At 43.7% G+C, this 58,234-nt stretch overlaps 7 protein-coding genes across 15 annotated transcripts; 2 read left to right on the top strand and 5 right to left on the bottom strand.

Annotated features, from left to right (window-relative positions):
- Positions 1-349: 349 nt before the first annotated feature.
- si:zfos-911d5.4 (uncharacterized) lies at positions 350-9,845 on the top strand. Of its 2 annotated transcripts, XR_007828790.1 has the most exons (7): positions 350-486; positions 758-858; positions 948-1,099; positions 1,222-1,447; positions 1,526-1,746; positions 8,974-9,297; positions 9,617-9,845. XR_007828790.1 is itself a non-coding variant. In XM_051123574.1 (6 exons), exons 1-6 carry the CDS (start codon positions 362-364, stop codon positions 9,139-9,141), a joined length of 993 nt encoding a protein of 330 aa, XP_050979531.1. In that variant the 5' UTR covers positions 350-361; the 3' UTR covers positions 9,142-9,845. The 2 variants fall into 2 exon arrangements, 1 of the variants encoding a protein (XP_050979531.1); XM_051123574.1 differs by having other exon boundaries at positions 8,974-9,845.
- Positions 9,846-15,294: 5,449 nt separating this feature from the next.
- Positions 15,295-19,057, bottom strand: bub3 (BUB3 mitotic checkpoint protein). Of its 3 annotated transcripts, none has more exons than XM_051123620.1 (8): positions 18,914-19,057; positions 18,189-18,383; positions 18,038-18,107; positions 17,814-17,965; positions 17,572-17,730; positions 16,504-16,681; positions 15,981-16,197; positions 15,295-15,509 (listed from the first exon to the last, which is right to left on the bottom strand). In XM_051123620.1, the coding sequence occupies exons 1-8, from the start codon at positions 18,947-18,949 to the stop codon at positions 15,500-15,502; spliced, it is 1,017 nt and encodes a 338-aa protein (XP_050979577.1). In that variant the 5' UTR covers positions 18,950-19,057; the 3' UTR covers positions 15,295-15,499. The 3 variants fall into 3 exon arrangements, with proteins under 3 accessions (XP_050979577.1, XP_050979579.1, XP_050979578.1); XM_051123622.1 differs by lacking the exon at positions 18,914-19,057 and adding an exon at positions 18,675-18,878; XM_051123621.1 differs by lacking the exon at positions 15,295-15,509 and having other exon boundaries at positions 15,977-16,197.
- Positions 19,058-19,615: 558 nt separating this feature from the next.
- Positions 19,616-21,175, bottom strand: LOC127174346 (homeobox protein HMX2-like). The gene is made up of 2 exons (XM_051124747.1): positions 20,972-21,175; positions 19,616-20,738 (listed from the first exon to the last, which is right to left on the bottom strand). Exons 1-2 carry the CDS (start codon positions 21,075-21,077, stop codon positions 20,341-20,343), a joined length of 504 nt encoding a protein of 167 aa, XP_050980704.1. The 5' UTR covers positions 21,078-21,175; the 3' UTR covers positions 19,616-20,340.
- A 795-nt stretch (positions 21,176-21,970) lies between these two features.
- On the bottom strand, positions 21,971-23,869 carry hmx3b (H6 family homeobox 3b). The gene is made up of 2 exons (XM_051124941.1): positions 23,385-23,869; positions 21,971-23,171 (listed from the first exon to the last, which is right to left on the bottom strand). Exons 1-2 carry the CDS (start codon positions 23,557-23,559, stop codon positions 22,693-22,695), a joined length of 654 nt encoding a protein of 217 aa, XP_050980898.1. The 5' UTR covers positions 23,560-23,869; the 3' UTR covers positions 21,971-22,692.
- A 454-nt stretch (positions 23,870-24,323) lies between these two features.
- acadsb (acyl-CoA dehydrogenase short/branched chain) lies at positions 24,324-28,985 on the bottom strand. Its single transcript, XM_051124940.1, has 11 exons — positions 28,830-28,985; positions 27,329-27,476; positions 27,152-27,252; positions 26,844-27,050; positions 26,601-26,771; positions 26,126-26,251; positions 25,842-25,934; positions 25,494-25,583; positions 25,265-25,402; positions 24,930-25,029; positions 24,324-24,848 (listed from the first exon to the last, which is right to left on the bottom strand). The coding sequence occupies exons 1-11, from the start codon at positions 28,857-28,859 to the stop codon at positions 24,772-24,774; spliced, it is 1,281 nt and encodes a 426-aa protein (XP_050980897.1). The 5' UTR covers positions 28,860-28,985; the 3' UTR covers positions 24,324-24,771.
- Positions 28,986-29,214: 229 nt separating this feature from the next.
- On the bottom strand, positions 29,215-34,066 carry LOC127173951 (L-seryl-tRNA(Sec) kinase). Of its 4 annotated transcripts, none has more exons than XM_051124068.1 (6): positions 34,045-34,066; positions 30,971-31,220; positions 30,680-30,881; positions 30,482-30,557; positions 30,277-30,370; positions 29,215-30,096 (listed from the first exon to the last, which is right to left on the bottom strand). In XM_051124068.1, the coding sequence occupies exons 2-6, from the start codon at positions 31,185-31,187 to the stop codon at positions 29,873-29,875; spliced, it is 813 nt and encodes a 270-aa protein (XP_050980025.1). In that variant the 5' UTR covers positions 31,188-31,220; positions 34,045-34,066; the 3' UTR covers positions 29,215-29,872. The 4 variants fall into 4 exon arrangements, with proteins under 4 accessions (XP_050980025.1, XP_050980023.1, XP_050980024.1 ...); XM_051124066.1 differs by lacking the exon at positions 34,045-34,066 and adding an exon at positions 31,911-32,222; XM_051124067.1 differs by lacking the exon at positions 34,045-34,066 and adding an exon at positions 31,911-32,222 and having other exon boundaries at positions 29,215-30,093.
- LOC127173950 (poly(ADP-ribose) glycohydrolase) lies at positions 32,341-53,655 on the top strand. 3 transcript variants are annotated; one of them, XM_051124063.1, is made up of 17 exons: positions 32,341-32,488; positions 32,620-33,054; positions 35,924-36,074; positions 36,385-36,513; positions 36,612-36,683; positions 37,158-37,229; positions 40,564-40,656; positions 42,789-42,943; positions 43,520-43,599; positions 43,708-43,768; positions 43,848-43,923; positions 45,218-45,365; positions 51,991-52,069; positions 52,147-52,255; positions 52,943-53,048; positions 53,267-53,395; positions 53,488-53,655. In XM_051124063.1, exons 1-17 carry the CDS (start codon positions 32,424-32,426, stop codon positions 53,634-53,636), a joined length of 2,109 nt encoding a protein of 702 aa, XP_050980020.1. In that variant the 5' UTR covers positions 32,341-32,423; the 3' UTR covers positions 53,637-53,655. The 3 variants fall into 3 exon arrangements, with proteins under 3 accessions (XP_050980020.1, XP_050980022.1, XP_050980021.1); XM_051124064.1 differs by lacking the exons at positions 32,341-32,488; positions 32,620-33,054 and adding exons at positions 35,159-35,298; positions 35,422-35,528 and having other exon boundaries at positions 53,488-53,654; XM_051124065.1 differs by lacking the exons at positions 32,341-32,488; positions 32,620-33,054 and adding an exon at positions 33,646-35,298 and having other exon boundaries at positions 53,488-53,654.
- Positions 53,656-58,234: the final 4,579 nt, after the last annotated feature.

The following is a 58,234-nucleotide window of genomic DNA, read 5'->3' as shown; positions in this document are numbered from 1 at the left end:
GTGAGTCTGAGGGGGGAGACAGTGAGCAGGGATTGTGAAACTGTTCCTGGATTGAGTTTCACTGCTGCTCTCACATGCATGTTTAGATCTTCATCAGAATCTGTGACAGTCACCAGCACACGGTCAGTATCACACCGGCTCGCCACCTTACTAACCCTAACTAACACTAGTAGCCCATAATCCTAACACGACCATCGGCAGATCATCAGCACTGTTGCTTCAGGCTGATCTGTGCTGAAGGTCAGCTGTCATGTTCTCCAGACGTGTGTCTCGAGAAGCCGTCCGCTTCAGCTCGTTTTTGTGTTTTCTGATTCTCGTGTGTGTGTGTGTTTCTGGTCATATTCAGATATCAGACAGAAGAATGTTCCAGATGGTTCAGTTCTTAGTTCCCTCAGGGCCCAAGAGACCCGGTAACGTCAGCGTATCTCCCCCGACCGGACAGAACCGGACTCAGACCGCTGCAAATGACTTCCTACAACACGTCCGGTGAGAATCCGACCCGTGTGTGTATATATGAAATTTGATGCAGAAACTGAATTGTTTTCTTTGTCCAAATGGAGGCGTTTACAGTGTCCTGTCAGTCGCAGCTGTCAGGCTCCACCCTTTGCTGCAATACGTTGAGCAACAGTGGGATGATTTAGCAGTAAATGTTTTGACAGGTTAACATTAGAGGGTCAGCGTGTGCTGAAGGAGCTCCAGACAGCCCATGCAGCTCAAACGCTCTTTCCATGTTTTTGATGCTGATGTGTTGACACAGGAAAGTCAGCGGTCTGAAACAGCAGGACGTGTTTTATAACCTGCGTGTCCCAAACCAGTGTCAGACCGACAGAGACGAGATCAACCTGCTGCTGCTCACAGGTGCGTCTGAGGAGCTTCGTCAGCGTCTGACGCTCACAAACGCACCGGTGTGAGCACAGATCACAGATCAGTACTGTGTGTGTCTCCAGGTCACGGTGTGTTCTGTATCGATCTAAAGATGTGGAGCGGGTCCGTTTCGGCCCCCAGCGACAATCACTGGCAGCTGCAGGTCAGAGCGGAGCAGCAGAACTTCACCAGCGTCTCCATCGAGCAGCTGCCCGACGCTCTTCAGGCCATAACGGTCAGACCGATGCAGTTCCTCACACAGCAACTCAAAACAGAGACATTTCTCACGACAGCTGTCAAAATACCACTGAAATTAGTTCATATCTAAACGGCGGATGATGACGTTTGTGTCTGCAGGTGAAAACCAACAACCTCCACAGTCACATGAAGCGCTGCGGGCTGAACGTCCGGCCGAATCTCTTCATTCCCAGAATCCTCTTCCTGTCTCCGGACTGCGTGCTGAGCGAGGACCTGAAGTCGGAGCAGCTGGTGTCCTGCGCGGACGTGGAGCCGTTCCTGCGCTCGCTGCGGGAGGGATACGCGTCCTGGCTGTCGGACGCCTTCACGCCGTCCTGGATCTCAGGTGGGTCTGATGAAGACGGGCGGCGCTTCAGCGTCGACTTCCTCTCAGGTTTACGTGCGGTTTGATGCGCTCCTGCAGGTCACCTGTCGTACGGGCAGATGCGGGCGGTGCGGGAGCGTCTGGAGCTCTTGGGCACGTGGGACGTGCTGCAGATGAGCGGCGGTCAGGAGCTCACCGGAGATTTCCAGGGCTGTCAGCACCTCGCCCTCAACCGACAGGAAACGGACCTGCTGGAGTTCAGCAGAGCAGGAAGTGTGATTACAGATGCGCTGTGGAGCCTGCTGGGACACACGCCGCAGGTGACACGTGATAACACACACACGCGCGTTGTGTTTCCATGTTTTATGGGGACATTCCATAGGCCTAATGGTTTTTATACTGTACAAACCATATTTTCTATCGCCTATTTCCTACACCTAAACCTAGCCCTCACAGGAGACTGTGCACACTTTTACTTTCTGAAAAAAAACTCATCCTGCATCATTTATAAGCCTGTTTCCTCATGGGGATCTAAAAATGTCCCCATAACGTGATAAATACCAGGTACACACACACACGCTCTCCTCCAAACACCAGTGAGCGCACACACGCCTGATGGGAAACGTCCATAATCAGAGCAGAAAGTTATAAATTCCTGATATTAAATGTTGCATGCACTGCAAAACATGAACCTGTCCCTCAGTATGGGCTTGTTGAGTGATGACGTAATGCGTCCATTGAACACTGTTTCCAGCTCCAGACCCCAATTCATTTCACTTGAGAATACTGTACAGCAGACATTTATGAGCACTGTTTATTCATATTAAACATTTAAGCGAAACATTTTCAAATTTACAGTGTACACTACAGTCTCCGTGCTCACAGCGTCCCAAACACAAATCATTTTTCTATTTATTTATATATATATTTAATTGTATGTGAAAATGAAGATGTGAAGTCTTGTTTTCTGAGAAACTGAACAAAATGAAGTGCGTTTACGCTTAAAACAAGAACAGATATCTGTCAGTGGAGTCAGAAAAATAAACATTTCAAGTGGAAAACAAGTTTTCATTCGCCAACAATATTTTGATAGATATTTGCTCTTGTTTTCATCAGAAATGTACTTCATTTTAAACAATTCCTCATCTTGATTTAAGAATCTTTAGACATTTGCGCTGAAAAACAAGAACAAAGTAACTACTAAAAGGTCGTTCTGTATTCTAGTTAGTCAGCTGTTCTGTTTTGTGAAATAGAACAGCTTTGTGAGATTTGCTATATATGTATGCAGGGAACATCGGATGTGCTTCTATATCCAACTGTACATAAAGAGCTGTGTGTTTATATAGTTATACATGTTTGCGTCCATGTGAACAGTATTGAGTGTTATTTGTGTCAGTTGCATCAGTCTCTTATGAGGCGTTTAATGTTGGATCAGACGGACGGGGGTGGAGGTGAACTGAGATCTGCTGTGATTGTGTTTCTCACATGTGTTCATGTGTGTCAGCAGTAGGTGGCGCTGCAGTAGATGTGTGTGTGTGTGTGTGTGTGTGTGTGCCCTGTATTGATTCAGAGACTCATCTAATATGACGTGTTCCTCTTATCAGTTTAAAGATAAGAGCGGTGGACGGGACACACAGCTCTGAGATCCACAATAACCGCACAATAATCCACAATAACCACAGTCAACAGATACACACTCACCAGACTGAGATCTCTACATCTCGTGTGTGTGTGTGTGATTGAACAAACACCTCCGGTCGTGTGTGTTGAGTAGAGCACGATGCTGCCTTACTAAATGATCAGACACAATGAAGCACAATGAAACTGATGAAGCTGAGAAACATCTTCAGTTCAGAAGATCACTGAGACTCTTTTCACACCAGACACCACCCAGAACACCCTAGGAAACACTTGAATTTATTGTAAAGCAGCTAACTGAAAGAAAAAATATGCGTGATTGTGTTTGTCAAAGCCTCTGTTCTGGTGTTTCTGCACGTAACGCGTCTCCATTAAGACACATTAAAGCTGCCGCCGAACAAAAGCGTCTTCGTCGGTGTTGCTGTCGTCTCGGGTTCGGTGTGAACTCCGTGTAAAGCGCCGGAGGCTTGCGCTCGTCTGGTGTCGCCTTACAAATAAGTGAGGAAATTATTTTCAAATAGTGTTGAAAGGATGGAGCTGTTAAACACTCTGACAGCTGATACTGCGGCCGCCCGATCCCACAGGTCATGTGTTCACGTGACCTCACACATCACATGACCCTCAGACGGGCCACATCTCATATTCCTGTGAACATTGACACTCATTAATCTTAATATGTCATATTCACTGATGTGAGTCGATGTGGAAATATGTAATATGATGTTTATGGTTTAGAGCAGCAACGGGAGCTTCACGTCAGACACTTCAGCGATTATAACAGGAATGATTCAGTCGTGTTCACGTGTTCATATCAGCTGGCAGAAAAGCTTTTGGGATTCGCTAGTTATGTTGTTTTGGACCTTGAGGCGGAGAATTCTTAACCCTGTGTGACCTTTGACCTGCAGAGATCAGACGTCAGGTCTCATCTGTTGATCATTTCTCCTTGTGCGTATGATCAGTAAATCACTCCCGCGCTGCTGTCAGTGAATCAGTGATATTTCAGTCTGAATGGACAGTTTTACTCCAATGAATTCATGTTGGCAGTGTTAAATCCTCCTCATCTGACCGCTGAGTCCTGAGAGCCACTGAAAAGCCACTTCAGCCGCAGCATTCACATGCAATTATCTCCTTACACAATTAACTGCTCTGGGTTAATGAGTGTCTTGTGTGTGTGTGTGTGTGTGTGTGTGTGTGATGGAGCTGAGGCTGTAAATGGTGTTCGTGGAGTTAACGGAAGCGCTACGAGCGACCGCTGAGGCTAGAGACACTTAGACAGGAAAACAAACCATTAACGTTTAACCAGCCACACCTACGCTAACTACCTACACTTACTACCACACATTAACTACCAAACACAAATTACACACACTAACTACTATACAAGACCACACACTACCATGTTAACTACCACACGCTAATTACCACACACTACCTACCATACATTAACTACCACACACTAACTACCATACAAAAGTGACCACACACTACCAAATAATATTTACCACACACTAACTACCACACACTAATACACTAACTACCATACACCAATTGCCTCACGCTAACTACCATACAGTAATGAAGTAGATGCTCTGAAATACATTTTGGCCAAAACAGTGTAGATATGTGATCTTTCTATAATATTCGTGCGTTCTGGAGTGGGTCTGGTTTCTGTTGAGCGCAAACTTCTGTGCGGTGTGACTGTGGTGTCAGAGATTGTTCTCCGGTGTAGAGCTCCTCGGTTTATCTGCCGGTGTAATGACGAGCTCTTGAGCGCAAAGACTCGTGAGAGAAACGAAACACGCGGCTCCTCACAAACCCTTCAGAGACGCCGATCCGAATAAAGCTGCGAATCTCCGTCTGCTTCAACAGCCCTCGACACACACTTCAGAGAATCAAGATGAAGATTTACATCACAGATTCGCTGCCGCGGCTCCGGGGTGAACGTCACGATAATCACTATTCATTCTTGTATAATCAAGGTCAGATTATGTTATGCATATTTTGAATATATTGTCTGAAGGAGGACAATTATGTCTTTCTACTGTTTTTTGATGGTTTTTATTGAACGACGTAGTTGTCGGCACATACCGTATCACCGTCGGTTTGTGTTTTTTGTCCATTAACTCGTAAACTGAAGCGGTCACACTGAACTATGAACTATTCAGAACTACAAGCAGACATTCAGATCACTCATTCGGTCAGCTCAAATGCTTTTCCTTCGGTTTCAGTCGCCTCTGTTTGCGTTTACTGAAGGAACCGAATGTGGTTTCCAGTGCGACTTCAGCTGAACTTCACTCCATTGTGCAGATGCGCGATGGGAAGCGCGTGTCTCTTCGACGCCACGTCGTTCGCGTTCAGCTGAGCGCGTCCGTTTCTAAGCACTCGTGAGTCTGGTAATTGTTTAGTGTAAAGTGGGAAAATGGAAAGAAGCGTTTTAACGATTACAGGTGAAGTGTCATTTGTTTGGATGTTCAACAGTTTCTAGTGTCTCTGTTTAAAGTCAGTTCGGAGAGGCTTCCCAAAATGTTCGCCGTTAAACCTGGAGTTTAATCAAACATACGCCATTGATGAGTCGCTTGACTGAATGATGTTCAATCGGAGAAAGATGCTTTTTGCAGCCGGCTGGAGTGAACTAACCCGGACTAACCAGCTGGACACTGAGCTGCCCCACTGTTTGGAAACCTGTTTTTCTGGAAACGAGGCACTTTAATGAATGTCCACTTCCTAATCGCCAATTAAATCCGTCACTATCCTTCAGTCGCGGTGATTGGCCGATCTTTGTTCTCAGATGTGATTACTGGGGTTTTTATCGGAGCTCGTGCTTTCATATTGATCTCAAACAGTCTTATCTGCGCTTCCTCGCTCTGCAGCGCCGGACTGTAAATCAGAGCATCTGTTTTGCCTCTGTGAAATTATAGATAAACGGGTTAGTGGACACTTTGGCCCATTGTCTGTTGTTTTGATGATCACGCTTAATAACGCTCGGCATCAATATGGTCCTTAAACCCGATTTGGCTGCTAAATGGAGTTAGTCGTGTGCGTGCGGCTCGTCTAATGCCATTAGAATGTTTGTGAGGAGCAAATTCAATCAGACGCGAATTGAGCCGAAGAGCCCAGAGTCATTGAGCTTCAGACTCGATCCGCTCGATCTCGGTGTGAATGAAGGGAAGCTCATCGCTCCTGACCGCCGCCGATCCACGGAAGAACACATTCATGTGCTGGGAGAGAGAAATCCTGAGGAAAGCCTCGCTGATCTGAGTGTATGCACCAGTTTTTTGAGTGAATAAGGCCAAAACTATAACAAGTAATGCTTTTATCACTCAGAAGTTGGTGAGTGAGCTCAGATCTGTGAGACCTACAATCACTCAGCTCCAAAAAAGAAACCGTAAACCTGTGCTAACTGAAAGAACACAGCACCAAAATGGGGATTTTCAGCACAGCACAAGGGTTTAAGCTTGGAACTGTGCTGTGCAACACTTTTACATACAGTACAATTTTATGAAATGAAAATACATTGTAGCCAAACCAACTAAAAAATCAGATAAAGTGCAGTGCAGTTTAATTTTATGTAGACATTATGGAAACATAAAAATACTTAAATGCAGCTCGTGTTTTACATCCTTTTAAAAATATCTTTTTATTTTATTTACAACTGTCATATTGAAAACAGCATAAAACACAAATTTTGTAACAACAGTTGTACTGTCTGGAAAGTTACAGATCAGTTTCCAATACGAGCCGAAAAGAGCCGAAACAGACGTGACCGAACACGCCGTCGTCTGAGCGTCAGATAACTCACCTCATTAACACACATGAACCTGATCACAGACACACGCCGCCCTCCAAACCCAAAATCACCATCAGACCCGTGTCGCTTTCCTTCCTCTGTGGAAAACTGAAGAACGCTGGGAAGCAGCGTTGACTTTCACTGTATCACTGATGACAAACAGACATTTCTCAAAATATCTTATTTTGTGTTTCACAGGAGAAAGAAAGTCACACACACTGCAAGAAAAATAGTACAGGATTTAATCTGAAGCCATTTCACTTAGTTAGTTTCACCTGTTATTAAGAAACAAGAAATAACACGCTAGAAATAACACCATCGGTTTTTGCGAGTCTCATAATTTAATGTTTTGAATTGTTTGAGAGTGTGAATGAGATTTGATCTACAGTAGGAGGAACTTGTTGACTAACATAAGATCCGTTTTACCAGGTTAAAGCAGGTTTGGTGGGTTGAGAATCACAGATGATCTGAAGCTACAGACTGACGTCTGACCAGAGGGTCGATGGAGGAGCGGGACGGCCCGTAGAAACCCTGTGGACGCGCTGACGTGACGATTGACGCTTAGAAACGCTTAGGTGATCGTGTTCCTGTGACGGAGCTGTGCTGAACCGTGTGTGTGTGTCGCTCCTGACTCATGGACTCCAGCATGCGGATGATGTTTGTCTCGTCTGTGTTGTTGTTCAGGTGTAGCTGCACTGAACGCTGGAAATTCCCTCATAATCTGTGTGTCGTTCAGCTCCGACGAAACCGGAGACGCTCGTGTTGCTGAATTCTGGCACTGGATCACGTGAAGGTTCAAACTGAGTTTGATGGATAAAGACTTGACGTGACACTCAGAACACAAATGTCATCAGCGCTCAGGATGTTTCCAGTCTCTAGATGTGATTTCAGTTTCAGATTTTGATACTGGGAAACTGGTGATATTTAGACGATGGCACGACAGCAGCTCGTCTCAGACGTTCTTACAGAAGATCAAATATAACATTGTGCTTGTGTCTCGAGCGAAATCTTGTCCCACAGTGCATTTCTGCGTTCAGCGTAATCACTAACCGCCTTGCGGTTGTCATTCTAAACCGCGAAAAACCTCCTGGATGAAGCGCTTCTTTGTTCATTTCTAATTCACCTTGTTTGTAAACAGAATAAATGTAAAGCTGATTATGATTACAGACTGACGCCAAAACAGAAACTTCATGTTCTCAAAATGCAGCAAGAGTACAGTTTCGGCACACCGTAAGGCCAGTTTTCGCCTCATAATGTCGATCAGATCAACACTCTCTCTCTCACGCGCGTGGGTTTTTTGGCTTTTTGTTGCGGTGCGTCTGTGCTTTCTGAAGTCGTCACGTTAAAGAGCTGTAGCGGTCGTCTGCGGTGCGAAGGTGGATGTGAAGCTGATCTCTGGCCAGCGCCACCATTAACAAACCCCTCGCCAATTTACTTCCCCTCAGATGAAAGAATAGACGGCTAGAAAAAACATAATTGAAAAATTGTGGACAGCTAGAATGAAAGAAAATCAAGCCATGAAAAGAGAATGATTTTAATCCTGCGCAGGCTGGAAATAGTCCTTTGAAACGGACGCGTCTATTATCTGCGGTGTGTGAATCTCATTAAACGGCCATTGTGTCGACACACAAACCCGAGACGAGGCCTTCGTGACGACGGGAGCGATCGCGCCGTAATCCCACGATCTGCTTTACAAACCCGCCGCGTCTTTGATGCTCAAGTGTTTTTGCTCCATTATGTGACGATCCGCGTGAAGAAAAATGGAGTTTTCTGTTGAATTCATTCATGCGATTCACAGTTTAAATGAAGGACAGATTCGGCGTTTATGTCGCGCACGTGTCAGACGATACGTGACAGATTGGACCCCGTGAAGGTCGGGAGTGTCCACAGAGGTCACAGTCAGGGTCGCGACCCCACCGACCCTCAGCGTTCACCGGCAGACCGTCCTGACCGTCAGGATGGCGGGATGAGCTTCTGAAAGTCATGTTCTGTGTGTTTGCTCGTCAGTCATCGTTCATTTCAGTGGCAACATACATCATCTACCAGTACTGACTCACCCAATCACGCTCCACCGTGTGACGTGTTGTTTAAGTATGTGGTTTGTGTGTTTGTCCGTGTGCAGGTCACCGTCTCCATGTATAAGCGCGGAGCGCAGGGGTGGCTGGGTAAACCGCTGATCGCCACGGCGACCATCCCCTCCAGCACACGCGTGATCTTCCGCATCAGAGGAGAAACGACGGACGCCAAGATCCCCGCCGGAAACGTCCGCTCCATCGCGCTGAGCATCTGAAGCTCACGACGCTCCTCGGATCTGCTGAGAAACGCTCGGCTTCTGCAGCTCCAAACGTTAACGGCAGCACGCGCTCAAACGCCGACGCTTCGGTCGCTCTCACCTGCGATTCGTTCCATGAAGGAACGCGTCCGATAGCAGGACGACCGAGATAAAGTGAGTATTATTCAGAGCAGCATCACTACTGACACCACTAATGTCTTCATCACAAAGATTTGAAATAGTTGAAAAGTGCTCTATAATGACGGAGCGCAGCTTTAATATTTAATCATTGCTGAGAAATGTTTAACTTTTCTAATCAAGCATCAGTCTGTGTTCTGACCTTCACATCATGGTGGTTTTTATTAGATTTGAAGATGTCCCCAGAGTCCAAACTGTGTTTGTATCTTGAGATATATATATTCAGAGTTTTCATGTTTTCATACTCTTGATGTTCTAGTAAATGGTAATTTTTAAAATATGAATTTCTTTAAAGTGACGTATAAACCCCTGAACACAGAAAAGATCCTGGTTGGTATTGTCGTGTTGATTCCGAAGATTTTTTGGTCCTGGTTAGTGAGATTGTTCAGATGACGAGGGTATTCTGATCTGTTAAAGCCTCAATCATATTTTTACAAAATATCTCTATTTTGTCGGTTACTTTGGAATAATTGATATTTTATGCTGTTTTGATGCCTATAATGCAATAAAATGCTTATTTCTGTCTCAAACAAATTTGTCATCCAGGGCTTTTTTGGGAATGGGACAGAAAGACAAAAGACTCCTCAGTGTGAATGAATAAGTCTAATGAATGATGGGATAGTGGGGGGGGGTCAGAGGGACAGACTGACGGACGGCTGAATTCATGGACAGAAGTGTCTCTGTCAGGGAGGGACGTTTCACCTGAACCTGAACACATCCAGGTTGACGTTGTTTTTCAGTTACGACTGACCCCGTCGTGACCTCTGCTGACCCCGGGCGCCTGACCCTCAGCTGCTCTCGGTCACTCCCGGCCGGTGACTGGGGGCAAAGGTGACGGTAACAGATGTAAATGATGTTTAATACGGTCTCGTCGTCCGTTTTCAGCCAAAATTAGAGCCGTTGATCAGCAGAGCTTCATCTGTTGAGTCTTTTCTACGCACGGCTGTTTCGTTAGACGCCAACACAAGCATCCGGGTGAATCTTGGGCTGCGTTCACAACACACTCGCTAACTTCCCTAATTCTGAAGCGCGTTCCACTTCATGAAGTGGACGTGGGAAGTTTATTTTGGACAGACCCTCAACCCCTTGATTTTGACCGAGGGAGCGAGTCTACTTCATATGCACACTTTATGACGTCAGCGCAGATCGTGGATTTGGTTGTGAATCGTCGTTTTGGGATCGTGATGAATGACTTTCAGTCACTTCAGTCAAAACATCGGTCAGTCCAGCAGCAGGTTGTTGTGTTTTTTTTTTTTTTTTTGCCATTTTGCATTTATTATGACAGGACAGATCAGAAGTGACAGGAAGCGAAGTGGGAGAGAGAGAGAGATGAGGGCGGGATCGGGATCAGGAAAGGTCCTTGAGTCGGGATTCGAACACGGGACGCCCGGAGCGCGGCGGCGCTGTACAAGGCGATCGGTGCTGACACCAGCAGCAGGTTTGCTTCACGTGACATCATCAAAATGGGCCTGTGGGAATATTAAACGGTGTGGTGATCAAGAAATGGACATCAGTGGATTCGGATCAATGAGACAAAAACGGGACGGAAGCGTTCGAGCAATTATCAGCTTTAAACGGCTTTTTCACAGACTCACAAATTTATAAATGACCATAACAACCCATCAGAATTCACTTGGCTCTGATTGTGGTCTCATTATTGATCCGGACGCTGTTAAAAGCTCGTGTTCCTCGCAGTCACGTGACCAAATCATACGGTGAGCTGTCAATCGTTCCATCGCAGATCCCACAGATCACCTGATGACTGATAGTAGATGTGGTTTGAGTGAAGGCTTTGTGTTTCAAAATATCTTTATTGCATAACAACATTTATGAATGAATCCGTCTGCTGGAAAAAACAGCGATCAAACCAGCAGCTCACTTGTGTTTTAATGGGGGTGCATTCTGGGTAATGATTCAGATCATGAACGCGCTGTTGAGCGATGAATCAGAATCTAAACTCAAGAGTGTTTCGGTGTGTGGAGGAAGTGAGGTGTGTTGATGTATGTGGGTCGTGCGTGTCGATGATCTGCTCGTGTGTCGTGAGAAATGCTCCAGGCTTCAGATGTTACTCTAGAAGCATGAGATCATACCGAACTCTTTCTGATCGCACAAAGCCGGTGAAACACTTGTTCCTGACGTCCTGAAAGCTTCTGTGAGATCTTGACCTGAAAAACGCCATCGTAATAAAACAGACAGATGATCGGTCCCTCGTTTTGAAAGGTGCGGCACATGACAGGATTCACACAGCGATGTGAAGGACAGGACTAGTTATTACTTATTAGTAGCGTTAGTAAGGCACTGCTGGCCCGCGGCCGAGGAGGCGTTCGTGAAATGATCAGGAATTGAAGTCTGATTGTCCGAGCGGCCTCGGCGCGTCTGTAACTGATCTCTGCGGCCTGATTTCAGCGTCGCCTGCAGGAACGGAGGAACTCGACACTCAAACGACGCGCCATTAGTTCTGCTAAACCGACCATCGGCGCTAATTGCAGGAACCTGTAAACCGGAGGCCTGCGGTCACGAAGAGACACAGATAACAGCCGTCGATCGCTGATCCTCCTTCACTGTGAAACACTCTGATTATTACAGTGCGCAGCGCCTCCAAACACACCATGAAAACATTCATTAAGGGCTCATACCTAACCATATGTTGTAAACAGTGAGGCTCAATTAAATGTTTTTGAAATTGTAAAAGATTGGAAGATTGGAAAAAACGTCTTATCTTACAGTAGCCTACATTTAAGATAAACGCAAAGCCTACTGGAGATTCAAACTAGACTGATAATGCTTTAATAATGCTTGATTTATTTCATATATTGAAATTATTTTCATTTTTTAAATTACGTAAGCTTTTTAAAGTAGAATATTTATTTAAATGTGTTATATGTTCAGTTGTGTTTTTTCTTCAAATGTGATGTGAATGTACTTTCTTGGATTGAAATATTTGAGGGCAATATATACTTTAAAAAGCTTTTGTAATTTAGAAAATGAAAATAATTTCAATATATACATTCATCATCTGGACCGTTTTAAATGGATTTTTGAAAATAAATAAAATTACCTCTAATATCTGTGTGTGTGTGTGTGTGTGTGTGTGTGTGTATGTACACACACACATAAATATATATATATATATATACACACACACACACACACACACACACACACACACACACAGATATCAGAGGTCGCATTAGCCGAAAATTTTTATCAGTAATCTAAAGGCCGTCGGTCGTTTTGACAGATTACACTGAGGCTGATCTATTGTAAATTGTAGCTGTAATTCCCACTCCTGTCCAGTTGGTGGCGAGTGCGCTCCAGTGTGGCAGCAGAAGCACTGAATCCAGAACAAAAACGAAACTGTCAGGAATGTTTTGGTGTGCTTGATTACACACAGGTGAGTACACAGAAACTACAACGATCTGTCACGCCACACTGAAGCGCCAAAACCGTATTTATTGCTTGAATTTCCTAATGAAATGGACAGAATTTTAAATCTTAGACTTTGTTTTATATCAAAAATCAAAAATGCCAAACCTCTTGCTATTTATTGGAAAGTGGCTTCAGTCTTCAGCTGGCTGGCAGGAGCCGCCACTGACGGGTCACGTGACTGGTGGCAGCTGCAGGTCTGATTGTGGCAGGTCACGTGCAGTATGCCGCAACATGTTTCAGCAACAACAGATTTCGGCAGCTTTTGTGTTTTGTGGTTAACTTCTTATTGTGAACCTGTTCAGTTCTTTACTTTTAGCGCGATTAAAGTGTTCAAATGATTAGTTGGTTAATCAGTCAGAGTTAGCTTCACCCTGGTGAAAAAACAGCATATGCTGGTAGGTATGTTTTGATGCTGGTTTAAGCTGGTCCTTTGCTGGTTTTTGCTGGTCATGTTGCTGGTCAAGGACCAGCATAAACCAGCATCAAAACATACCTATCAGCATATGCTGGTTTTTTCACCAGGGCAGTAAGCAACCAGTCGTGATCACGATCATTTGGCTGCTTTAATTGTGGAAAAAAAACTAAAACGTCAGTCATACAAAAGAAGAGAGTCATAAGAATACATTCATAACAATAAAATTATAAAAGTTATAGTCCCAGATCTAAAGCGGTTGAGACTGCCAACGACCAGCCCGCAGTCACGTGACCTGCCACAATCAGACTGGCAGCTGCCACCAGTCACGTGACCTGTCAGCGGCGGCTCCTGCCAGCGAGTTGAAGATCGAACCCCTACTGATTTATTGGAAGGAAGACGCACTATGTCTTGTTTAATCACCAACTGAAAACAGCACAGACCAAAAGATCGATTGTGATTTAGGAATCAGTATTGGTCCATTTTTTTTTTGTTGTTGTTGTTTTGTTTTTTTTTTGTTGTACCCACCCCTTATTTTGTTGTTTTTAAACGTTGCGTTGTCGTCCTTAAGGTTTTTGATTAAAAATGAAAATGTGAACAAAAATAAAAGCAATTAAATGTGTTATTGTAATTAAAATATAAAAATTAAAATGACGGGTAATAATAGATTATGAGGAATTTTTACCCATCAAAATAACAGACAATGATAAAGTCTAGGGCAACCTCTGATTGATATATATATAAAGTATTAAGTATATTTTCAAAAATGCACAAAAAAATATTTGTAGAAATTTGTAGAAATCATTTTGACGAATACAGTATATACTGTTGATGACAAGAAAAAAATAGAAAATAGAAAACAAGAAACTATAGAATGGACTAATTCAAATGGTCCAGATGATGCATGTTAATACATACTTTGACACTTTCATAATTTTTCACATAAAACAAAAAAACAAAAACATTTTCTGTCTGTGGAGAAATGAATGATTTACACATGATTAAGTAATGAGTTCATAAAAATGTCCTTCAGAGTGGGTGAATGTTCAAACAAACAAACAAAAAACGTTGCAAATAGAAACAAAAATCAGGTGCACCTAACCCCAACCCTAATCAGAAACCATGAAAGAAGTTCAGAGTCTGGTGAAGAGCATGTCTGCGTGGGGAGTGTTTTGGTAGCTGTCAGTCAGCAAAGCCCCTCCCCTTGTGGTGACGTCACCCTTACCTGATCGATGGAGTTCAGGTGTGAAGGCCAGTCATCCGTCAGCGCGGCGGGAATCCGGTTTCCGCTCTCACGGAGCTTCACAGCAGCTCAAAGCTGTTCATGCCACTAATAAGCAGAAAACATGTTCAGTCACTCAAACGCATCGTGCGCTTTAATCGAGACTTGAGACGCAGAGGAGCGCGGTTCTCTGAGGTCAGCGGGTCACTGAACTGGAGTCACGTGACTAACGAATGTTACGGAGTAACAAACGCGGCTGTTTGATCGGACTCGACCTGTGATTCTCCAGCACAGCCTCCATTAGCGCGACTGCAGCAGCCGGACAAGGAAGTCAATTTTCCAATTTAGCAAACGCAAAGATGACAGGAAACGGAGCAATTTAGTGCCGCCAGTGCAGATGAGGGGTAATTACCTCTAAAATGAACGCCATTTCATATGAAGCTCAAGTCATCATAATGAGAGCGATGCAGTCATTACTGTTAATTAGAGGAATTAGTAACATCATTTAACAAACGCACAAATAATGTTTAGGATATTGAAGCAGCAGCCGAAGCCATTAGACAGAAGCAAAGCTTTCTAATGCAATAATTGCGTGTTCTACACAATTTCTGGAATAGATGTGTGTGTGTGTGTGTGTGTGTGTGAGCAGCTGTACACAAGAACAATCTGCCATTCACTCAGTCAACAAACAAAAGCGTTTCTGTCTGTGGATTTGATTGGATTTCATGCCTCTATTTTTAATGAATTCATACTGTCACAATTCAAAGAATTAAATCCACATTTCACGAAACAATGGCATGAATGACGAGGTCAGTGTGAACTTCAGGAGACACACACAAGACATAAAAATTGAGCCTTTTGAAGCAAAAATGTAGTTTCAAAGAAAAATGTCACTCATTTATGACTCATATTCAGTGAATAAAAAGGATATTTTATTTTTTTCTCAAGCACATAAAAATACACACATGGAGGGCAGGACACATAAAATGAAAACATTTAAATTTTATTTGCTGACAGAGACAGAATAAAAAGACAGACCAGATAGAAAACGAGTGTTTTGTGTTCAAACGGGTGGCGATCGTGAGTAACCGTGACGCGGCGAATCGCTGCAGGATTCACGTGGATCTGTGAACACAAGAGCACAAACATCAGATGAGCTTCACAACTGCGGTTCATGCGATCACAAGCGTTCAGAGCTGAACACCACACGTTCGTCGTGACGGCAGCGAAGGGCCGCCCAAACACCCGTCGATCAAACACCGGCTCACGTGCGGCTTTAAAACAAACTGATCGACTGATCAATACACTTGTATATCTGACAAGTCCACAGACGCGCAGACTTCAGTACGCGATCGGACCAGAGACGCACGTCTCCTGACGTCAGACGCGTGCATCGATCACTGCAGGAAATTCAATCAGAGCGTTCTGCTAAAGCTCTTTCTGATGACATTACTGGACAAACAGACGCTGCTGAACGCACGCGTCGATAAAGAGCTGACATGATCAAGCAGCGTTTGAGAAGAAACACTCTGAAACGGCAGCATGAATCAAACGCACATTAAACAGCAGGACGGCAAACGCTCCTCGCAAACTCACTTGGGTTTGGTCTCGGCGTCGGTGACCTGGCGGATGTAGACGGCGTCGGCCGGATGAGAAATGTCTCCCTGCTCCTGCATGTACGAGGAGGCGATGGCCAGCAGAGAGCCGTCCGTACTGAACGCCAGAGACGCGATGCTGGTCGGGTATCGATGAAACTGACACAGGCGCTTCTTGTTGAACGGATCCCAAATGTTCACAAAGCCGTCAGAACCGCCTGTGTCAAAACACACACACACACACACACAGTCATCTCTCAGTCAGTTTAATCAATGTACTAATGTTCAATGTGAGTTCTGCACCACAAAATAATGATCATTTACAAACAGGTTTCCCACTGATCACTGGTCAGGCAAACTACAATCTCACACTAATGATGCTCCTGAACACACTGCGTCTGTTCATAATCTGCATATACTGAATAAAAATATTCTTGAAATTCAATGAAGCCTTCAAATGTTTGGCATTAACATTCGGGTTAATTCTCGCATGATGAGTGTGATGTGAGCGTGCGGATGGGTACCGGTGGCAAACGTGTTGTGGACGCTGTGGAAGGAGATGGCGTTGACCGGATAGACTTGCTCGATGCCGTTCTCCTTCAGTCTGTGGCATTTGAAGGCGTATTTCTTCTTCTGCACCTCCAGACTGGGGTCCAGATACTCCACTGCGACTCTGCCCTCGATGGAGCTCAACACGTAACCCTGAAACACAGAAACGCACCACAGATACCAGTTTAACCGAGCACACATCAGACTCTTACGGGGAGCAGCATCATATTCATCAGACCCAACTGACAATTAACTTACATATTTTATGAGGAATTATAAAGCAGATAGTTCCAGCTCTGGATTCTGATTGGCTGAGAGAATTTGGTTGTTCTGAAATCACTAAACTACAGATTCTTGCAGCTTACTGCTTCATCTTTGAGAGCTTTTGTGATTCTTATTAATACGTCTATTTCTGTATGCCCAAAGAGTAAACAAGCATTTCACTGCACATCGTACCCATGTACGTATCTGACAAGATGAAATTTAAATTGAAATGTAAAGGAATTACAATATTTATGATTTTTTCTTTTGAAGTTTCCTTTGCTCATGGCTGCATTTATTTGATCAAAAATACAGTAAAAATAGTAAAATATTATTCGAATGTAAAACAGCTGTTTTCTATGTGAATATCTGTTAAACTGTAATTTATTTCTGTGATCAGAGCAGAATTTTCAGCATCATTACTCCAGTCTTCAGTGTCACATGATCCTTCAGAAATCATTCTAATATGCTGATTGAAGGTTTGCATTTATGATTATTATCAATGTTGAAAACAGTTGTGCTGCACAATATTTCTGCGTAAACTATGACATACTACAATTTAAAAAAATTGTTTTATAGAAATCAGTGCTTGTTTTGATCAGGGACTCGATAAACTGATTGAAAGTGCCAGTATAATTCATTATGCTACAAAAGATTTCCGTTTCAAATGAATGCTGTTATTTTGTGATTTCCATTCATCTGTGAATCCTGAAAATAAAACACGTCACGGTTTCCACAAGAATATCGGGCAGCACAGCTTTTTTCAGAAGTGTGCGTCTGACCTGTTTGTTGGGGAAAGCTCGTATGCAGCGCGTCTGATATTTCAGGCTGGACTCGCGTCTCTGCTGCACGTATCCCATGTTCCTCAGATCCCACACGAGCACACGGCGGCCCGCCGTTCCCACGATCAGCCGATCTCCGGCCACGGACAGCGTGTAGACCTGAAACACAGTCAGGCATCAGACGCCGCTCCATTCATTCGTTCATTCATTCATTCACTGACCCGTCCCTCACGTCTGCTCACCTTCTCGGGCTGCGTGAAGGTCCCGGCGTTGCAGGGCGTTCTGGGGTCCCAGAGTCTCACAGACATATCCCAGCTGCCCGTGACCATCACGTTGACCTCGGGACAGTATTCCACACAGCGGATGGGAGCGTCGTGCGTCCCGACGATCGTGTCTGAGGAAGAGCAGAGATACGGTCAGACATCAGCCGTCCTTTCGTTCACGAGCGCCTCGTGTTTAAACTCACCCTGATCCGTGTTCAGATCGTGAGTCTTCAGCTGGTTGTCGAGACCGCCGCTCCACGCGTGAGTCGGATCCTGAAACGACACGAGACAGAGAGTTCAGACACGGGAAAGAGCGAATCCGTGATTCTCCAGGGTTTCGGCGATGCTCCTCACATAGAAAGCGCAGTCCAGCACCGGCGCCAGATGCTGATACTTCATCCTCATGCTGTTGGCGCTGACGTCGTACAGACGGACCGTGCAGTCCCACGACGACACCAGCAGGAACTGAGCCGAGGTCGGGCTGAACTTCACGGCAGAGATGCTGTCCTCCGGACCCTGGGTCAGCTTGAACTCGTTGGCTCCGGTCATCTGAACACACACACAGACAAACACACACACTTATCAGTTACTGACGTTTACGGGTCCCGACTGACTGATCACTGGAGCTCATGCACCGAGTGTGTGTTTGTGCTGCAGTTATGAATGATTCCTCATTTCACGTGTGTGTGTGTTTGTGATCAGACCCAACATTTCACCTGCTGAAGCAGGAAACATCTGAAAACAAACTAACAACAGCCCAACAACCTCATAATGACCAGGCCGCATCGCGGGCTACACCGAGTCACTTCACGTAAAACTAAAACTCAAACTCAAACTCACTCATTCTCAACAGAGTCACAGAAACTGAACTCGAGTGAACAGACGCGATGTGTTTAAACTGTATTGGTGAGTTTGAGTGTGAACGAGGCGCTGCGAGACCAGCGAAGCCGTAACTGCGGTGTTTTTATTCAGAGCTGAAGCGTCTGCTGTGATCTCCGAGTAAAACTCTCCGACACACCGCTGATCGCTTTATTTATCTTAAAAGTTTATGAAACAACACAATTTCCGTTAAATCTCACCGTGCCGCTCTTCTCTTCTGCTGCTCTACCGCTCATCGACGCTCTACTCTCATTGGATGCATTCACAGCAGAGCCCTGCGCTCATTGGTCCGTTTCAAAACTCCCTCTAACGTTCTCTAGTGACGATTGGTTGCAAGGATTAACTTCCGGGCATGAACGAGGACGCGAAATGACAAAATATCGCGAGAAAATTGCGTGTTTCCGCCTGTTGCGATCGGTATTTTGTTGTCGGTGTGAGACCAAATATTATAGATGCGACCGTTACAGATATCGATACTGACTGAATGATTTGTGTTACTTTTCCACGGATAAAATTAAGTTTTTTCCCCACCGTTATATTTGAAAGCTTTTATTGTAATGTGAGAAACTGTCAGTGTCAGCATGTGTTGTTTGTCATTTGTGTAATATTTCTGCACGTGTGACTGTATGACGTGACGATTGTAACAGTCTGTCTTTAACCCTGTTCTGTCTCTGTGCTGTGTCGCACACTGTAATACAGGATATGGAATTATGTCATTTACACGATATGAATGAATTAATGAATAAATAAATACAGTAAGGGAGGGTGTTATATTATAGAGATAGTTTAAATTAAATGCAATAATGGTTTATGCTGTATACCAAGAGTCTGACTTTCAATATAAATTATTTTATGTGTTTCATGTAAAAGATGATTATTTGTATTTTTTATTTATTTGTATGATCTACTTGTGCCACTGATTTTGCCGTTGTCATTATTTGTTCAATGGCTTTTATTTAACACAAGTTCACATTCAGATGATATCGATAACAGATTTCATCTCTTACACAGAAACGTTTATTTTCTTGAACTTCTCCCGATATTGCAAAAGCAGGTTACTTGTGGCCGAAGACTTCAAACATTCAACAGAATTTAAACATTCAAACATTCCAATATATTAGACTATTAAAGGGACAGTTTTTACCCAAAAATTAAAATGGAAGCACCTTGTTGGACTTCTGAATATCAACAGCCATTCACTGCCATTATAAAGCTTAGACATTTTTTTTTTTAAATTTAAGTTTAACTCCAGTTGTATTCGTCTGAAAGAAGAAAGTCATAAACACCTAGGATGGCTCGAGTGAATAAATCATGCGGTAGGGTTCATTTTTATTTTTGGGTGAACTGTCTTGAATTCTCTGTAGACTATCTACAACTGTGTTCGTGTAGAAAGTAAATGATGTGCTTTCCATACCATTTTCATGGTGAACAGCTTCCAAAAGCGCTTCTGTCTCTCATACAAAAAATGATGTAAAAACTTTAGATCAAACGATTGAGCATAAAATCACACATTCAAACCAAAACAGGTGTGTGAAATCTGGCCGAACAGACCTCATAATGTCAGTGAGGGACAGGAGAGACCAGCACATAATATAAGATCAGATGAATGCGACGCGAGTATTAATACTCAGTACAGCGGGTAACAGAGCGGCGTCCGCGGGAGCGCCACGGATGTCGGTAACGGCGCGCGAACGAGCGCGTTCATCATCCCGATCAACACAGTCTGACAGCTCCGGCTCGTGGCCGCGGCCTCCAGCTCCGCCGACAGCCGCCGTTTCCACTTGTTGCGTCGGTTCTGGAACCAGCTTTTCGCCTGCGCGTCGGTGAGCTGCAGCTGGACGCGAGGCGCGCGCGCTCGACGCTGCTCAGGTAGCGCTTGACGTCGAACGCGGACTGGAGCTGAAACACCTGAGCGCGGGAAAACACCGTCCGGATCTTCCGCGCGTTTCAGAGCGCGATCTGCGAATCTCTTCGCCTCGTCATCATCTTCATCATCTTCATCCACAAACGGTTTAATCACTTCATCTGCGAGAAACCAGACATGTAAAACTAGTCTTCGTGAAAATATAAAAACGAACAATTAAATGTATCTTACAGATGTGAAGCAGCAACTAGCATAAGTAGACACTCGCACTTCATACCCGAGAATCAGTAATACACTCCGGGAGACAAAATGTAGAATTTGTGTGTAAAGCCTTTAATGTGCAGTCGAGCTTCATGAATATTAGTTGTTGATTCTGAATGAGTGATGAACTTACTGAAAGTGTTTTGCTCGCTGTCTGTGTTTTGTGAGCGGCCCAGAATGGAGCCGATGCTGAAACTGTGATTCCCTGCTGCAGGTGCTTCATCACAGACTCTCAGCATCAGAGCACACGCGCTTTTGTACTGGAAATATTACCAAAAAAAATAAATAAATAAAATAAATCCGTCCTGAAGTTTGCAAGATGATCCCGTGCGCGCGCACGCAGGTGTGTCATTAGAGCCAATCAGAGCACGTGCATACAATTATGAAACTCGGATGTGAATTATCTTTTAATTAAAATGTATCTCGTAGTGATTGATCCCGTTTAAATATAAAACACTGGTTATTTATTCTTAAACGCTATTTTAGCTGCAGATTGAATTATTGCCTAGTCTTTATACATGAAGCGAATTTTAACACATTTGTAGTGTGCTTAAATGTACATTTAATAGAGGACTGCGATCTTAGTATTTTAGTGTGCGGTTTTACAGAGCATATTTTTAATCATTAAAAAAAATCACGAATTTCCGTGAAAATAGGCTATAAATGTGCATTAAATCTAAAAAATATAGGATTATTTCAACCGATGTATTTTTACTCTCAATAGCTGTCGCGTGAGATCATCATTTACGAGAATCAAACAATAATTTGCGGTTTTTACAGTGAATCAAACTTATATTATTTTCTTCACATTACAAGCATTAATTTTGATTGTTTCAAACATCAGATTTGATTTGGCGCCAGCAACAGATGCATTTCACTGAAGGCGGCGGAATGAATGAATAAATGACTGACAGAATGATAATTATTAACAGATTTCTATTAAGGTTATAATGTACTTTTAGCGGTGATAATGTAAATGAGCAAATGCGTAAAACCCGCGCTTTCATAAAACACACACTGCCTGTATGATTTCTATTCTCTATTATTAGATTAGTCCAGACAACAAAACAAAAATAATGACAGCAAGAATAGTTCGTAATTACAATAGAAGCGCTTTATTAAATCACTCCGAGGGCATCGCCAGAATCACAAATACATTCAATAATGAACATTTATTTATGATCATATAAAAATCGGCGGAAATCTTCTAAAACCCCAGACAAATCCACGGAGCATTTCACAAACATGGTTCATAATTCATCATTTCAGACATTTGTCAGACAAACGTATATTTACTAGTGCATGTGAACATTGACACTGGAAATAAAGTCAACAATTAATTTCAGTAGTACAATACTGGAGTCCTGAAATGTAGAACAGCATGTAAAAAGATCTTACAACATGATTTAAAATACACAGGAAAAAAGGTGTTTTTTCCAGCATTCCCTTATTTTTATTGACTGACATGAAACACAGAAGGAACGAGAGACTGATTCACTTTAGTGCGGCACTGCTCACGGAAAACAGAGATATGAGAAAACTCCGCCTAACTCTTCAAACTAATAATAATAATAATAATATGTAGTAATAATAAACACAGCTGCACCTGTCGTCAAGTGCTCTTCCTCAGCAGAACAAGATTTTTTTTATATACCAAACAAACAAACAAACACACAAGTTTCTCTTTTGACAGACACGGTCCTGTTTGAGAGAGTTTAACTCCTGAATCTGATGCAGGTCTTTGGGCGGATCAGAGGATGAACTCTCTGATGGGTTTGTTAGTGAGTTCGGTGTCGATCACTCAGATCAGGTTCAGTCCGTCGTACCGCTGCGCCGCGGCACCAGGTTCGATCCTCACACGGGTCTGATCAGCGAATGCGGGTAATAAAGTGCGTGCGTGAAGGTCAGACCCGCGGCGCGCGCGCTCTCCGCGTGCTCGTGGTACAGGATAGGCACGCGTACGATCCGCTGCGCGTGGCTGAGGTTCGCGGCCTCCAGTTCGGCGGCGATCTGCCGCTTCCACTTATTCCTGCGGTTCTGGAACCAGATCTTCACCTGCGTCTCGGTCAGATGGAGCGACGCGGCGAGTCCGGCCCGTTCCGAGCTGCTCAGGTAGCGCTTCATGTCGAAGGTGGACTCGAGCTGGAACACCTGAGCGCGGGAAAACACGGTCCTGGTCTTCTTCTTGCGGCAGAGCTTCTTCTGCGAGCTTTCCTCCGTCTTCTGCTCGTCCGGGTCCGAGTCCTCCAGGAGAACCTCCTCATCCTCATCTTTCGGATCCGGATCCTCCGCTTCGCATTTCAGCGCTTCCGTCGCGTCTCTGATCCGATCTGCTGCTCGACACACAAAACAGACAAAACACATCAAAACAAAGCACTTCTGGCGGCTTTCACGTGTTTTTAAACGCTTTCATAACAACCGAGTAACTCCTCCGTGTCATCAGTGAGCGCGTGTAATTCTAATCTCAACTCAGTCCCTATAGATCTGCGAGCGCGAACCCTAACCGCAAACACACGGGACCGGAGGCGCTCGTGCTCGTGTCTCACCGGCGGGTGTGTTCGGGTGTCCGCTCGGGCAGCACCAGGATCCGAAGCGCAGGAAAGTGAGATCCGGAACTCTAGAGACGGAAAGATTCATGTGAGCTCTGGGTTTGTCGGGTTTGTTCAGCAGGTTCTTGATGGAAAACGGAGAATCTTTTACTTCTTGTGTTTTTTCCTCCATCGGTGAGACTCAGCAGAATGTCACTGATGATGATGATGATGATGATGATGATGATGAAGAAAGTTACTCCGGTCTGTAGTGAGAAGCGCAGCGCGGATCCACATGAGAACAACTGACGCTGGAAAGAAAATGATGAAAATCAAAAGAAAGAGAGAGAGAGAGAGAGGGAGAGAGAGATGGGCGTGTGCGTGTGCGTGTGCGTGTGTTTCACAGCAAATCATCTGCAGAGCTCTTGCTAACAACATTTTAAAACAGCTACATTGATCTTTTCCTTTCTTAGAGAATAGATGTGTCAGTTAATCCTAAAAATATAATAAAAAAGAAATAAAAATAATTAACCCTCTAAATGTAAATCAAACATTTGTTTTAATGAAAATTACGACACTTGGACTGATTGCTATTGATTGTTTTTGTTCAACAAATCAGCTCAAATCTGCTTTCATTACACAGATTAGTCTTCAGCTTCAGTAAATGTTTAAAACAAACATACTAGAAAAACAAGCATTCGCGACTGAAATGCAGAGCTGACACTAACCCTAACCTACCCATATGACAACTAGACCAGACTCCCTGTTTTATAAATATGACGCATTTATTTGTGAAACAGATGCATCGGTTTGAGTGAACATGTTCATATATGCTCTGTATTTGAGCGCCATCTAGCGCTCAGACCCCGCATGCGCGCAAACACACTCACTGACGCCACAAGAGCTGATGGTGAGGTGACACTCCAAACCAGACAGCACACAGTAGACCAGCAGGAGTGAGTTCAGGATGTTTATTCATCAGGTTCACAAACACAAATCAACAGCCATCAATGATCAATAAGGCACCGGCTCAATCAGTAACTGTAACCAAGTCTAACAATAGTTTGTTCTTAAAAATGATTCATTTATCATTGTGGCAAAAAGCTTCCACCTCAGCCTGAAGAAAAGACTAGTCTCAAAAGACTTTGACTCTCATGCTGTGATATAATTTCAGTCTTAAATAAATAACTAGAGAAACAGGAAATGATTCATTAAGTGTTAAACAGTTCAGTTAGGGACACAACACAAGCTCTTACTACATTACTGCTGTGTGAATCTCAGACGAGAGCGGAGATTCATGAAGATCTGAGAGAGAACATCAGTTTCACACACGGAAGACAAACTACAGCTTATATATTACTGATAGCTCGATTAGCTCGTCTAGTGTACTTCACGCACGGACGGCTCATGCGTCATATTCCTGGTCGATCATCTTGGCCATGGTGCTCAGCTGGATGTTGCTGGTTCCCTCATAAATGGTTCCTGCAGGAAACGGTTCAGTTCGTCAGCGTCAAACTCATTTCTGACGAGAACAGCGTTTCGTCCCGACACACATTCACTCACCTATCTTGCAGTCTCTGTAGTATTTCTCGATGGGATAGTCTTTAGTGAAGCCCACGCCGCCCATCCACTCGATGCACTTCGACGTGGTCAGAGTCGCAACCTGCAAACACACAGTGATCTCAGAACGGATCTCTACAGATGCTCGTTTCTGACGCGGAATAAAAACATCAAATGAGGCGACTTTGCCTCTTTTTAATTGTACAATTCAGAACAATTCTGAACCATGAGATACAAAAAGTCAGAATTGTAACTGATCTTTTTATTTACTTTCCGTGGCACGAATAAGCTCGCACGGGTTTCAGATGACGCGCGAGCGCCGCGACAGACGGACTGACCTCAGCGGCGAAGTATTTGGCCATGCAGGCCTCTTTAACGAAGGGCCGTCCGGCCTCCTTCAGCCGCGCCGCGTTGTAGGTCAGCAGACGAGCCGCTTCCAGCTGCGTGGCCACGTGAGCGATCTGGTGCTGCATGCCCTGCCATCACAACATTAAACACACGTGAACCGTGAAGATCACGTGACCTCGATGAGCCGAACACACGAGACACGTGGAACAGCAGAAGTACCTGGAAATCAAAGATGCGTTTGCCGAACTGAATCCTCTGTCTGGTGTAGGGAATCGTTTGATCGAAACAGCCTTGAGCCAAACCCAACATCTGAAACACACACACACACACACGTCTGAGAGTCGTTCACACAGACAGACCTGAACCCGGACACCATTACTGTCAGATAGAAGAGATTTAAAAGACTATTAATCAGTTCAGCTGCACTGACAGTATCAGACGAGGGCAAAACACCAGCTGGACGGATCTCAATAACGAATCTACTGTCTGAAACGGTCACATAATTGATGAATTTCACAATATTTACGTCTTATTTTCTGTTTTGTATAATCTTGAACTGAAACACACCTGTGCTGCGATCCCGATCCGACCGCCGTTCAGCATCCCGATGGCGTATTTATAACCGTGACCGACTTTCCCCAAAATGTTCTTCTCGTGAACCTGCATCAGACGACAAGCATTTCGTTCTGAATGGATGTTTTCATCGATCTTATCAGGTTTGAGTGAACAGCATCATAAACCATCCTGTACCTTCCAGAATTGAAAGAAACGGCTCAAGGAACTACACTAAAATACGATACAGTGAAATGAATCGGTCTGGTCTGAATCTGGATCAGAGCCGCAGGATTTACCTTCATGTTGTCGAATGTCAGAGGACACGTGGATGAAGCTCTCAGACCCAGCTTATTCTCCTTCTTGCCGATATGAAGCCCGTCCGTGTCTCTGTCCACGATGAAGCAGGTGATGCCTCTGTAACCCTGCCACAAACACACGTCACATGACACACGAGTACCCAATACAAACAATCAGTCTCCACATGAACCGGGTGTCTGCTGCAGTGAGAGTGTGTGCGATCGGCTCTGGTTCTGTGTGACGTCTCACTGCGTTCAATCACACGCGTGTGTGTGTGTGTGTGTAGACGGTCTGAATAAGAGAACAACCCCATTTCAGCATGTGATTATTACAGTGCTATCGTCGCCATCAGTGTCACAGGGGGATTTTACATTATAAACACCTACTTTTGAGAAAACCGAAGACCGAAACAATCTAGGAATCAGTCTAAATGTTGTGTGTCGATCTCTGAGCGCTTCACATACGTGTACTAACCGCGGTCGGCTCCGCGTTTGCCATCACCAGAAACACTCCAGCGTGTTCTGCGTTACTGATCCACATCTTGGAGCCATTGATAGTGTAATAATCTTTGTGTTTCTCTGCTTTAGTCCTCAGAGAGAACGCGTCGCTGCCCGACTCCGACTCCGACAGACAGAAGCTGCCGACCTGAAGAAGAGAAGGAGCATCGTCAGCGAGCGGAAACGCCGTCAGAGCGTCATCTGAAGGTCAGAGCGTCACCGTGTCGCTGGCCAGACGCGGCAGATACCGCTGCTTCTGCTCGTCCGTCCCCAGGTTCGTCAGCAGCGTGTTGATGAGCGTGTTCTGAATGTCGCACAGCACCGACACGGACGGGTCCACCTTCGCCAGCTCCTCGATCACCAGGACGGAGGAGAAGAAGGAGGAGCCCGTGCCTCCGTACTCGGCTCCGATCTCGATCCCCATCAGCTGAAACACACACGCCGTCAGAAACCACGCGAACCGCTGTCAGACACATGCTTTATTTCTCCGCGATCACTATCAGACAGGTGCTGTGATGAGATACTCACACCCTGCTCGAACAGAGCGCTGATCACGTCCGCATCCATCACCGAATCCTCATCCATCTTGGAGACGAACGGGGCGATGCGCTCCTGGGCGAACTTCTTGACTGATGAAGAGAAGAACAGCGTTACTGCGGTCCGAGCGTTTCTGGACTCACCTGCGTCTCGTGAACGGCGTCTCACCCGCGTCTCTCATCATGCTCTCCTCCTCGGAGAAGCTCTGCAGCGGCGGAAACGCAGGTCTGATCGCGTCATGATGAGCTTCTGCTGCCGCTGCACGTGAACACAGGAGCCGCACCGCGGCACGAGAGCGAGACAGAGACCCGCACACCTGGGACACATCAGACACATGCACCATTACACACAGGATTACAGCTTCTGTACGTCTCAGTGTCTCCTCAGCTGAGTTTTGGAAGATGATGAAGAGCTAATAATTAAATCAAATCAAAATCAAAATAAACAGAAAAAATATATTTTGGCTGCGTCCGAAAGCTCTAAAATGCAGCCTTCACAGGCAGCATTCCAAGGCAGGAAGGCATCAAGGCACGTCCGAATTCTAATTCTGCTTCACTTCCTGTCTCTGGAGGTTCCTTCTTCTGATGGAATTTTTGAAGGCAGCATAGATGTATCCTTCGCTGCCTTCGATTTCCCACAATCCTGTGCGTGTGTGTCATATAGGCTATATAAATAAAGATATTCTGGTGAAATTAGACTTGTTACTTTATATAATAGATGAGATCTTGACCATGATATACTTGATGAATCGTAATAGTGTAAAAAGCATGATAAATAATATTGTTTGAAAATAGTGAATAGGAATAATATGTACAATATACTACCAATAATAACGAAACAGCCACTAAGAACAATGACCTGTTCTGCAGTAATACTTGCATCAGTGCTTTTATTTTTTTTTTAAGCAGAAAGTAGCCGCCATTCTCAGTCGACTCGTCTTCTCCGACGCACAGACCTTCGGTGGGTTAATGACATCGAGGTCTTTATGTATTAATAAAGCATTTATACATAACTGTATAAGATCGTTTTTCTACCAAATCTGCAACTTAACCGTTCGGTAACCTAGCAACGGCGTCACGTTCTGCTGCCTCTGAAGTCCGTCCCAAACTGTTTCTAGAGTTTCCTTCGCAGCCTTCTAAGTCACTGCCTTAAGACACCGAGGCAGCAAGTCAGCTGACTAGACTTTCGGGCGCAGCCTTTATTTTTTGATCTGCACCATTAACTGTCATCAGAGAACTGTGAATGTGTACATAAATGAAATATTAATTGTTAATCTCAGATGAACTTCGTTTGGTTCTGGTTTGAGAATCGCAGCTCCGATTCACAGAATCAAAACAAAAACTGAATCAGAGTCACATTCAGATGACTTTCAGAAACAAACACTTCTTTATCTGCCTTCAGTCCGATCCGATCCGTGACTATTAGTGATAAACATGACACACGTACATCATCATGTTTGACAATGAATTCTCTCTCACGTGAATGTTACGATTCATTTTAATGATCGAGTTCTGTCGGTCCTGTAGTTCGTTATCAAATGCTCGGTTGGCGCATCCACCACAATCTGTTCATTTCATCTCAGTCAAGTGTTTCTCATCTACACTCAGTGTTAAAAGAGTTCAGTGCTGTAGTTTTAATATCATGCGTGTTGTTTGTAGTTTGTTCTCACCTGTCGCAGCATTCCGAGCGCTGGCGCCATTACGGATCTGCGTCACAGTGAAAAGTGTCCGGATGAAACAAGCAGCAGCGCTGACGGAAAACGGCACAAACACATTATTCGACAGCTACAACACACAAATAAATAAAGCGGGTTTCCTAGTAATTATCTGTAAAGGCGTCCGTAAATTACTGTCGTATGATAGTAATATAACAGCGCTCGTTTTCGTTAGAAAAGTGTTTCTCATAAATCGGAACAAAACGCAGACACTTCAAACTCCGTAAACGCACGATAATCTGAGAAATGTATCAATTAATTATGCATTATATAGCCAAAAAAAAAAAAAAAAAAAAAAAAAGATGCATTATTGACGTACAGAAAACAAAATATCCAAAGGTTGTATTTGCAACATCAGCTGTTTTATTCAGTTGAACCTTCTGTATTGTCCGTATATATTTTATAACGTGGCTCAGAGTGAATTTGATATCTCAAAAATATTCTATAAAAATATTCTTTTTTATTTTTTGAACGCATTTTTAGATTCAAGCTACATCTTATTTTTATTTTACATATTTTATATACTTTTTTTTTTTAAATCTTTTTATGCTAACATAAATGTATTAAATCGTCAAATTAAATACACACACACGTATTACATCAGTCAAACGAGTGAAAAGGTGAACCAGCAAACTCATGATGTCACTAATAATCAACTTCAATTTAATATGGATCAGTCTGTCAGCGTGACTGTGATGACATTAATTATAGGGTAGTACTGTCAATAACCACAATCTTATTGAAATCAGATTTCTGCGATTCATTAATCATGTTGATTTAATATACAGAACTGCAATCTCCATCTTTGTTAAGAAAAACAAACAATATCATGGATCTTCAAATGAAAATCAGTGACAGCAAGAACGAGTCATGGACAGACGCATTTACAGAAACAATACTGGAAAATAACATCTCATGCACAATCACAAGTCCATCAGAAAGATGTGATCATAGTTTGATTTATTATCAGCAGTCAAAGGCGTGCTGAAGACGATCGGTCATCCGTCAGTCACGTTTCGCTGGTGTTTGGACACAATCTGGTGTGATCGTCGCTGGAACGCCGCAGACACGTCCATCAGCAGCTTCTCCGTATCGACGGGCTCCTCTGGGAAAACGGAGACTCGGTGAAGAACGTCCTTCTTCAGCTCCTGCAGGAAAGCCGTCTTCAGCTCATTCAGCTCTTTAGCCAGAGCCTTCAGCACGTCTGGAGACGCCTGGCCTTCTGTGACGAGACACACAGCAGCATTTCATCACGAACATTTCCACTGATGCAGCTGCAAATGAAACGTCTCAAACGCTGAATAAACACACGGATCGTGAGTGGATCAGAAAATGCTCAACAGTGGTTTCCACCAACACGAATCAGTGCAAACATGATCGCAAACGTGTCTGAACTCCGTACCGCGAGCAGACGTCACCGCCTGAGAAACCGAACGTCTGCAGGTCTGATCGGCCTGGTGAAGAACGCTGGACGCGCAAATCTGTCTGTCAGCCTCCTAAAACAGAGAGAGAGACGGGAGATCAGCGAGAGATGGAGGCCGACACATGTGACGAGAGTTTTTATAAAAAAGGCCAAAGCACAAAAATGAACACGAACGTGCGGTTACCTTCTGCGGCGACTCGTCCTGGACCGGGCTCAGTGGGTTTTCCAGCGCAGACGCCAGTAAGTCCATCAGCTTCTGTCTTCAAGACAAAAAAAGAGGAATAAACTAATTATGAACTGAATCTCCTTCCTACAGGAGCTCCCGACATCATCTGAGCAGCAGAAAGACACCACAGACGTCACATCAGCGTGTTTGACCTACACGTGTCCGTCTGCGACGACGTCTGTGCCGTCCAGCGTCAGGCTCTGCCGCTCCCAGGGGTTTCTGATCTCGTTCGGAGGCTCCATTCGCTCACACATCTGCAGCAGAACTTCATCGGGAACAGGCTGAGATCTGCACCGGTTCCTCTGGAGACACACGTGCGGCGGACACCGGAGAAACACCTGACAGAAACCCACGGCGTCTGTCCTCGAGAACAAACGCCGTCGCAATGTCAGCGCTTGAACCGTATTTATATCATTCAGCTCTCAGACAAACACAAACTGCACGTACGTTTTCTGGCCAGCCGCTGGATCTGGTATCTCATGCTCTGGTAGTAGAAGTTATCGTCCAGCACGACCACGAGCGGCTGCGAGCGCACGAGCGTGTGAGAGACGCTCTGCCGCTGCCGCATCTGCTCGAACCGCAACCAGACTCCGTCAGCCTCGGAGAGCGTGAGAGTCTGATCTGAGAGTTCGTGGGTCTGATGCAGGAATCTCTCCAGACACATCAGAACTGTCCTCCTGTGCTGCTTCCATTCAGACTGAAAAACACAACACACACCAGCTGTGGATTAAAGGCAGTGTCAGGGGCCGTTCACACAAACACAACAGAACACAGGTATCTAGATGCATTAGTAAATGTTGATCTAAAAATATCAACGCAACTTCTGTTTTGTTCCTTTCCCAGCAGTTTTTGAACACACAAACACAATCTGTGTGAACTAACACTAACAGAGCGATTCAGGAACAATTATAAAAAGCTCCCATAAAGATATCTCATGCCAGTTTTTTGCCTATTTTGACACGCTCAGATCAACAGACCGATCCCAGCATTCACAAACACCGCAGCTCACGCATATAATGGTGGCAGAACGGCATCTTTAGTGCTTCTAAGAGCAAAAGATCCACAGCCAACAAATCAATGACTCACATTCATATTCTGCTGATCTCACTGATTCTGATGGAATAAAAGCCTGAATTTAATCAATAATATTTATTATGTGGGATGATGTTTTATTCCATTGGGCACAATACAATTTATTAACAAAATGTCCAATCAGCATAACTCACAGATACCTAAAAAAACAAGTTTAGTGTGTTATTTGCTCTATGAGGACATGATTTACATTGTAATACCAACGTCATTACACACACACACCTGCTACTTAGCATCATCACAGCACACTGTAAAGAGACACCATAACACGTTCACAACGCCATGAAAGACAAACCTCCTGCCAGTCGCGCGCTGGGATCAGTTCGTCATACGTCACGAGCAGCGTCCTCCATCCACGGGCCTGTGCGCGACCCCGCAGCTCCCCCGCCAGGCGGGACTTACCGGCCGCCGGTAAACCGCACAGGACGCACAGACACGCAGCTGCGGGAGACATACGGAGACAGACCGACTTCAGCCGACGTCACGTGCTTCTGACCGGCGCTTCAGATGAGCCTGTGCGCAAATGTGCGCGCAGACCCCGCCCACTCGCCGAACATCGGCCGCTGATTGGCTACCGGCGTTTGACGTCATGAAAACAGGAAGTGTGATTCGTGCACATGAACAACTGCGCTGAATGTCTCCGTTTAAAACTTTCACTGGAAGTTTGATCCAGCAGCAAAATAATAACTCTGACACGGGATCGTTGTTTTACAGTGTTATTATCTGTCGTACGTTCACAAATGTGATCCTCGTCACTGCATGACATTGACATTCTGCGCACTGATGTTCGTAATTGAATGTGTGAGTGATGTCAGACCGCGAGCCGCTCAGGAAGCGCCAAAAGCTGGAGTGTGAATCGCTTCATCCAGGAAGGTAAAATCACTCCGATCCAGAGCACGATTCACCTGCCCTTCAGCCTTACTGCTCCAAAACGCTCAGTTCAGTCTGAAAGAGTATTTTATCGAGTGTGTTGTAACTACTGGCTGTTTATTTCTATGAAACAGGACCGACGATGTAGAAATACCACAGAAAACGGCTCCTGCGTGCTCGGATCGTCCTGAAGATTCATCTAAACTCCAGAGGGGCCCACAGGTGCCGGCGAGAGACTCCAGATGCAAAAGCTTCCGGACTCTGCATGACTGGCTGAAGCCCGCCGTGACCCAGAAAAGCTCTCATCACCATCATCATCCCGAACCTGAGGAGTCCGAGGAGAGTTCACGGAACCAGGGATCCCCGGGGGGCACGGATCCGTTTACCGTCCCGCCACCAACCACAGCAGCGTCTGACGGAGAGGAAATCCCGCTCACCTCAGAGAAAAAGTCCGCGAACGAACCCCGACGAACCGGTTCTGTTCTGGTCTCAGATCCTGACGCGAACACAGGAACGCGCAAAATCACAGACTTTTTCACAAAAGCTCCAGGGAAAGTCGCGTGCAGAAGGTGGGTGAAGCGGTGTATTTACATTGGAAAACAGACGCGTCGGTCCAGCTGCTGTGACAGCGAACGCGCATGCGCTTAGCGCAAATCACAGACGACCTACGTTACATTACGTCATTAATATTTATAGTCTGGCCCCGCCCTGAGCCGCTGAAAAGTCACGTTTGCACTAATCAGTCGCACACCGTTACACAGCGCTCTTGTTGCGATGACAAAAACCTTTAAAAGTTGTGTTTTCAGCCTGCGGTGCTTCAGCGCTCGTCAATGTCCAAATAACTGAATAAAATAACTGACCAATCAAATCAGAGTCTGCGGGGTTTACAGAAGCACAGCGCGTGTTTTGGCTGAAGCATCAGTTTAATGTTGTAAATGGAAGCTGCAAATCACTTCATATTAGTCAGCTGTTTTACAACATGTTAAATGACCGATGACAGCTACATCCGGTGACGCAAACCACTCGACTTTTTTCTCAAATATGACCAAATACACTGAAAAATGTTTTCATTTATCCAATTAAAAAAAAAAATTAGATTAAATTTTTTTTCTCATTCATCCAATTTAAAAAGAAAAATAGGGTAATGGTTCACATCTATATTTTAATTACTACAACTGACTTTAATCCTCTTTTGCTGAGATCTTAAGAAATCAAAACTAGAATTTAAATTAATTGACTTTCTTCAACAAGAAAAATATACTTTCATGCCAGGTTTAATAAAACAGTTTTCATAGAAATATTGTTTAGTGCAAATCATTTATTTCTCATTGGCTCAAGTTATAAAATATAGATGTGAACCATTACCCTAATTTTTTTAATTGGATGAGCGAAACCCTTTTTTAAGTGTATGTTTGTGTGTGTGTGTATATGTGTGCGCGCTCACCACTCAAATAACGCGCCGACAGGAAGTTTCTATGTATTCTGGTTTCAGGTGTATCACAGCTGCACCGGGCAACGCCGGTGTTGTACCGAAATCCGACCCCCCGTGAAAATCTTACCCGCTCGCGTGCACGCGCCTCTCACATTAATACGCAGTGCAGACGCATTTCGTCCGGCTTTTCTTCGGTTTTTTACAGAATATTTTTCGATGTTCCACACATCAAGCACAGGGTTAAGAATAAAGCTGCCACCTGCCAAAATAAAGGTGTTAAATTCAGATTGCATTGACTATTCTGCTGCATTAACATCCAAGTCGTATTTGATGTTGTCATTTCTTATTAGTTCACTACGTGACTTGAGTAAACACTGTATTAGCCTACTCTGCCCATTGAACTTGCATACGAATGTCATAAAGAATAATAATAATTAATCGCATTTGTTTCTAAATTGACGCTATTTTTGATCTGCTCACGTGTTCAAGTCAAGTCACCTTTATTTATATACCGCCTTTAACAATACAGAATTGTGACAAGGCGGCTGTACAGTATTAAATAGGAAACAGTACATCAACAATGCCAAAGGCAACAGTAAACACTCAATTTTTAGGTAAAGGTAGTTCATCAAAAACAATAAAATAAAATGCAACATTGTGTTAAGAGAAAGTGTCCCCAACTAAGCAAGCCAGAGGCGACAGCGGCAAGGAACCAAAACTCCATCGGTGACAAATGGAGATAATATGGTGTTCAGACAAATGGTGTTCTGATAATAATAGCTGTGTAACACTATACATTATTTGGACAGTAAAAAAAACAGTTAAATCTGATGCTTTTGCATAGAACTTAATAAAAATAATATATTGAGATTTGATAGTAATATATTTTCTGTCAGTTTTTTTACTTTCAATAAAAGTGAAAAATGAAACTAAATTATTGGCTTGTATTTTGTACACTTTTTAAAACCGAGTTTTAGGCCTAACAATTACACTGTTATGATAGCAATGCCGGGGCGCCAGTAGTAGTGACGTAGTTTTTAATGTTCGTGGCCATGATTAAAATGATTCAGACTGATTCAATCTGACTGATTTGACACAAAAGTGTCGTCTAAAATATTCACGATATGTAATCACCTGCTGTTGAATCGTGTGGCTGATCTCGGATCCGCTCTGATAGGGAAAGTGGAAGTGAAGAAAACGAAAGTGATTTCTGACTCTCAGACACTTTGCTTTCGTTACCGAGCGGACCGTGTTCCGTTCAGAGAAGTTCGTGTGAATGGATGTGAATCGGTCACCGGGAGGGGAGAGTTCGGGCCTCGTTCAAGCGTCTGTCGCTCTGTTCGTCGTCTTCTGTTCGTTCGGGATCCTCAGAGCCGCTGCGGTTCGTATCTACGATCTACAAACGCACAAGCATTATAACATACGCATTTCGTCTTCACAGACCTTTGAGTTTGAGTTTTAGTACAGTGACCGGGTCAGAATGACTGTGCTGATGTTGTTGTAGAACATGAGAGAGTTCTGCGGGCTGCTGAGGATGCGCGTTTCCGCGTGGAGAATCGCGTACAGTCAGAGGAGCTGCGCATTTCTCAGACGTTTTCGCAGATCCGCAGCGTGAGTTTGGCGGATGTAATCGTGAGTTAAAGCTGCTGTAAGCGACTGCGAATATCGGCCACAATACTATTCGAACAGCTGACAGGTGTGACGGAGAGATACACCTGAGGAGCCTCCTCAGCCAATCACAACACTCTCTGTCATTTTGAGGGCGGTGTGGTCTTTTTGTCAGAGACCAGCTTAAGGTGGTTTTCCGCTCTAAACCCGTTTATATTCAGCTGTGTTTTGCTGGTCAGAGTAGGAGATCCACCGTCAGCAAAACTACCACACATAAACTAAAAATAGGCTGACGGACATGATTTACAACATCTGCATCGCTTACAGCACCTTTACAGTCGCTCTGATCGTGTGTGATGGATTGGACGTTCTCCTCATCCCTGATGATCTCTTCACAGGCCGGCATCTCCAGCAGGGGCCGATGGGAAGCCGTTAATCGGTAACGTCGCTCGGCTGGGTGTTTCTCTCAGTGACCTGAGGAGGGCGCCGGCGTGCAGCGGCCCGTTACCCGCCCTGAAACCCACCGACAGCCACACGGTCATGATCAGGGTGAGTGTGAGACCCGAGCGCAAATGCGGCGTTCGCTCCGGTGAGTGCCACAGGGCTTCTCTTTGAGCTTCCTAAATATTTGTGAATCAAAGCGTAACAGGTGTGGGAAGAGCTTAGCCGACAATTATAAAATAAAGCGGAAAACAACGAAAGAATTCAAAAATAGAAATGATAAGTCTCAGTGCTGGTGCTGCGCTCATGTTGTGCCATTAGCTGCACAATTAATTATTATACTGTATACACATGTTATTATAAACGCATTTCTTAGTGTTTTAAGGCTGATGTTTAAAGGACTGTATGTGTTTGACAGACTGACCTGTTACAGTCCGGTGGTGTTCCAGAGCCGTATCCGTCTCCAGATGAGCTGCGGGACTGCTGGGACGACGCGCATGTGAAAATGCCCTTCTCCAAACACAGCCTGTTCCCCATGGAGCGTACGGTCAGACTAACACTCTCACACACCGGAATCACAGGGCCCGTGCAGGACGTATAACCAATATCAGCTGAATTATTTGTGTGATGTTTGAATATTTCCAGACTCTCCAGAGCCGATGGGATTTGATCAATAAAGCGCTGAGTGTCCCGTTCAGCTCCTCTCATGATGTGAAGGTGATTTTGGTGCTGTTTTCTTGCGAATTGCTCACATAATTGAGTTGGTTTGAGTGTGTTCATTCTGTGTCCGTGTGTGTTCATAATTAGCTATCATCTGGAGCATCTGCCCTCAGAAACAAATTAAATATGACACGACGGAGACTCTCTGATTTGGGAAAAATTATTCATACTTTTTAATATTAATTCTAAAAAAGCGAAATGGTTGCAAAAGTAATTATAGTAAATTAATATAAGCCTTTGTTTTGACTTCATTAAGGTAAGTGCTAATAATAATAAGAAGAAGAAGAAGAAACAAATAAAAACTGTGTTGTAGTTTTCTAGTTTTGTCCAGCTGATGGCAGCAAACGTCTGTGTATGAGAAACGAAAGCCAAACTCACTGCAGACCATTAGACAGACAGCAATACAGTAATACTTATTTTGACACTTACTTCAAGAACTGAACTATTGTTTAAATATATATTACTTTTTAGGATGCCATATTGACATATAATGCGGGCCAAGCGAAGAGATGGAACTTCACGGCACTGCATATGTACTGTAAGGTAAAGACACGCCTGTAATGACACACACACACACACACACACACACACACATGTCTGGTTTATTATCCTTGTGGGGACTCTCCATAGGCGCAATGGTTTGTATACTGTCCATACTGTATTTTCTATCCCCTTACCCTAACCCTACCCCTAAACCTAACCCTTACAGAAAACTTTCTGCATTTTTACTTTCTCAAAAAATCTCATTCTGTATGATTTATAAGCTTTTGTACCCATGGGGACCTCAATTTAGGTCCCCATCGTGACACGAGTCCCCATTAGTATGTGTGTGTACAGGTTTAAGTCCCCACCAGGATATATAAACCAAAAGCACACTGATCCATTAGTGCTCTCTGTTAATGAAGCACTACATCCTAATTAAAGTCATTTGGACGGTTATGGGTGACTCGGTGTAAACACGTTCATTACAGAGTCTTCGGTCACGTGACTCTCCTCCTGCTAGTATCACTAAATATGAGCATCTGGTTATTGATTTGATGTTATTTATGGTACAGGTTGTCATAAAACACTTTGTTTTCCTTTGAATTGTTACGACCCATCAGTCAATACTTTTAATTAATTAACCCAAGGAGCCAATGCAGAAATATTGCAGAGAAATCAATGCTAACAGAATGAAGAACAGGAAGTGCGGCTCTTCTGCTCTGTGACTGTCGCACATGCGGGTTTCTGCTTTATTATGTCTCTTTAATCGAACCGCTTACGCACTTAATGAATGTAATGAAGGAACATAATAGACCGTGTGTTTAATCGTGTCGTAGGCATACATCAAATTGCCATACGATCTTTATTTTTGACATGGAAATCAGATTTAGAAGAGAGAAGGTGTAATTTTACAAAGTAAAATTTTTTTGTCTGGATTTGTGCATCACTTGAGTTTGTTTCCCATCAGTAATTGCGGTGTTCGTGTTTCATGTTCAGTTCCCTGAATGAGGCACGAGGAGTGAAATTACATCTGAACTCACTGTCATTGTAAATCCCACAAATTCACTCCCTGGATTTTTACATAAAAACGTTGTACATACGGTTAACTGGCTGAAGGCTGATTTTTAAGCACAGATCACACTGATAATTTATTTCGGAAAACAAATTCAATAATTCATAGGAGATATTTATGTGTATTATTTTATTTTCCAAAGTTTAAATGTTTTTGAACTGATAGTTGAATTGGAGCAGTAATGTGGTTACGCATGACCATTTTCCCCCCTCTCTGACCTTTAGAAATGAGTGACATTTAAATTAACGCTCAGGAATACTAGTATCTGTCCTGCTTCCAGTTTAATACCTCACATGATCGCTGACACGTGGATGTGGGCGGGCATATGCTAATGAGCCCATGACATCAATATTGTGATTGTCGTTTCCGTAAATTAGGCTCTATTCTGATTCTGAGAATCATTACTGTATATATATATTTTTAGCGTACAGTGAACTTTATCTCAAATCAAAATATTCTTAATCTTTTGACCTCTTTAAGAGAGGAAGCTTTCAGATGCCAAAGCAAAGACGGCGGTGAAAACATGATGCCAATTTGAGCTCTTATAAGCGCAGGATGGGCTGTGCTGTCAGAATCTGATAAATATCACACAGTCCGTCCTGCTGCTTTAGTTTATGTTGGTTATTGTGCAAAGGAGTTGATGGACAGTGAAGTGTTTGTTTCTGTTTTCATAGCTTAGGCCTAACCTTTACCTGCCAAACCCGATGTCTACCTCAGAGGCGGTTTGTTAGTGATGTTCGTTTGTGCAGTAACGAGATCGTTTCTTCACTCAGATGTTTTATGAAAGGTCCCGAATGTTTCGTGAGCGTTAGACGGCGATTGTGGAGAGCTTTGTGATGCGTTTCGACGGACAGGTTCAGTTTGACGGACGGGAGGAGAGGGCGGGGCCGCGTGCGTTTGATTGACAGCGTCTGATTGTTTGTTTTCTCTCTGAGAATCAGACGCACGTTACAGCATGTTAATTGCTGTAGGCAGATTCAGCAGCGTTTCGAACAGAATACATGAATCGCGATGACATCAGACTGTGAACGATCTGCCGTTCGTCAGATGTTGTGTAGATTGTGTGCGTTTTGTTGATTTGAAGTCTCAGCTGGCTGCCGTCCTGCTCTCCGGTTTTACGGTGTCACCGTTATTTATGACCTTCCTCGGCTCTTCTTTTCGACGTGTCGTACAAATGTCCCGAGCTGAACGGCGCTGAGAGCTGGACTCGTTTAAGGACACCCGTCCTCATCTGCATTTGTTCCCGGACGTGTTTTAATCAGACGAGAAACCTCAGAGACCTTGATGAAATTGCCCTTTAGTTTGATCATCCTGACACTGCCATCGTAAATAAGAGCGGAGTAACTATCCTCTATGATAGACTGACGCCGGGCGTGCGTGTGTGTGTCGGTGCTCGTGCCATAAATTGCTGATTGGGGCCGTTTGTGCGAGAAGAGCGATGGACCCGCAGCCGGTGTGATTTTACGGGCGTTTGTTTTCCTGTTGTGTGATCGTTTCGTCGGACAGCTTTGAAGAGCGCCTGCATTTCTTCTGCTCGTTAGTGTCAAACTGTAAAAGCTCTGAAGGTCCGTCTTGACGAAATGAATTTCAGCTTGTCATGGTTTGTCTGTAAATGAGAATAAAAATGCAGATGAAGTAGCTGCATGTGTTTGTGTCTGCGGAGCAGGAAAGATCGTTTTCTTTCTCTTGATTGACCAACGGTTAGAGCTGAATCAGTGTCTTTCTTCATCTGAGTTTGGCTCTCTAGCGGTCATGGGACATGAACTGGAATCAACAGGACAAAACAAAACACTCTGATCTGTCCGTGAGATGCAGAAGCACACGGTAACGGTGTAACGGAGCGTTTATCTGCGCTCTGCTTTGAGACACACAGATTACTGTATGTAAAAGTGTGTCTCCCTCATGTGAAATTACACGAGACCACAGAATGCATCTCAGCTCAGTCTGTTAGACTCAAGTTTGTGCTGCGCTTTTGTACTTTCTAGCTTCACTTAGTCTTAAAGAGAGATGAGTGTGTGATCTGTGAGGGGTTTATAAGAAAGGCATCACACTTTTAACACGTGTTTGTTTGCTCCATGTCACAGCTGGGTCTGAACACTCAGCAGAAAGTCTGCGGTCCCCACAATGTTAAAAAATAATTAAAAATAGTAAATGGTGTTTATCTGAAAGTGTAACGATGCAAACATGTTTTCTGTGAGGGCTAGGTTTAGGGTTAGGGTTGGGTTAGGGGATAGACAATATCGTTTGGTCAGTATAAAATCTATAGAAGTCTATGGAAAGTCCCCACAATTCACAAAAACAAACGTGTGTGTGTGTTTCCAGAGTCTGCAGGCGTCTGAATCTCAGAAGATGTTTGTAGAGCTGCTTCCAGCCATGGCACAGCTGGCACTGAGAGCACCGAAACTCCTCACGCAGGTACAGAACCTCAACGAGACCTGCTCCATTCATCTCATTCATCTTCTCTAGACATTCTCTATTTTATTTCTTCATATGTTATTTGATCTCAACATCTGTCTCTCCTTTTTTGGCCTCTCTTTCTCAGTTTTCTTAATTATTGACATTTTTTGTTTCTTGTTGGTCTGTTTTGGCCAGTGATTCATACAGTAAGAGTCTTGATTATGCTCTCATTCTCTGAGTTTATCTTGTTTCATTCCATTCGGCCTCCACCAATGAGAACACTCGAGCACTCACTGATTGATTAATTGATTGATGTAGTCTCCGCCCACTGATCCTCCACCAATGAGGTCGCAGATTGATCAGAGCTGTGCTGATGAACAGCAGGTTTCAAAGCTCCTGTGGTTTCTCAGTGTGTTTCTGATTGTCAGATCTCTCCCTGTTTCTGTGCTGTTCGCTCACGTAATGTTTCTTCCTCTGTTCTCCAGTCTCTTCTGAGGAGTTTGCCTCTATTTGGGCTCTTTAGCGGCTGATGTGTCCCCACAACATCATTTAGGAAACAGTTTCCCCATGTTCAGTAGTCAGTTATAGTGATATGTGTGATTTAGACTCTTCTGTACCTGCTGTCGTTGAGACAAAAGCAGAGCGTCGTTATCTGTAGCTCCAGTTTATATCTATCATTTTAAGAAAGTAATAAGAGATATTATTTTTTCTTTAGGCTTGATAATTCAGAGGGGCATCACTTACTGTATTTGTGTATCACAAGTAGTAGTGCTGTGTTAAGACTATCATTTATTTTCTTTCTGCTACGCTCCATCCTCCTGCTCCTGATACACATGTAAAGATCTGCTTTCAGTGAATGAAGCTGAAGTCATTCACAGAAAGTCGAGTCACATTTATTTCTGTCTTTATACAATACAGACTGTTTCAAAGCAGCCTTACAGCATTAAACAGGAAAAGAATCGATGATGCAAACTTCATCAAGTATGAGATTGTTTCAGATTCTGCTGTACAGTGCATTATTCAGCTCGAGTCAGTTTAGTGTTGATTCAGTTCATGTCAATGTAGCAAAATTTGTTAATTATGAAACAAATTTGATTCAGATATAAGGAGCAGCCAGGAGCAGTTCTCCTCTGGTCTGAGTGAACGAACACGGTTCATGATTGCAGGCTGCACGAGCGGTCAGATTTGAGGATTGATTTCATCTCCTTCAGTTCGGAGATCAGGATACACACGGATACTGGTGCCTGCTTTTATTTAGAGCCTTTGTGCAAACATATTTCATCATTAAAGAGATGAGCAGCACTTTTGAAAGGTGTTTCAGAAATGAACTGTGAGACGACCCGAGGCGTGCATGTTATATTTTTCGAGATCGCACAGCAAATCAAAAAGCACTTATTTTATTTCATAAGCTCCCTGTTAAAGGACATTTTCATTCATGGAGATTTTTTTAATCCTTCCTGACAGAGAATAGGGTGTTTCTAGAATGGCACCTGCAAACAAAAACTTTAAAAACACGACGTTGCGTCCTTGTGAACGCTGTGTGATTTGATTCATAACGATTACTACCAAAATATGATGAACTTTTTTAATAAACAACAGAACTTCTGCTACACCTCTCGATGGTGAAACATGCGTGACTTGAATAAAGTGAATTCAAACCAAACTCGTTTTAGTTAGGGTTGGTAAGTTAAGTTGTATATGTGTTTTCAGTACATGGCAGATGGAGTTTAATTCCTGTGTGTGGAGTTTGTTCATCTGTGCTTTATGTAGTGTTATTGTGGCCATCTCAATTAGTAAATAAGTAACTAAATTTACTTTTTTTTTTTCTTTCACTCAATGAATGTTTGATTAGATTTGACTTTACGTAGAAAAAAGACACAGTACTTGTACTTTAACTTGTGAACACTTTCTCTGTACCTTTTTACACCCCTGATTTGGAATGTATTTCCCAGAATGAAAATACTCAAATACTGAATGAATGAACTTAAGTACAGCAACAGAATAAAAGATGTTGTGTGACTGTCTGCCCTTGCTAATAAATGTCAGTAGTAATAAAAGTCAAGAGCATTTTCAGCCTGTGGAGGCTTTCTCATGTCATTGTGTTGATCGAATCACTCGATCGGCCGTGTTTCTCGTCTCTGTGTGTTCAGCCGATTCCGCTGTTGAGGACGCAGCGCTGTGGCTCCATCACGCTGTCTCAGGAGCAGGTCTCGTGTCTGCTAGCAAACGCTTTCTTCTGCACGTTTCCTCGACGGAACTCTCGGAGAACGGAGTTCAGCAACTATCCTGACATCAACTTCAGCAGGTGCCGTATAAAGCACATCGCACGCGTACGAGTGTGATTTCACAGAAGAGTCAAACATTATCAGTCCAGAGGTTCATTTTTGAGCATATTCGGTATCTGAAAAGAGTGAACCAATGATCAGAGATTACTAACAGTATCTCTTTACAAGACTGAATTATGACCCTGCATACTGCATTTACGTATTATCATATGTTAGGAGATACGTTCAGCTGAGCTTCGTGTCGTGTGTGTCTATATATATATATATATATATATAATATATGTATATGTATGTGTGTATACCAAATAAATACATACATGGACATGAAATATTGATTAAAGTGTGATGTGTCTGACATGACGTCGGTTTCTCAGAGAGACGTTTGACGGGAATCATTCCAGTGTTTTCTGTGAATGTTGGTTGTTGTTGATCTCGTACATGAGCGCGTTCAGACTCCATCAGGCGGCGTCCTGCAGGTTTGACGTCAGCGATTGGAGCTCTTCTGTCTTTAAATGCATGAACAGTGATTTTGACTGCCATTTATGAATATGAAATATTAGACCGGTCTTTTATACGGTCTGCTCTGTGTTTTGTAGGTTGTTTGAAGGTTCGTCTCAGAGAAAACAGGAGAAACTCAAAACCCTTCTGTGGTACTTTAAACGGATCACGCAGCGGAGTGAGTTTGGCTTCCTTCGCACGTCACAAACACTCGTTCGTTCACAGATCGGTCGAATGATGCCGTTTGTTGTTTGTTGTAATTTGTTGTGTGTTTTGTTCATCCGAGGGCCCAACGGTCTCATAACGTACACCAGACAGTGTCTGCAGAGTTTGCCCTCGTGGTCGAGGTGAGACCGATTGATCCTCACGCAATCAACAGCGTTTCTTTTCCCACAGGCCAATAAACACTCTTCGTTTGGTTTTTAGTTCAGAAAAGCAGTTCAGCAAGCTTCACATCAGCTGTGATGGAACCATAGAGGACCAGGGCTACGGCATGCTGCAGGTGACGATTGATAAACGCGTCCAAAACGCGCTCACGCTTCACATCAGATCAGTACATCCTGAGGACAGTGAAGACCGTTCACGGGACATGGGACAGGAAACCTTTTCTTATTATTTTAATGCATTTTTTAAAATATTTTTTTTGATTAGTTACTCCCTTCTCTAGAAGGTCCTGCTGACTGAGACTCTCTTAAACAGGATTCATATTCGTGATGTAATTTGTGAAATATTCCACCTCAGTAGTGAACTACCTAATCCACATTTTTACCATCGCAGTAAGCCAAATCCATCGCTAATGAAACAGCTCTCACCTGATGGATCGAGTGCATAGTCAGCTGTTCAATATTCTCTGATGTTGTCATAACTAGATCAGCCAGGTCCGATCACTTGGGGCTCGGTAAGGATTCTTTCAGGTTCGGATAATAGGTTAGAAGAAATAAATCACTCTAGTCGAGTCTTGTTATAAGAGAGGTTTAGGCGAATCACCATCTGAAATGGTCTCGGTTTAATAAAACAATAACTCATAAGCAATAAATTCAAAATAACAGCGAGAAAGTCTTCACCTGAGGTGTGGCAACAAGTAGTCTGCCACAAACATTACAATGTCTCCTCCTTGTACTTCCATATAAGTCAAACATTTGGTGCACACACACACACACACACACACACACACATTACTCTTTGTGTGGGGCCCCCTGTTGCCATGGCAATTTCTACGCACATGACACGTGTGGCTTCACACATGCTCAGATGTTGCAAGTGTCATAAGCTCAACCTGAAAAACTGCAACATCACTCTGAGTGTCACAAATTCAGATAACAAATACATTATACATATATATTTTTATTCGGACAGGACAGTGGAGAGATGACAGGAAAGTATTGGGGAGGGGAGCGGGATCAGCAAAGGACCTCGAGACGGGAATCAAACTCGGGTCACCGTGAGCGCAGTTACGCAGTATAAAGTGCCCTAACCACAAGGCTATCGGCGCTGACCAAATACATTATCTTAAATTGCAATCAAGCACACACAATCTTATCTTAGTTTAAGACTTTTAGTAGCTTAAGCAAAAATGCACTTCTCTGTGTTGCAATATCATACTTCTGTGCTCAAATGCAACAAAAATTTCAAGTTTTTCTGGTTCATTATTAACATTCCCCCTGTGAGATTGGTCGGGAAATGGCATGTTAACATTGCCAGCGTATACAACAAATTCTGTTGTGAAATGTGATCTGGACATGCTGTTGATGGGTTTGATGGCTTCCTCTGTGTGTTTGTTTGTTTTTTTTCTGCAGGTGGACTTTGCCAACCGGTTTGTTGGGGGGGGAGTTACCGGTTCCGGTCTGGTTCAGGAGGAAATCCGTTTTCTGATTAACCCGGAACTCATCGCAGCTCGGCTCTTCACTGAAGCGCTGGACGATAACGAGTGTCTGATCATCACAGGTAGACAAACACACAAGGACACGCTGAGATTCCTGTGGTGTTTGTGTTCAGACTGTAATCAGCACTCGAATCTCCAGACGTGCTGAGCGTCAGACGGACCATTTCACTCTTGCGTCTGTCTGTCTGATTGCTGTCTGTCTCTGAACACGCACACAGCACAAAGACGCTGCTTGTGAAAGTGTTTACATGTGCAGTGTTAGTGGTGTAATCTAAACACCAAATGTAAGCAGCTTTTTATTGACACTCTTGGAGCACAATTCATGCGTTTTCATGACCGAAGGAGTCACATTTGGTGTGTTAAACCATTTTCACCTGCAATCCACAGATTACTGTGACAACAGCTGCAGGACATCAGGACGTGTGTGTGTGTGTGTGTGTGTGTGTGTACTTGTTTTTGCTACATTGTGGGGACCAAATGTCCCCACAAGGATAGTAAAACCTGAAATTTTTGACATTGTGGGGACCGGCCTGCAATGTTAAAAAATTATTAAAAATAGTAAATGATGTTTATCTGAAAGTGTAACGATGCAAACATGTTTTCTGTGAGGACTAGGTTTAGGGTTAGGGTTGGGTTAGGGGATAGACAATATCGTTTGGTCAGTATAAAATCTATAGAAGTCTATGGAAAGTCCCCACAATTCACAAAAACAAACGTGTGTGTGTGTGTGTGTGTGTGTGTGTGTGTGTGGACTTGTTTTTATATCCTTGTGGGGACCTAAACCTGAATACACACAGACTCATGGGGACTAGTGTCACCGTGGGGACCTAAATTGAGGTCCCCATGGGTACAAAAGCTTATAAATCATACAGAATGAATTTTTTTGAGAAAGTAAAAATGCAGAAAGTTTTCTGCAAGGGTTAGGTTTAGGGGTAGGGTTAGGGTAAGGGGATAGAAAATACAGTATGGACAGTATACAAACCATTGCGCCTATGGAGAGTCCCCACAAGGATAACAAACCAGACGTGTGTGTGTGTGTGTGTGTGTGTGTGTGTGTGTGTGTGTGTGTGCGTGCGTGCGTGCGTGCAAGATGGCGGTAGGCTGTAGGCCACTCGGTGCAGGTGAATGCCAAAATGGTGTTCGGTAAAGCTAAACAACCACACACGTTGTAATTGCCATCGTTAATGCAATAGGTGCAGATAAAGATGCTTTGGCAGCTATTATGGACTATGTGCTTGATCGCAACAATCAAGCTTGCATACAAACAAGCATCACCCACTGGGAGAATCTATCACCGCCGCTGTTACCTCATGATTTCACCCACGAATTCCGTCTACCTCTAGAAGAGCTTACTGTTTTCCAGCAGCATGTTCGCCCGTTGTCTGAGGATCATTGGATGGCTTTTCAGTCTCGTGAAAAAATCCAAAGAGACCATTTGAACATCAAACGCCAACATGAAAAGAACTGCCCTTGGAGTACAAATAATTTTTATAATTGCTATTAACCAGTGGTTAAAGTGGATGTGTCAACATGCTCCCCCTGGTGTGATATCTCCTATCCCAGTACAGAGATATGCAGATGATGTCCAGATTGCCTCCAGAGAAGAAAGCGTAATTAAAAATATGCTGGTCAGAACGGATGCTTTTCTGGAATGGTCAGGTCTGGAGATTAAGGACACAAATGTGCTGCACTGTATGAGAGGAGGAGTGGAGGGAACAGGTGGTACCGTTCGGGGGCAGCTGTGGCCTTGGAAAGGTTGAGGGTTCGAGTCCCAGGTCCGGCAGGGATTGAAGGTGGGGGGAGTGAATAACCAGCGCTCTCTATCCACCCTCAATACCACGACTGAGGAAGGCCCTTGAGCAATGTCAAGTCAAGTCAAGTCACCTTTATTTATATACCGCCTTTAACAATAAAGAATTGTGACAAGGCGGCTGTACAGTATTAAATAGGAAACAGTACATCAAGGCAAACCAAAGGCAACATTAAACACTCACATTATAAGTAAAGGTAGTTAATCAAAAACAATAAAATAAAATGCAATATTGTGTGAAGAGAAAGTGTCCCCAACTAAGCAAGCCAGAGGCGACAGCGGCAAGGAACCAAAACTCCATCGGTGACAAATGGAGAAAAAAACCTTGGGAGAAACCAGGCTCAGTCGGGGGGCCAGTTCTCCTCTGGCCAAAGTTCCCGTGGTCTTGTGCCGACAGCCGTCTAGGTGATGTGGTCTTTAATGTGGATCCGTCTCTGGGGCTCATCTAGTTGATGTGGACTCCGCTGACATTCAGGGCTGTAGAGGTCGTCTCTAGGTGCTGATCCACCGTCTGGGCTGGGTTCGGACTGGATCCGGGGGACTGCAGTGACCATCTGATCTGGATACGGACTGGATCTGGTGGTTAATGTGACCTCGGAATAAGAGAGAAACAGACTAATATTAGCGTAGATGCCATTCTTCTGACGATGCACCGAGTACATCGGGTGTTATGGGAAGTGTTCCCGGTTCCGGTTGACCTAATTAGTGCAGCCTAACAATCCTTTAACGGATTTGAATTATAAGAATGTGGATTTGTTATGTGTAAGCAAGGTTAAAGAGATGGGTCTTTAATCTAGATTTAAACTGACAGAGTGTGTCTGCGTCCCGAACATTGTAGGGTAGATTGTTCCAGAGTTTGGGTGCTAAATAAGAAAAGATCTGCCGCCCGCGGTTGATTTTGATATTCTCGGTATTATCAAATTGCCAGAGTTTTGAGAACGCAGCGGACGTGAGGGACTATAATGCGATAAGAGCTCACTCAGGTACTGGGGAGCTAAACCATTCAGGGCTTTATAAGTAATTAGCAAGATTTTAAAATCTATACGATGTTTAATAGGGAGCCAGTGCAGTGTAGACAGAACCGGGCTAATATGATCATACTTTTTGGTTCTAGTAAGAACTCTAGCTGCTGCATTTTGGACCAGCTGGAGTTTGTTTATTAAGCGAGCAGAACAACCACCCAATAAAGCATTACAATAATCTAACCGTGAGGTCATAAACGCATGAATTAATGTTTCAGCATTTGACATTGATAGCATAAATGCACCGAACGGGCGCCGCAGCAATAGCAATATGGCTGCTCACTGCTCCGGGTGTGTGTGTGTGTTCACTGCTGTGTGTGTGCACTTGGATGGGTTAAATGCAGAGCACAAATTCTCTGCCACACATCACGTCCTTCCTCCCTTCAAAATCTGATAAATGCCCAGTGTTTAGTGCCCAGTAGCAACAAAACCCATACGGGTATATTCTGTTCATGAGACATATACTTACCATGGACATAAAATTAATATTGCAGGAGAATGGAAAGAGCAGGTTAACATCATCTTGTCAGAGTTCACATCCAATCTGGACTTGACTGACAAATGTCCACTGCCACTGACTATGAAGTTGGAGGCTGTTAGACAGGTGGCACTGTCTAAAGTACAACATCTGTTCTCTAACGTTCATATCCAACAGAAAGTGCTGAGCGAAATGAACAACAAAACGGTGAGCTTACTGTGAAAGTAGTTTGGATTAAATACATACAGTACTCGTGATATTATTTTTCACCCCCGAAAGGGAAGGAGGGTTAGGGGAACCAAAAGTGACATGGATTTATACCAGCATGCGGATTTCTCACCTTCTGAACATGCTGAATAATGATGACAAAGATGTTAGGGAGTTGGCTCGATCCTCCCTGTTTCTGGATCTAAGGAGACGCAAGGTCAAGGAGGCAGAGCCCCACTTCCTTGGTTTCAAAAGAAAACCCAGCGGGAAACTCGACACTCACTCTGTTGGTTTTGGTGTCTAGTCAGATTGGCCGGACCTGAATGACCTCTGTGTTCTAACGAGAGCATCACTGGAGTGGGTACGGTCGGACTCTGAGAGTGTGAGAGTTTCAGAGGACATTATCACTGACCCCCTGACTAAAGTTAGGGCAAGGGCCACATATGGTGCTTACAGTTACCCGCTGGCATCTGTAAGTGCTCGGCGAGCTCTCTTAGAATTACATCAATATCATGAAAAGCAACATTGGACTGGACTGAAACTTCAGGGAAAACTTGCATGTCTTTCTTCGGCTGATCATTCTGTGTCACATTCATTCCCTAAGAATACTGCGCTCAGTGAGGACATTGTTATTTTCACAGTTAGAGCCAGATTACAAGTTCTGCCTACAAGACTCAACCTTTCTATGTGGTTCCCCACAACTCAGGTTCCTTATTGTTTGCATCACACTACAGAGCAGATTACTGAAACATTGCCACATATGTTGAATGGCTGCTATGCTTACAATGAAATGTACACAGACAGAATAGTGGACATATCAAAGCATCTACCACCTGTAGTAAGAATATACAAACATTCCTGTGTAAAGACATCTATGTTTCAGTGTCTTAACAGTAATCCTGAAACTTTTTCACATTTGTCTGCTAATACATTAGATGTTGTTGTGATTAATGAGAAGCGTAGAGAAGTGTTGGTTGTGAGAGGGCTTTAACAACTTGGGATGGCAAAAAAGAGAGCTAAACAGTTAGCAAAGTCTGTGTGTGTGTGTGTACTTGTTTTTGCTACATAGTGGGGACCAAATGTCCCCACAAGGATAGTAAAACCTGAAATTTTTGACATTGTGGGGACCGGCCTGCGGTCCGCACAATGTTAAAAAATGATTAAAAATAGTAAATGATGTTTATCTAAAAGTGCAACTATGCAAACATGTTTTCTGTGAGGGCTAGGTTTAGGGTTAGAGTTGGGTTAGGGGATAGACAATATCGTTTGGTCAGTATAAAAACTATAGAAGTCTATGGAAAGTCCCCACAATTCACAAAAACAAATGTGTGTGTGTGTGTGTGTGAATTTAAAGAGCTTGAGCAGAAGTGTTCTGCTCCTGCTGTGAAATCTGGGCTCCTCATCAACCCCCCTTCAACACACTCATATATACACACACACACACTCACACACACACATTCACACTCACACACACACACACGTTTGAACAGACTAAGCCCAAAAACATGCTTCACGGAAGTACGCAAAGGTCTAGCCCATGCAGTGTCACATATCAGCGGTTTCATTAATAAACTCCTCAAACTGTTGCTCTTTCATGACAGTCGTGTGCCTGCAGGAGAAGACGTCTATTTGTGCCGCTGTATCTGCTGTAGTGCTGAGAATGCGATGTGTGAGTTTTATTGGGACGCTTTTCGAAGCGCAGAGCTTCTGTTTCGGCCTCCGTATCGACCGCGACTGTACAGCGAGCGTTTTCCGTGCTCTTCATCTGATCTGTATTCTCGGCTCGGCTGCCCGTCATCTCGTCTCCATGGAGTCACCTTCAGGCCCCGCCTCTCCGTCCCGCCACTTACGGCTCTTAACTTTATTACTGTCCCGCAGAATTAATTAGGGCTCTAAGAGCCGGCTGGAGTCGCTCCGCTAATGCACGGGGCCACGACATCTCCTTTATTAAAACGTCCCGGCCCCTGCGTTTCGCCCTGTATCTCTCTCTCTCTCTCTCTCTCTCTCTCTCTCTCTCTCTGGTCGTGTGCTAAATCATGCTCCCCACTCGGCTCTTTGACATCGATGGCTAAAATGGATCTTCTTGTAGCTGTACTGAAATTTGCCAAAGTGGCTCTGGCTAATTGAATTGCGGTTGATTGCGGAGCGTCTGCCCGCTGTCAGGGTGGCATTAGAGCAGATATGGAAATGCGAGTGACTCACCGATACGAATCTCCAGCCAGGAAACCAAAGGCAAATGGCAGGTGCGTCCTCTCACTGAAACGCGAATGCTTTACGTCTAGCTAACGTACGTGTTAGCGTGTGAAGGAGAAGCGCTGCGTTTCCGTGGGTATAGAGTAAAGGTCGCATCACACCGAGTCAAACAAACAGCCTTCGGTTCGGATCTCTAAACTCTGAATCGTTTCAGTCACGGGCGTCACGGGCCTTCGCTGAATAAACGGCGCCGTTTGAGACAAAGGCCTGACATTAAGCCTGAGATGATAATGTTCTCGCGGGACCGACGCTCGTTTTAGCCCCGGCACAGATGAGATGCGTCCAATGACCTTAAAACCGTTTTCTTCAGCCTGTCAGAGACTCCAGCATCGTTTACTAAACACGCTTCAGAAATACAGACAAACAAAGGACAGACTCTTCTTCAGCCTCTTCTGAAGGTCACATGAGGAGGAATTCTTCCCAGCAGGAATGCGTTTATCTCATTTCCTTTCCAATAAAGACAATGAGCTTATCTTCGGAGGAGCTCGCGCTTCGCTTTTTACGACGGATCGATGGCTGGACGGACCCGCCGCGGCTGCCAGGATTCTCTTATTGGATTTGCGGAAGCTCTCAGTGGCCTCGGCCGTCCTGCAGATGACGTTAAGGCTCGACCTGATGAGAGGGTCATTGTAGTGTTCGGCGAGTCTCCGAACACTCTGTCTGTGCTTCATAATGACTGTTTTCAAACAGGTTTCCTGAACACTCGCCTCATCCTCACTTTTCAGGACGTCTAACTAGCAGTGACTTAAAACAAAACAATGCTCGAAAAGAGTCAAATGACATTTTTCACTTCTTTACAATACAGATTTTTTCAAAGCAGATGGTTAATGTTGTAAATTTGATCAGTTAATCTGAGCTGTAAAGCTGCGCTGTCATGATTCAGCTCATGTTTGAGTGTTATGATGTTGCGTTAACAGGGACGGAGCAGTTCAGCAGATACTCGGGATACTCGGACACCTACCGATGGGACGGTAACCACAACGACCAGACGCTGAGGTGCGGCGCGGCACAGCGGTGAATGTTTGCTGTTGTCTTTCTCAGAGATGCTGATGTGTTTGTGTTTGCGTCTGTAGGGACGAGTGGCAGCGCAAATGCACAGAGATCGTCGCCATTGACGCCCTGCATTACAGAAATTTCCTGGACCAGTTTCACCCTGAAAACATGAAGAGAGAACTCAACAAGGTCACTGACACGTCATCACAAACTAGAGCAGCGTTTCAAACTCACTTTATCTAAACAATAAAAGACGAAATCACTGCTGGAATAACCTGCTGCACTCCACAAATCATCCTGTAATCACGTGACTCCGGTTAGCCGCCGTTAAACCAGTCTGGTTAAGTCGCCGTCGTGGGTTATGTCGTACATTATTAATGCGAGCAGATGAACAGGAGGGCGTCTGTTTCTGCTCTTTGATGTGCCGCTTTGAGCATCTGCGCTTCGGTGACGCATCTCTCGCTTTAGTGGAAACTTTAATTGCCGTTTAATTTCAAACCTAATGAATGATGACTCCATATTTGTTTTGTTGTGTACAAACAGACTAAAGCATTTATGATTGATTGTGGCTTGTAGAGCCGTTAGTGCCGTTCATTAAGTTTCAAGAGTGAATGAATCTGCTGCAGACGCTTAATATCACTGATGCGTCAGGGACAAATAATAATAATAATGATAATAATAATAATAATAATGATGATGATAATAATAATGCAGTTCTTTACCAATACAGTAAAGCTGTTGAGAAGGGACTGGAGGAAGGATCAGCTCTTGTTCTGCTTTAATCGTGTTGGCGTGAGGGTTGGTTAGGTTAGGGATGGGCTAGTTAGTATTCTCTATGCAAGGTCCTCACTGATACACCTCTGTCTGTCCCGTCAGGCCTACTGTGGGTTTGTTCGTCCTGGAGTCCAGACGGAGAATCTGTCCGCCGTCGCGACGGGTAACTGGGGCTGCGGAGCCTTCGGTGGAGACAAACGTCTGAAAGGTACGACCAGGTGACCTGAAAACCTTCAAATAAAATGTTATGATGTGAACATCACTAAACCCCAAATGCCAAACAAACTCTGTTTCACTCATTTACCTAGAGAACGGCAGAGATCACAGAGGTCTCGTATGTTAATCTGTTTTTCATTAGCGTGAAAGTAAACGGATCCGTGAGTCACGGACACCTTCATTCACGCTGTGTGTGTGTGTGTGTTTTAGCTGTGCTGCAGATGATGGCGGCGGCGGAGGCGGAGCGCGATCTGATGTACTTCACGTTTATTGACACAGATCTGCTCACAGACGTCCACCACATACACACACTGATCACACAGTCTCACGCCACCGTAGGTAAGAGACACACACACACACACACAACTGAAATCACGTGGTGTTTGCGCAGCGCGTCCATCAGTCACTGTTTCTCTGTTTATTTCTTGTAGGATACGTGTTCGGGTTGTTGCGGCAGTATTATGAGCGTGTGTGTAAGGAAACTACAAGAGGCAAACCTCAAGAAACTCTTTACGGCTTCCTCGTCGGCTGTTTTCTGTATTCGGACGTCACTGTCTGTGCCTCAATAAAGCCGTTTTAAATGGTTGTCAGCCGTTTGTCTTCTTTCCGTGTGCCGCGATCCCGCGATTGGCCCGGAGCAGATGAAAGGCGCCGGACCCGCTGGGCTCCGTATCGACTGGGCCGCTCGGTGGCAGAACCGCCGCGTGAACGGAGTCTTTGTAGCGTACGGATTTCAAACGCGCATCTGTGCTCGGGTGTGTCGGGGGGTTTCTCTCTTCTGCTCCCTGAATGAGTTTGACCTTTGAAACCGACGAGCTCATACAGTCGCTGTGAGAAACAGACGAATTAAATCTTTACCTATTCAATAGTTCCTGCTCTTACAGAGACAATTAATGCAGTCCTCTTGAAATATTCCAGTCGGTTTGTTTAAAGAACTCAAGACTCGATGATTTACATCTCAATCCTTCTAGGCCGTGTAAGCATCTGTGTAAACCAAGAGATGAGTGTGATAAACTGTGTGTAAATGTTTATTATCTGTGCTGCACATTCATCATTACAAAATCATTACATCAGTTCAACAAATTAATTCAAATTCAGTTAAACAAATGGAGCAGATTTAACACATTACATCTGTAATGTTTCATACTGCATGTTTGGGTGACACTTTACAATACATTAATTCATGCTTAATTAATGCTCAGATAATCACGAGTTAATGTATAATTCATGAAGAACTAAACTATTTATTAATGATTACTACATCAGCAACTAATGAACATTCTATATGATTCATAGATTAAGTAATCAAAAAATTGCTATTAGTTAAATGTGTCAAAATGTAATTCCCTAATAACTTATTTTATTAACTAATGATGTAAATTCATATGTTAATTACCACAGTGGTCAAAGTTATGTACTTCAACTTCCAGTTGTCTGCTTTAAATACTCATTAGCTAATGATTTGCAAATGTATCATTATGTTATGACTTGTTGAGGCACAGAACTATTAACTAATTGTTAGGTAATATGTCACTGTGGTTATGGATATAGAATTAGTTAGTCATGTGCCTCAATGAGTTGGAGCCATGCATTTCAACTTCCAGTTGTATGTTTTAATCATTACCTATGATTTGCAAAGATATCATTATGTTATGACTTTACTTATTGAGGCACATGACTAACTAATTCTAAATCCATAACCACGATGACATATTTCTTAACAAGTTCACTTCCAGAACAACAATTCACATATAATTTAGTCACGCCCTTGTCATCGAAGATGTTCATGTCTTTGTCTTCAGTCATAAAGAAATTATGTTTTTTTGAGGAAAACATTTCAGGATTTTTCTCCATATAATGGACTTCATTGGTGCCCCGATTTTGAACTTCTAAAATGTAGTTTAAATGCGGCTTCAAAAGCTCTAAAGATCCCAGACGAGGAAGAAGGGTTTTATCTAGCGAAACGATTAGTCTTTTTTTTTTTTTTTTTTTTTGAAAAAAGAAAAATTTGGATACTTTTTAAGCACAAAAGCTGGTGTAGCACAGGCTCTGGGATGCACGTTTACGGCGCTACGAATTAGTGATGGGTCGTTCTTGAACGATTCTTTCATTTTGAATGAATCTTTAATGTGACTCGGGAAGAACGAGTCGTCTCGGGGAGTGATTTGTTCATCCTGTTAGGTTCTGTGCTGGGATTAGTTCACCTGTTTGGAGTCTTCGAGTTTTTCGAGTCGTTCATTCATCTTATGTCACGTGATGAGCGAACGACTCAAACCCGAAAACTTGTCAGATAAGAGGTGAGGTGAGCTAATCATAGACTAAAGACCAAACAATGAATGAATCTTTTCTGTTTCTTATAGCATTATAGTTTTGTCTTGTTTGTAGTGTGATCAACGTTTGTGTAAGCAGTAGATGTGTTAGGAAAATAACACGTAACATTTTAATTATATTTTGCTAAAATGAACGAAATGACTCGAAAAAAGATTCGTTCATTTTGCTGAATGAGACTCAAAGGTCCGAGTCTGTAAAATGATCTTATCTTTTTGTTTGTAAACAGTGTTTGACTTACTTGCTCTTTCTTAGTCTTTGTGCGTTCGCTTTGTAAACACTGGGTCTGTAGTTCCGCGTGACCTTTCGACGTGATTCAATAGTACGTGAACGCGCATCCCAGAGCCTGTGCTACACCAGCTTTTGTGCTTAAAAAAATATACAAATTTTTATTTAAAAAAAAAAAAAAGACTAATCGTTTCTCTAGAAAAGACCCTTCTTCCTCGTCTGGGATCGTTTAGAGCCTTTGAAGCCGCATTTAAACTACATTTTGGAAGTTCAAAATCGGGGCATCAATGAAGTCCATTATATGAAGAAAAATCCTGAAATGTTTTCCTCAAAAACATAATTTTGTTTACATTGTAGTACATTATTTGTGAATTGTTGTTCTGAAAGTGGACTTCTCCTTTAATAGTTCTGTGCCTCAACAAGTAAAGTCATAACATAATGATGCATTTGCAAATCATCAGCTAATGATTAATTAAAGCAGACAACTGGAAGATAAAATGCGTGGCTTCAACCCACTGTGGTCATTAACACATTAATTTACACTATTAGTTCATAAAATAAGTTATTAGGGAATTAATACATTATGACACATTTAACTAATAACAATTTATTGATTATTTAATCTATGAATTATGTAGAATGGTAATTTGTTACTGATGAAGTAATTATTAATAAATGGTTCAGTTCTTCATGAGTTAAATATTACCTTGTGATTATCTCTGCATTAGTAAAGCATGAATTAATGCATGTTTGTGCACACGTATTGTAAAGTGTTACCCATGTTTGTTATTAAACAAAATAATATTAATGTAAAATTTCTATTATGCTTAAAATTACCATTATGAATGTGTAACTAATCAGCGCATCGAAATTTAAAGAGAATGAATTGTGCAATAATTCCAGAAATACCCATGAAAAACCCATGGGCCTGGTCTTCACAGAGACCCACATACGCGCTGCACGCGGATTTACAAAAATATACACAATTAGAGACAATTATGAGTGAATCCCCACAGACCGTTCAATAGTTCTGCTCTCTCTGATGGTGATCTGTGTTTCACAGAGACCGCAGGACTGATGGACACCAGCTGTGATTTTCCAGCTCTTCAGATGAGCTGTACGTGTCCAGAAGAGTTCAGGTCACTTCTCTTTACTACATTCTATTGATCTGAATTGTGAAAAACATAATACAGACAGATTACAGATAGGGCTGAAATAAAAGTGAATATGTGACGTGTGTGAGCAGAACCGGAGTGATGCCGTATTTAACCGCAGTGTGAACGGGTTTGTGTTTGTTGCTGGTTTACCATCTGCTTTATTTCCACACGCGTCCGTCAGCAGCGTCTCTGACTTTCTCTGGCTCAGAGTTCAAAGCGGCAGCGGCAGCTGTTTGTGCATTTTGTGGGGTTTTGGTCCTTGATCATGGTAAAGATGAGTTTGATTAAATCTGCACACATCTGCTGGGGAAACGACACGTGAGAGTCAGACAGACGTGTGGAGGGCTCCTGTGAGCTACTGAGCACACCAGCAATGGAACAGGCATTGTGGGTAATAGAGACGTGATGTCAGGCTAAACAAGCTGCCAGTCTGTGGCAGAGAAGAGGCTCACAGCGCTGCTCCATGACCAGACGTCAGCTCGTGTCTTCAGAGGTGAAAAACATGCGCCCGCGGGCCTCGCGGCGCAGCTACGCAATCAGCCCCTTCCAGTCCGTCACCGGCGGCTCCAGGCTCTCAAAGCCGCAGCGCGCCCCTCGTTACTGAGCTGTCAGACATAACGACCCGCCGGGAGGAGGTCAGTCGCTTCAAGCCCCGTTTCTGCACGATGCAGGAGTCGGAAAAACTGGACTGTGCAGAGCTTTTCTCAACACTCCATCACGTAACCTGAGGAAAGAAAACATACTGCAGTACAGTGATGGTTAAACCATGATATCCAAATGATTACCATGGAACTATTTGCATTGTCAGGATATCTGAAGGAGGACTGAGCAGAATAAGCGTTAGTGTTAATGACTGACAGGACAAGAGATGGTGAGACAGAGAGTGAACACAGTCCAAACAATAGGCAGGGAGAGACTTGTAGACAGGCAGGTGAATGGCCACAGAGTCCAGTCCAGAAAGACAGACCACCAGAGAGGAGAGCAGGCAGGAGGTGGAGGCCGGTAGTAGCAACAGTGGCCTGACAGGAACCTGAGGTGCAGCCTCTCCACACTGGTGACAGAGCCATGTGCTCAGACACAACACAAACATAGAAACATAAAACAAAGACAACACAGACAAGACTGTCAGGGGAGAACCCTAATAATGCATTAGAAGTAAATCGAGTTAAGTAATCAGATTACTCTAATTAGTAATATAACGGAGTTACTTTTTTCATATAAGTAATGTTGGTAATAAATGATCATCTTATGGGTATAGAGCAGGGCTGCCCAAACTCTGTTCTGGAGGGTCAGTGTCCGGCAGAGTTTCGCTCCAACTTGCCTCGACGCACCTGCCGGGAAGTTTCTAGCGTGCCTAGTAAGAGCTTGATTAGCTGGTTCAGGTGTGTCTAATTGGGGTTGGAGCTAAACTCTGTAGGACACCAGCCCTCCAGGACCGAGTCTGGACACCCCTGCTATAGACTCT

The sequence above is a fragment of the Labeo rohita genome, chromosome 12 (genome assembly GCF_022985175.1).
Source record: "Labeo rohita strain BAU-BD-2019 chromosome 12, IGBB_LRoh.1.0, whole genome shotgun sequence".
NCBI classification, from domain to species: Eukaryota; Metazoa; Chordata; class Actinopteri; order Cypriniformes; family Cyprinidae; genus Labeo; species Labeo rohita.
Note: the sequence above shows the minus strand (reverse complement) of the source record. Positions and strands in the feature narration are given on the sequence as shown.

Bases quoted from the DNA above. Each gene is read 5' to 3' on its own strand.
- si:zfos-911d5.4 (XM_051123574.1), top strand. From the start codon at position 362: ATGTTCCAGATGGTTCAGTTCTTAGTTCCCTCAGGGCCCAAGAGACCC. The intron at 1,100-1,221 runs GTCAGACCGATG...TTGTGTCTGCAG, and splicing joins ACGCTCTTCAGGCCATAACG to GTGAAAACCAACAACCTCCA. The intron at 1,448-1,525 runs GTGGGTCTGATG...GCGCTCCTGCAG, and splicing joins CACGCCGTCCTGGATCTCAG to GTCACCTGTCGTACGGGCAG.
- bub3 (XM_051123620.1), bottom strand. From the start codon at position 18,949: ATGAGCGGTAGAGCAGCAGAAGAGAAGAGCGGCACG. The intron at 17,966-18,037 runs GTGAGTTTAAAC...GCTCTTCCTCAG, and splicing joins CGATCTGAACACGGATCAGG to ACACGATCGTCGGGACGCAC. The intron at 16,682-17,571 runs GTCAGACGCACA...TCTGTGTTTCAG, and splicing joins GAGCTTTCCCCAACAAACAG to GGTTACGTGTTGAGCTCCAT.
- LOC127174346 (XM_051124747.1), bottom strand. From the start codon at position 21,077: ATGCTGAGAGTCTGTGATGAAGCACCTGCAGCAGGGAATCACAGTTTC. The intron at 20,739-20,971 runs GTAAGTTCATCA...GGTTTCTCGCAG, and splicing joins CAGCGAGCAAAACACTTTCA to ATGAAGTGATTAAACCGTTT.
- hmx3b (XM_051124941.1), bottom strand. From the start codon at position 23,559: ATGGAGGAAAAAACACAAGAAGTAAAAGATTCTCCGTTTTCCATCAAG. The intron at 23,172-23,384 runs GTGAGACACGAG...TGTGTCGAGCAG, and splicing joins ACACCCGAACACACCCGCCG to CAGATCGGATCAGAGACGCG.
- acadsb (XM_051124940.1), bottom strand. From the start codon at position 28,859: ATGGCGCCAGCGCTCGGAATGCTGCGACAG. The intron at 27,253-27,328 runs GTGAGACGCCGT...TCTCTTCATCAG, and splicing joins GAGCATGATGAGAGACGCGG to TCAAGAAGTTCGCCCAGGAG. The intron at 25,584-25,841 runs GTGTGTTTCAGT...TGTGTGTTTCAG, and splicing joins GGATCGGGATCGCAGCACAG to ATGTTGGGTTTGGCTCAAGG.
- LOC127173951 (XM_051124066.1), bottom strand. From the start codon at position 32,069: ATGTCTCCCGCAGCTGCGTGTCTGTGCGTCCTGTGCGGTTTACCGGCG. The intron at 30,882-30,970 runs GTACGTGCAGTT...TCTCGAGGACAG, and splicing joins CCAGCGGCTGGCCAGAAAAC to ACGCCGTGGGTTTCTGTCAG. The intron at 30,558-30,679 runs GTAGGTCAAACA...TTTGTCTTGAAG, and splicing joins GTCGTCGCAGACGGACACGT to ACAGAAGCTGATGGACTTAC.
- LOC127173950 (XM_051124063.1), top strand. From the start codon at position 32,424: ATGTCAGACCGCGAGCCGCTCAGGAAGCGCCAAAAGCTGGAGTGTGAA. The intron at 36,075-36,384 runs GTGAGTGTGAGA...TGTGTTTGACAG, and splicing joins GCCACACGGTCATGATCAGG to ACTGACCTGTTACAGTCCGG. The intron at 45,366-51,990 runs GTAGACAAACAC...TTGCGTTAACAG, and splicing joins CGAGTGTCTGATCATCACAG to GGACGGAGCAGTTCAGCAGA.